The sequence below is a fragment of the Benincasa hispida genome, chromosome 12 (genome assembly GCF_009727055.1).
Source record: "Benincasa hispida cultivar B227 chromosome 12, ASM972705v1, whole genome shotgun sequence".
In the NCBI taxonomy this organism is placed as follows: domain Eukaryota; kingdom Viridiplantae; phylum Streptophyta; class Magnoliopsida; order Cucurbitales; family Cucurbitaceae; genus Benincasa; species Benincasa hispida.
The window spans coordinates 69,894,973-69,967,061 of NC_052360.1; the positions used below are offsets into that span (position 1 = coordinate 69,894,973).

General features: G+C 33.7%; 2 protein-coding genes across 2 annotated transcripts; both read left to right on the forward strand.

Annotated features, from left to right (window-relative positions):
* The first annotated feature begins 20,460 nt into the window (after positions 1–20,460).
* LOC120068338 lies at positions 20,461–28,332 on the forward strand. The gene is made up of 3 exons (XM_039020070.1): positions 20,461–20,644; positions 27,532–27,614; positions 28,055–28,332. The coding sequence occupies exons 1-3, from the start codon at positions 20,566–20,568 to the stop codon at positions 28,088–28,090; spliced, it is 198 nt and encodes a 65-aa protein (XP_038875998.1). The 5' UTR covers positions 20,461–20,565; the 3' UTR covers positions 28,091–28,332.
* A 36,568-nt stretch (positions 28,333–64,900) lies between these two features.
* On the forward strand, positions 64,901–66,329 carry LOC120067852 (uncharacterized protein At4g00950-like). The gene is made up of 2 exons (XM_039019454.1): positions 64,901–65,613; positions 66,038–66,329. The coding sequence occupies exons 1-2, from the start codon at positions 64,975–64,977 to the stop codon at positions 66,107–66,109; spliced, it is 711 nt and encodes a 236-aa protein (XP_038875382.1). The 5' UTR covers positions 64,901–64,974; the 3' UTR covers positions 66,110–66,329.
* The last annotated feature ends 5,760 nt before the right edge of the window (positions 66,330–72,089 follow it).

Consider the following 72,089-nt stretch of genomic DNA (forward strand, 5'->3'; position numbering starts at 1 on the left):
ATTGTATAGGACGCCTCCACTCCTTATGTCAATATATGAACAAATTAGGATCATTTTGTTTATAGCACCTTTACAACAACTTTGTAATAACTACAGAGTAGCCCGTATCGATAGTGTTACCAAAATAAGGTACCCAACCTTATTCATATACGATAGATTATTTTGACTATTTACTCGTGTTTGATTTTATGTCCTAAAACTCGTAGTTTTGTAATCATCATATTCTTGTTCAATAAAGTTGTTATTGAAAATCTTTAGTAAATTTAAATTCTATATTAATGAATCCAATAAACTAAGGATCCGAGGCTATTAAGTTTAAGTTTGAACTTTATGTAGTGACATAAATGTGGATCAAGTTTCAAATATATATTAGCCAAAATGGTCTATAGCATATGAATAAGGTTGGACGGCCTTATTCTGGGGACACTTATGGATGCGGCCTATTTTGTAATTAGTACAAACGATGTGATCCTTAAAACGTTCATGTGAAGACATGAAGTGTGGGCATCCTATGTAAAGGGTTTACATAAGACTGAACCATGAGAATAGTCACTTTTTACTTCTAAATGTCGTTTTATGTATTAAAACTGACTATATTCGTTAATTATGACCTAGGTAACTTATCTTATCTCTTCCCACCGTAGGTTAACATGTACATGCATTTGACATATGTTATAATTGTTATAATGTATATAGTATGCATGTAAAGTTTTTTTTAATATAAAGTGTTATATTAAAGCATGATCATCAAGTATGAATGTATGTTATAGATGTATGATTCTAGGGTTATAATGGTTATAATTTTATTCTATAATTGTTATAAAATAACCTAGACTTTAAAATCTATAAAAAAAGGTAAAAGTTGCATGCTCACCTAGGATTAAATTGGTACAATTTCAATCGGTTTTTCTAAAGAGTTAGAATAGTCGATTACTTGTTAAACAAAGAGTTATTTACTTACCCGGGGAGATCTTATCTAAGGTTGAGGGTTCTTAAGATGACGGTTTACGGAACACCTCCTACCTGGAGATCAAACTGGCGTCTAAGTCAAATAACCCTAGTTTTAATGTGCATGCATGAGAGATGTGAGGTAATAAAATTTGTTTATCATCTAGACATCATAGGTTAAAATCCAGTATAAGAGTTATACATGGATCTATCACCTAGACTTAGGATATGTTTAATTTAGTCGAAATATATCTCTAAGTATATTTTTTTTATATACCTTAAACCGTTATAGAACACTTCAGTTAGAGAGAAGTAGCGTACTTTTAGCTCTAACGTCCCTAAGAGTTCACATCGTGAGGTCCATGCAGGGCTTTGGGTCGTGCTTAGGAGCGGACTCCCTTCAGATAGTGTTTGCATGGATCATAATCATGGTGAATAGGGAAAGTAGTTCATAGTAAGTGGGTGAGGAGTATATAACAACATATCCCACGGTCTCTTCCATTAGGTCGCACTGTGAGATTCCTATAATGCGCCTACATGTCTTCCCTGGAGAACCTTTCCCTTTGGAGGGTTGTATTATAGGATTCGGAACACCGCGAACTCCAAATCTGGATAGGCTCTCTTAGATCAGTTTTCATATTGACTTTCCACTTTCGGGAGCATGTTGATTTTGGTTTCTGAAATCCAAAACTGGAAGGTTACACTTACAAGAATTACTAAGATGTTAGTATATTCTCGACCAAAATAGCGATAACTAAAGTGCTATAGGAATAAAGAATTATTCTGGGGTTAGCATCTAGTCAAGATTGTCTTGGTTCAAAAGAGGAATAATCGACTACCCTTCGGTGGAGGTTACTCTAAACTTTTTGAAATATCGTTGCAAAATATAATAATGAAGGGTACATTATTAGTTTTTGCTAAATTAAATTGGTTTCTTTGTGATTATAGTTTTTTCTAAAAGAATATGTTTATCTTTTTCAGCATGAATAGCTCAATAATCCAACTCATAGCTTCCGAGAAACTAAACGGCGATAATTATTCGGCATGGAAATCAAATCTAAACACAATACTGGTAGTTGACGGTCTAAGATTTGTCTTAACTGAGGAATGTCCTCAAGCCCCAGCCTCAAACGCTAACCGAACTGTTCAGAAAGCATACGATCGATGGGTTAAAACCAATGAAAAGGCCCGTGTTTACATTCTTGTCAGCATGTCTGATATTTTGGCAAAGAAACATGAATCCTTAGCTACAACTAAAGAGATAATAGATTCATTAAGAGAAATGTTTGGGCAACCATTATGGTCCCTTAGATATGAGGCAATTAAGCACATTTACACGAAGCGGATGAAAGAGGGGACCTCTGTTAGAGAACATGTCTTGGACATGATGATGTACTTCAATATCGCTGAAGTAAATGGCGGACCCATTGATGAGGCTAACCAGGTTAGCTTTATCTTACAATCTCTTTCGAAAAGTTTTGTACCTTTCGAGACAAATGCGTCTTTAAATAAGATAGAATTTAACCTCATACCCTTTTCAATGAGCTCTAGCGATTCCAAAACCTTACTTTAGGTAAGGGGAAGGAAGTGGAAACAAATGTTGCTACCACTAAGAAAAAGTTTTTAAGAGGATCGTCCTCTAAAGCCAAGTTAGACCCTCTAAAGCTCAAATGAAAAAGAAGGGAAAAGGGTAGACTCCCAAGATAAAGAAGGGAAAGTAGGATACAGATAAAGGAAAATGTTTCCACTGTAACCAAAACGGGCATTGGAAGAGAAATTGTTCAAAGTACCTTGCAGAGAAGAAAGTTGAGAAAATGGCACAAGGTAAATATGATTTACTGGTCGTTGAAACATGTTTAGTGGAATATGATACTTCAACCTGGATACTAGATTCAGGAGCTGTTTCTCATTTCAGGAAACTAGTTCTTGGAAAAAGCTTGAAGAAGGTGAGATAATCTTTAAAGTTGGAACATGAGAGGTTGTCTCAGCTGAAGCAGTGAGAGATCTGAAGTTGTTTTTTGAAATAGATATCTAGTACTTAAAAATGTTTTGTATGCACCTCTTATGAAGAGGAATTTGATATCTATCGCTTGTATTATAGAACAATTATATACAATATCTTTTAATATAAATGAAGCGTTCATTTTTTGTAAAGATATTCAAATTTGTTCTGCTACACTTGAAGACAACTTATATAAGTTAAGACCAACAAGAGCAAAATTTGTTTTAAATACTGAAATGTTTAGAACATTAGAAACTCAGAATAAAAAACAAAAGGTTTCTTCCAACGTCTATCTATGGCACCTTAGACTTGGTCACATAGATCTCAATAGGATTGGGAGATTGGTCAAGAGTGGACTTTTAAGTCAGTTAGATGATAACTCTTTACCTCCATGTGAATCATGTCTTGACAGAAAGATGACCAAGAGATCTTTTACTGGAAAAGGTCTCAGAGCCAAAGTACCCTTAGAGCTCGTACATTCGGACCTTTGTGGACCAATGAATGTCAAGGCTCGAGTTGGGTATGAATATTTCATCAATTTTATTGATGATTATTCAAGGTATGGTTATGTTTACCTACTTCATCACAAGTCTGATTCTCTGGAAAAGTTCAAAGAATGTATGGCTGAAGTTGAGAATGAATTAGGTAAAACAATAAAGACACTTCGATCAGATCGGGGTGGAGAGTATATGAACATACGATTCCAAGACTTTTTGATAGAAAATGGGATCCAGTCACAACTCTCTGCCCTAGTACGCCTTAGTAGAATGGTGTATCAGAAAGAAGAAACCGAACTTTATTAGATATGGTTCGTTCTATGATGAGCTATGCTCAATTGCTTGATTCCTTTTAGGGATATGCACTTGAATCTGCTGTCCATATTTTGAACAACGTTCCCTCTAAAAGTGTTTCAGAAACACCTTATGAGCTATGGAAAGGGCGTAAAAATAGTTTACGTCACTTTAGAATTTGGGGTTGCTCGGCACATGTGTTGGTACAAAATCCCAAGAAATTGGAACATCGTTCAAAATTATGCCTATTTGTAGGCTATCCAAAGGAAACAATCGGTGGTCTGTTTTATCATCCTCAAGAGAATAAGGTATTTATATCAAAAAATGCCACATTCTTAGAGGAAGACCACATTAGAAGTCATCAACCGCACAGTAAACTAGTATTGAATGAAATTTTCAAAGACGCTACAGATAGAGCTAGTTTATTTACTAAAGTAGTAGATAAAACTAGTACATTAGGTCAGTCACATCCTTCTCAAGAGTTGAGAATGCCTCGATGTAGTGGGAGGGTTGTTCAGAAGCCTGACTGTTACTTGGGTTTAACAGAAACAAAAGTCGTCATACCTGATGACGGCATAGAGGATCTATCGACCTATAAACAGGCGATGAAAGATGTGGACCGTGATTAGTGGGTCAAAGCCATGGACCTCGAAATGGAGTCTATGTACTTCAATTCTGTCTGGAAACTTGTAGATCAACCAAATGATGTAAAACCAATTGGTTGTAAGTGGATCTGCAAGAGAAAACGAGACCAAGCTGATAAAGTACAGACTTTTAAGGCTCGACTTGTGGTAAAGGGTTATACCTAGAGGAAGGGAGTGGACTATGAAGAAACTTTCTCTCTCGTTGCCATGCTTAAGTCGATTAGAATACTCTTATCCATTGCCACCTTTTATGACTATGAAATTGGGCAGATGGATGTCAAGACAGCCTTTCTAAATGGCGATCTTGAAGAGAGTATCTACGTGGCTCAACCAGAGGGGTTTATTACACAGGGTCAAGAACAAAAGGTTTGTAAGCTTAAAAAATCCATTTATGGGTTGAAACAAGCTTCTAGATCCTGGAATATAAGGTTTGATACTGTGATCAAATCTTATGGCTTTGAACAGAATATTGACGAGCCTTGTGTTTACAAAAAGATCGTCAATTCTACTATATCGTTCTTAGTTTTATATGTCGATGATATTCTACTCATTGGGAATGATGTAGGATATCTTACTGACGTCAAACAATGGCTAGATACACAATTCCAAATGAAAGATTTAGGAAATGCGCAGTATATTCTTGGGATCCAAATTATTTGGAATGCAAGAATAGGACACTAGCCATGTCTCAAGCATCTTATATAGACAAAATGTTGTCTAGATATAAAATGCAGAATTCCAAAAAGGGTATGTTGCCTTTCAGACATGGAATTCATCTGTTAAAAGAACAATGTCCTAAGACACCTCAAGAAGTTGAGGATATGAGAAATATTCCCTATCCCTCCGCAGTTGGAAGCCTGATGTATGCAATGTTATGTACTAGACCTGACATATGTTACTCAGTAGGGATCGTCAGTAGATACCAGTCTAATCCTGGACGTGATCATTGGACTGCCGTCAAGAACATCTTAAAGTATCTCAGGAGAACTAGGGACTACATGCTCATGTATAGTGCTAAGGATCTGATCCTTACTGGATACACTGACTCTAATTTCCAAACTGATAAAGATGCTAGAAAGTCTACATCTGGATCAGTGTTCACTCTTAACAGAGGAGTAGTAGTGTGGAGAAGCGTAAAATAGACCTGTATAGCTGACTCCACAACGGAAGCTGAATACATAGCTACTTACGAAGCAGTAAAAGAAGCAGTATGGCTGAGGAAATTCTTGACAGATTTGGAAGTTGTTTCAAATATGCATCTACCCATCACCTTGTATTATGGCAACAGCGATGCAATTTCAAATTCAAAAGAACCTCGAAGCCATAAATGGGGAAAGCACATTGAACGCAAGTACCACCTTATCTAGGAAATCGTACACCGTGGTGACGTTGTAGTGACCCAGATACCTTCTGAGCAAAACATTGCTGATCCTTTTACAAAAACCCTCACGGCTAAAGTTTTTTAGGGTCACCTACAGAGTTTAGGTCTACGGTGTTTCTAAACTAGGACAAGTGAGAGATTATGTTGGGCGTGAATGCCCTAGTTTATTGTATTCATATGTTTATTGTACTCATATGTAATATTAATTTCTCATAAATTCAACATCGTTTGATCTTACTAAGAGTTTTAGTCCAAGTGGGAGTTTGTTGGATTTTATGTCCTAAAACTCGTAGTTTGTAATATCATATTCTTGTTCAATAAAGTTGCTATTGAAAATCTTTAGTAAATAGAAATTCCATATTCATGAATCCAATAAACTAGGGATCCGAGGCTATTAAGTTTAAGTTTGAACTTTATGTAGTGACATAAATGTGGATCAAGTTCAAATATATATAGCCAAAATGGTCTATAGTATATGAATAAGCTTGGGCGCCTTATTCTGGGGACACTATGGATGCGGCCCATTTTGTAATTAGTACAAACAATGTGATCCTAAATCGTTCATGTGGAGACATGAAAGTGGAGGCATCCTATGTAAAGAGTTTACATAAGACTGAACCATGAAATGGTCTCTTTTTACGTTCTAAATGTCGTTTTATGTATAAAACTGACTATTTCGTTAATTGATGACCTAGGTAACTTAATCTTAATCCTGAGCTAACTATGAACCCCTGTTCACTTGGAATTATCCTTAGATCTGCATAGGTGAGGGCAGCTCATTATCGCTGGCCCAATAAGCGTCCCATTTCAGGGGTAAGATCAGGTGGATAGCTGGGAACATAGGGTGCAAGATGGAATTCACTCCTACCCATTATAGGGATAGTAGATAGGTAGTTCCTTTTAGTACTGAATCCAGGTCTTGAACAAGGGGCCCCACCCTTTCCTTGGCCCGAGAGGGTGGTTTATAGGTTGGACCTTAAACTAATTGTTCATTAGTTTTTAAAAATTGGGTTGAAAAAAAAACCAAACCCAACCCAATATTCACTCTACTATTTCCATCTCTTTTTCTCTCTCTCGGGTTCTTCATCCATCGGGTCCCACAACCCGGTTTTGAGTCCAGAGAATAGTAGCTCTAGTGGTTGTCTGATTCGTGTTTGAGCGGCGATAAAGGAGTTTTGGGAGCATCAAAGGTATTATTTCAAAATAACCCTAATTAGTTCATTTAGGGTTGCATGTTTAATTTGTGCAATTAGAGTAGAATCGATTCTCAATTCCGCTGCGCATGCCGACTTTTCCATTAACTCGAACCTGACCCATTTTTATGTCTCCACATAAGGTTCAAGTATTCATATAATAGCAATGGATCTTAGTTTATTGGATTTAGACTTTATAAGTGCAATTTATAGATTCAATAACAATTTTATTGAAGTAATATCGAATAACATCTTTATTGATAATAAAATATGTTTAACTTTACAAACTGTGAGTTTCAAGACATATAACCTAATAGTCTTGACATCCATTTGCCATATTTCATAATCGTAAAAGGCAGCAATGGATAAAAGTATTCTAATAGACTTGATCATGGCAATAGGAGAGAAGGTTTCTTCATATTCTACCCTCTCTATTTGGGCAAAACCTTTTTCCACGAGTCTAGCTTTGTAGGTTTGCACCTTACCAGCTTGGTCTCTTTTTCTCTTATAGATCTACATACAACCAATAGGTTTTACCCCATCTGGTTGATCTACAAGTTCCCAGACAAAATTGAAGTATATTGACTCCATTTCAAGGTCTATGGCTTAGATCCATTGGTCTTTATTTATATCTTCCATTTCTTGTTTAAAGGTTAATGAATCCCTAAGCCATCATCAGGTATGACGACTTGAGTTTCTATTAAACCCATATATCGATTAGTTTGTTGAACAATCCTCTTACTACGTTGAGGCATTCTCAATTCATGAGACGAATGTGATGGACCAGTTTCATCAACAACTTTTGTTGCCAGCTTGATCAACAACTTTTGTTGATTTATCTGTAGATTCTTTAGACATCTCATTTAATACCAGTTTACTGCAAAGTTGATGATTTCTTATGTGGTCTTCCTCTAAGAATATAGCATTTGTCAATACAAGTCTTTGTCTTCTTGAGGATTATAAAATAGGCCATATTTTGTTTCTTTGGGATATCTTATAAATAGGCATACTTTTGAGCGTCGTTCCAATTTCTTAGGGTTTTGCACCAACACATGTGTTGGGCATCCCCAAATTCTGAAGTGACGTAAACTATCTTTACGTCCTCTCCACAACTCATATGGTGTTTCTGAAATACTTTTTGAGGAAACCATGTTCAAAATATACATTGCAGTCTGTATTGCATATCCCCAAAAGGATTAAGGTAATTGGGCATAACTCATCATTGAACGAACCATGTCTAACAAGGTTTTATTTCTCCTTTCTACTACACCATTTTGGTGTACTAGGTGCAGTAAGTTAAGATTGAATTCCATGTTCTGTTAGATAGTTTTATAATTGTAAATCCATATACTCACCACCTCGATCTAATTGAAGTGTTTCAATCTTTTTACCTAATAAGTTCTCAACCTCTGCTTTATACTCTTTGAACTTTTCGGGAGTTTTGAACTTATGATGCATTAGGTAAACATAGTCATATCTTGAATAATCATCTATAAAACCGATGAAATACTCAGATCCTTCTCGAGCTTTAATATTCATTGGACCACAAAGATCTGAATGTATAAGTTCTAAAGGCTCTTTGGCTCTAAGATCTTTTTCTCAAAAGGATCCTTTAGTCATTTTTCACTCAAGACATGATTCACATGGAGGTAAAGAATTGTCTTCTAATTGGTTTAGATGTCCATTCTTTACAATCTCTCAATTCTACTAAGATTTATATGTCCAAGTCTCAAGTGTCAAGGATAGGCGTTAAAGAAACTTTTCGTTTCTTATGTTGAGTATTGGGTGTTTTAAACATCTCTATATTTAAAATAGCTTTTTCCTCAGTTGGTTTTAACATATACAAGTTATTTTCAATTTTAGCAAAACATATTTGAACACCTCTTGAACTAATGAACACTTCATTTATATCAAAAGTAACTTTGTACATATGTTCTAATAAATAGGTGACAGAGATTAAGTTCTTTTTCATCGTAGGTACATAATACACATTTTCTAACAAAATGTATGCTTCTCCAAAAAATAACTTGAGATCTCTCACTACTTTAGTCGAAATGACTTACCTGTTCCCACCTTGAAAGTCATATCGTTTTCTATCAGCTACCTCCAGGAACTAGTTTTCTGAAAGAAAGTGCAAATATGATTAGCGACACATGAATCTAGTATCCAGGTCAAATGAGAACTTTCCACTAAACATGTTTCTATTACAAGTAAATCATATTTACCTTGTTTGCCTTTTCGGCTTTCTTTTCTGCAAGATATTTTGGGCAATTTCGTTTCCAATGCCCATCCATGTTACAGTGGAAACATTTTTCTTTTGCAACTTTTGTCTTGCTTTTTTTAGTAGGAGCCTTCTTCTTCCCTTTTCCCTTTTTCTTCATTTGGATATGTTTATCCTTTAAAGGACCAGACTTCTTTTCAAAAGGTTTTGTACCAGATGTCGATCCCTTCTGAAACTTCTTTTGGGTAAAAACATTTGTTTCCCCTTCTTGACTTTTATTTTTCATTAATGATTGATAAGACTGGAGTTCATTTAGGAGAGTTGTCAAACTATGATCATCTTATTCATCACAACATTTGTCGAAAAGTTAGGAAACTCTTTGGAAGAGATTTCATGATCATACTGACTTGACTTTTCTTGTTTATAAAAACTTCCGCAATATTGAAGTAGACCATCATGTCCAGGAAGTGTTCCATAACAGAAGTCTCTTCCTTCATGCAGAAATTTATTTTATAGCATCATGTCAAATAGATGAGGACGGCTGCCCAAACATCCCTTGTAACGACTCCATGATCTCCCTAGTGGTGACCATGGATTCATGCCTTTTAGTAAGCACATCAAATATGCTTGCTAAAATATAGGCTTTGACCTTTTCATTAGCCCTAACCCACCTGTCATAGGTATACCAAACATTTCGGTTTGCATTTGAATTGGGAAGAGGAGAACATTCCTCTATTAAAATGAATCTCAGGTCATCGACAACTAGTATTGTATTGATGTTTGATTTCCAATTTGAATAACCCTCGCCATTGAACTTATCAGAACCTAAGAGTTGAATTATCAAGTCCGACATGCTGAAACATAAACAAATTCTATCAGAAAATTGCACCTCAATCCAATTTTTAGCAAGGATAATAAAGTACCCAAATTTCTTTATTTATTTGCAACGATATTTTAGTGAGTCAGAATAAATATTATCGAGGGGCAATCAAATACTCTTTCATTGAAGTAAGACATTCTTGACTAAACACTAATTCCAAAACAACTTTTTATTCTATTAGTTATTTAGTTACTATTTTCAGTCAAGAACTTACTAACACTTGGTAATTCTTGTAAGTCTGACCTTCATTTTTAGATTTCATAAAATGGTATCAACAAGCCCCCGAATTGGAAGATAATGTTGAAGATGGAACTAAGAAACCCTATTCATTTCTGAAGTTTGAGTTGTTCTAAATCTTATTTTACAACCCTCCGAGGGGACCATCGCGAAAAACAACTAGCTAATGCTGCCTAAAAAACGAGAGCAGACGCAACATAAGAATTTCATGGTTCAAACTAATGGAAGAGATCATAGGATATGCTGACACATTTCCTGCACCCACTTACTATGAATGACTTTCCCTATTCACCTTGTTTTTTAACCGTGAAAACACTTTCTAAATGGAGTAGTCGCAGTAAAAATGACACAAAGCCGAGCATGGATTTCATGGTGATCTTAAGGACGTAAGAGCTAAAAAATAATATATCATATATATTATTAATCTCCCACTAAAGTGTTATGATGTTTAAGTATATACTTTTACTTAGGTATATTTTGGTTAAAAAACATCCTAAGTTTATGTAGTTTATCCAAGTATAACATTTATATTTGAATTTTAACCTACAATATCTAAGTGATAAAACCATTTTATTAACTCACACCGCTCACGCATGCTCATAAAACCGGGTTATCAACACTCAATAATTCAGCTATAATCCCCAGGTAGCAAGTGTTCCGTAAACCGTCAACTTAAGTACCTCCAGCATTAGACAGGATTATAGACCGATTGAGTTTGTAACCAAAGTTTTACAAGATAACGACCTATTTTAACTATTAAAACAAGTTGTTATTTGTTAACCCTAAGGAGGCGATTAGCTCACCAACATGAGTTGAGTTGAGTTGGTATAATATATCAATTCATTGTTTGGCCTGCCAACTTTAAATGTTGGTATAGTTGATTTGTTATATTTTACCAACTCACCCCCAACTCTCCCTCCTTCCAATGTTTTCAATGGCTTCACCCATCGGCTACTGTCACATTCTGGAAGTTAACTCCAGGCTCCGACAATCACCTCCAATGACAACTCCGACAATGAAATTCGGGCTCCGACAACCACCTCTGATGACAGTTCCAACGACCAACTCTGGGCTTTGACAACCTTTGTGCGACCAACTCCGACAACCAATTCTAAGCTCTGGTAACTACCTTCATTAACTCAACTCCGACGGCCACCTTCGTGCTACTAACTTCGATAACCAATTTCAGGCTTCGACAACAAACTCCAATGACCAACTCTGACAACCACCTTCGTAGGCTCTGACAACCACCTCTGACTACAAACTTCGATGAAAAACACCTTTAATGACCACCTTTGAATGAGCAACTTCAACGACCCACTCGGTGCTTCGACAACCACCTATGATGACAAACTTCAACAACTAACTCCAATACATCTTCATGCGACCAACTTCAAGCTTCGACAACCACCTCCGATTACAAACTCCAGTGAATACATTTTCAATAATCAACTTTGACAACCACCACCGACTATTATAACACTGATGACTGTTAAAGTATGTTGTAGGGTTGTTGATTATATAAAAAAAAAATTATTTTGTCTACAATAAGTGCAATATTTATACTTAAAAAATTGTAAAAAAATATTCTTATTTAATTGAATTCACATATCAAATGAGTGTTGAGAATATTTAGACAAAAAGTAAATATGTAGTTGAAAAGTATGTAACATATAAAAAAACATAAAATGAAAAAGAAAAAATTCCTGGAATATTTTCTTGCAAGATTTAGTGAAAAATAGAGATTTGTTCTATGATGATCCTCCAAATTTAGAGGAATTAAAAATTAAATTGTTGAAGAAATGTGGTGACATTCCATTGGCTACTAAGATGATGAGAGAGATTTAATTAAAAAAAGTCATTACATAGTAAAAGTATAGAGCAACAAGAAGAAGAAGAAGAAAAAAAAAGAAGATGATAATGAAATTCATGGAGAAAAATTAGGAATCAGAAGTTCTTATTTCTCTTTGGTTTCTCATTTTATTTAACCATATTTCTACCATAAATGTAATGGTAATTATTGTTCATTGTCCTAAAAAGAATGAAAGAAAAAAACAAAAGTTTTAATAATTAAAAGAAAAAAAATTACAATATGTATTTTATTCAAACAAAGATGAGTAAAATTACTGAATAAAAAAGTTGCAAAACAAAAATAGTAAAAGCATATTATTTAGAGTTCAAAAAACTGCACTAGATATCCCAGACATATAAACTCAACTCTACACCCCAAACACAAACATATGAACTTCATAAACATATGAACTCCTATCTCAACTCAACGCTCCAAACAACCCCTAAATGAGCATGTTGCTTATCTTTGTTATAGATTTTAAATGTCTAACTTATTTTATAACACTTTATAAAACTATAGGCATGCTATAACATACATCAAGCTTTTGCATTTTAATATAACAATTATATTAAACACAGGAAACTCTAATCATGCATACTATATATTATAACATTTTATAACATATTTTCAATGCATGATTCATGCTTCCTATGGTGGGATTTTAAATCTACATGATATACTATATGCACATACAATATTTAATTTAATTAAACATACATTCATAATACATAAATAATGAAACATAAACTGAAATGGACTGGTTTTGGCATCCTAAACAAGCAAACAAACTAATTATTACATTAATAATTAAGCCTCTAGACCACTCGAGCCAAACCAAACCAGACCCGAACTACTTGAAATGGATCTCCATGGCTTCAAAAAGGGCTGAACCGATCAAAATCAAGCTGAACCAGACCACTAAGGCCTGAACCAGTCAAATTGGTTCCATTAAATCGTTGATCGTTTGGCGCACGCGCGAACTACGCTAGAATGAATAGCGTTGCAACGCTCCATCCCAGCGTTGCAATGCTACAAGTTTCGTTCTTCATTTTTGGGTTGGCTGAAGAATAATGTTGCAACGCTGGCTCATAGAAGCTTCAATTTTGAATTTTTCTACTGAGCTTGCTTCGGATATCCTTCAACTACAACCTAATTGCGAGTCTAATTACTTTATAAATTTAAAGACTCTTAATCACACATTAAGACCCATAAACAAGGAGGCAATTACAACAATTACTTGCAAATTGAACAGAAATTTAGATGCCAAAAACCATAAAAATCCATTTCAGCAATCATTTCATGCAACTCAAGAAAAATACCCACCATGATAAAATTAACGTAAATTGAGTGCTTAAAACATGCTCTGATAACAATTGATGGAGTTGACAATCAACATACGAAGCTATTAAGGATCTAAGTACTCTAACTACATCAATTTAGAAGGAAAAGCATGCATGTTCAATAAAAAATAATAATAAAAAAAAGGGTTTATGGAATACAACCTTTGTACAATCCACCAAATTCCTTGATTCCTCTCCTATTTCTTCTTCAATCTCAGCAGTAGACCACCACCAAATTTTTTCCTACTATCCTCAGGCCTTAAATTGAGTGGTGGGACTCAAATTGAGAGTAATTGTGTGTGAGTTTTTAGAGTTAAAGTAAGAAAAACAGTTTTTCTTTTTTTCTTTTTCCAGCTTTTCAGTTTTTCATCAATCTCCAACCTGAAGCCAAAATCTCCATATTTATAACTCATAATCATGCAAATTAGCTTCACGGAGATGAAGCCACTAAATTTTCCATTAAAAATTGAGTAGCATAAGGTGGATTTGTTGGTGGAAGAAGATGAGATTTTCTCAATTCCATTTGTTGGGATTGGTGTCCTAATTCTCCCGAAGTCTCGTAGTTTGTAAACATTGTATACATTTTTATTAATAAAATAAGAGTTATTTTATTTGCATTTACTCATATCCAATAAATAAAGATTTGTGGTTATTGTATGTAAACTTAAGCATGTATATGAGATATACAAGTGAATCATGCCTTAAGTAATAACCTAAAAGATCTGTAGTATAAGGATAAAGAAGGGATACCTTATCCTTGTTACACTATGGATACGATCCGCTTTGTAGAGGTTTACAAGTGTTGTGAACTACTACAGATGGTCTGATCTTGACTATTCATGTGGAGACATGCGAGCGGGGGTGTCCTGTACATAGAGTTTGTATAAGACTGGAGCACGAGATGATTCGTCTCTTTATATAACGTCGTTGATAATTGAGACTTACATCTCACCTAAAATGACCATAGATGACATGAGCTTAATTCTGAGTGTTTTGGGAACTTCTGCCTATGATGGCGATCTTTTGATTAGTATGGGTAAGAGTGGTCAAATTGCCAACTCAACAAGCCTACCTTTTTGGGGATTTGTTTGATTAGGGAGCTGGAAACTCAGTTACACAAGATGGAATTCACTCCTTCCCTGAAACAGGGGTAAGTAGATAGATTGCTCCTTTAAGGGCTTATTCTGGGACTTGATAGCGGTCACATCCTCTTTTTGGAAGAGAGAACCCAGTAATAGTAGGACTATGACTTATTGTTCATTAGAAGAATCAGTGGTACTTAAGAAGTTAGATGTAACTATAGGGGCAAAATGGTAAATTGGCCGAGCTGTACTTACGAGCGATCTGTGAAGGGTTATCACACTGTTGATTGGTTGAGATGGACACAAAAATATATCTGTAGTGAGAAGAGTGCAACTGTTGGTCTTTAGTAGAGTTCCTGGCAGTTAACGGATAATGGATCCCGTGACTAAAGAGTTTAGTCAGTTATTCACGTATCGTTGGAGTTCAAGCTACAGGTTCTAAGGTGAGAATCAATTCTTGGGGTTAGTTTGAAGTGTTCAAATTAACAAGAGGAAATTCAATTATATATGATATAATTGGTGTGATGTATGAGATACATCAAGTGGAGGAATTAATGTAAATATGATTTACAGTAAGTACTATAAAATAGAAAAAGAACTATGGTTTGTATGTTTCATGAGATGAAATATTAAAATTATAGGTTATAAATATAATATGGTAAGTTAGTTATCAAATTTATTTATAATATATTAATTATATGATAATTAACTTCTTCACTAATAACCGATTGAGTGGGAGGTTATTGGTGGTTTTATGGTAACCGTGAGATAAAAGGAAAATTAGTTTCCTAAATTTAGGAGTTACTTCATTCATAAAGAACACACGGTGATAAGCTATCAAGTGAAAGAATTTCACTAAGCGATAGCTGTACAAAGACTAAACGATTGTGAAGCTTTATCTATACGATAGTCATTCAGCTGATCGTAGCTAAACGATCGAGTGGCTAAGTCTATACGATAGGCTATCGTTTACTACACGATCGAGCACATTGTTTATACGATAGACAAGTTACTTATCTCCCACTTGCTCGATCGTCTACTCGATTATAGTCTTCCAGTCTCTTCATCAAGCCAAGATCATACAGAGCCCACAACTTCTAAATTCTCACACCGAAAATACCAAGGTAACCATTGTGGTGGTGTCTTCACTCAATTTGTGAATTGAGTAAGACTCGATTGGGTTCGTGGAGGTTGTGTTCGTTGTTCGTGCTGTTGGTAACAGTCTGTTCGTTGCGATCGTATTGCTATGGACGCATTGGAGATTGATCGAGGGATTCGTGAATAATGGTTCTTCAAAGGTATGCATCCTTTAACCCTGATATCATCTTAAAGCATGTTGTAATTTCATGTTGTGCATGACCTATTAGTTTTCTTTCTTGTACTGGAATTGTTTATGTTCAATTCGAATGGAATTTGGAACGATCCTTCCGCTACTCATGGAAATCTTCATGCTTGATTTTCTTCACATTAAACTCAATTTGAAATTAAAATTTGTTTTAATTTGTGAAATTAATTTCAAAATTTAATTTAAAAAATTTAATTATTTGAATTTCATAAATTCAAAATTCATAAAATCAATTTCATAATTTTGAATTTCATAAATTCAAAATGTAATTGATTTGGATAATTTAATTAAACCAATTAAATTAATTTAATATCAAATATTAAATTAACATAACACCTCATCAAATATTTAAAACATATTTAAATATTGTCATTCTCTAAAACCACAACGTTTAATTCGATAATTAAATATCAATCATATCAAATATAATTTTTCCATACCCTAAATCGAGTTTGAATATTTCAAATTCTCTCAAAAGAACTATTCTAAGGTTTAATCCTTTTATGAGCTAGTAAAGGGATCTCATCGACCTACTGATCATGAGCTCCGACGATTTGAGATTAATTGGTTAAACTCTTTAAACCGGATTAATTACGATTCGTTAACTACTGAGACATACCACTATAGCTCAATAGTTGCACTCTCCTCACTGTAAACATATTTTTGTCCACTTGATTTAACCATAATCAATAAGTCGATCATTCACAAGTCATTCGTTATTTTCATCTAGGTCAAAATTACTGCTTTACCCCTATAATACATCTTGCTTCTTAAGTCTCCACTAAACCTCTATTTGAAAAATATGTTTATGGTCCAACCAATAAATCGAATCACTCTCTTCCATAAGAGGGTGGGGCCCCTTTGTTTAAGACCAGAAGTCAACACTTAAGGAAAAATCTATCTCCTAATCCTAAGACGAGTAGGAGTGAATTCTGTCTTGCAAGACTATGTCCTCAGCTATCTATCTGGTCTTACCCCTAAAATGTGAGGTTTGTTGAGCAGTGATGTTGAACCACTCTCACCTATGCAAATTAAAGGGTAATTCCAAATAAATAGGAGTTCATAGTTAGCTTAGAACTAAGATCGAGTTACCTTAGGTCATTGAATTGAAATAGTTAATTTTAATCGTAGACGGTTGTTATAAAGAAAAATGACTATTTCGTGGTTCGGTCTTATGCAAATGTCTTTTGCATAGAATGCCCCTACTCATATGAACGATTTTGTAATCACATCATTTGTATCAATATACAAAGAGAGCCGCATCCATAGTGTTCCTAGGATAAGGTACCCAACTATATCCATATATTTCTAGACCTTTTAGGCAATATACTAAAACTTGATCATTTTTTATGTCTCTACATAAAGTTTAAGTATTCATATTATAGTCATGGAATAATTTATTGGAATTATAAAAGAATGCAATTCAATAACACCTTTATTTATAGAAAATTTCAATAATAACTTTATTGAGAATAGATTATGTTTAATGTTTACAAGCTACGAGTTTTAGGACATTCCTAACAATTCATAGACTATAGACCATTTAGGTTATTACTGATCCACTTGTATGTCAACCACATACATGTTAAGTTACATAAAATAACTTTAGATCTTAGTTTATTAGATTGGGTTAATGTAAACTGATGAATAAAATAACATCTTATTTTATTAAATAAATAATTTGTATATAAAATTTACAAACTATGAAACCCACGAGATTTAGGACATCAACCCAAACACAAACTTTCATATAAAAAAAGATTTCTTCAATCGAGGTACAATGTTGAGAATATATACTTTAAATGTAATTCAAATGAGTATTGATATATACTATTTAAACACTAATAGTATTATATACTTCAAATGAATTTTGAATGAGTTTTGATGAATTATTTAAAGGGATGAAAACCCTAAAGCACAGCGGAAGCCAGAACACATAACCATTTTGTTTTTCCAAATTGACATTTAAAAACAAAACAATTTTGCATTGGAGTAAAAAGTAATATCGATTAAGTATGCAATTCCCAAAAAGACTAATTATATAGGGGAAGAAACCCTACCTTACAAACCTTTTGACGATTCTGTAGAATTTCTCTGTTGAATGTGGGATTCTCTCTTTTGGGATTTGGGAATATCATAGAACCATTTTTCTTTCTTTTCTCAAGAAGAAGAAAATACACAGAGAGCTTTAGAATATTCTCCTCCCTCTGCAAAACAAAACCCTTTTGTTAGAGAGAGGGATGGTGAGAGAGAGAAAAATGTGGGATTGATCCCATTTTTTCTCATAACTTCCTAAAATGGGGAGTTAATTTGTTTAAATTAAATTAAGTGTATTAGTTAAATCATATTTAATTAAATGATTATTTAAATCATATTTAAATGATTTCCTCTCACATAACCTATAGTTTTAATGTGCATCTAATGTATATTAAATTTAACCTATAGTTTTGATTTAATCAATTTAATTAAATTCAAAACTAAATTAAATTAAATAATTAATTAATTCTTCAGTTAATTAATCATCCAATTAAATATTGCATATTTAATTTAATTTTCCATTTGAATCATATTAAAAAAAACATTTCTCTCATTTAACCTATAGTCTTAATGCGCATCCAATGCACATTATTTTTAACCTATAGTTTTCATTGTGAATCTTATTCATATTAAATTAATATCTAAACTCCTTTCAAACATTTCGTTCTCTCCTTTATTAATTTTGAATTAGATCCAAAATTAATAATAAAGTCTAAAGTTAAACTTTATATTAAAAAATATAAACATACATTAAAAAATTCCCAATTCTGAATTTGAACAATTCAAATTCAATTTAATGACAAATTACCTCAATACCCTTTATAAGCTAGAAAGGGGACCTAATGAACCTGCAGATCAAAAGCTCCAACGATATAAAATTAATTGGCCAAACTCATTAACCAAATTAATAAATATTCGTTAATTGTGGGTACACTTAACTAAAGACCCACAGTTGCACTCTTCTTACTACAAATATGTTTTTGTGTCCACGAATATAGACCAATAATAGTAAGTTAGTCCTTCACGAGTGTTCGTAACATCAGTTGGGTCAAATTACTATTTTACCCCTAGGTTACCTCTACATCCTTAAATATCAGTGCTCCTCTAATGAACAACCTGTTTATGGTCCAACCATTAAACAAAAACCCCTCTCGGGCCAGTGAGAGGGTAGGGTCCTTTGTTCAAGTCCCGAAGACACCACTTAAGGGAACACTTATCTACTTACCCTAAAGTCGGGAAGGAGTGAAATCCATCTTGTATGATAATGTTCCTAGTTATCCACTTGATCTTATCCCCAAAATAGTAGGCATATTGAGTCGGCGAAACTGGACATTCTCACCCATACAAATCAAAGGACAATCCCTCATGAATAGGAGTTCATAATATACTCAAGAGCAAGACTAAATTGCTTAGGTCATCCTATTGAAATAGTAACCTAACTAGTCAACGGAGTTACATCTAGTGATTACTATTTTGTGGTCTGGACTTATGTAAACTCATTGCATGGGATACCCCCACTTGCTTGTCTCCTACATGAAAACATTGGATCATTGTGTTTGCATCAAATATAAAGTGGGTCGTATTCATAATGTTACCAAGATAAGGTACCCAACCTTATCCCTATACAATAGACCCTTTAGGTTGTATCTTGAACATTGATCCCTATATGTCTCTACATAGAGTTCAAAACACATAAGACAACCTAGGATGTTAGTTTATTGTATTTTAGGATTAATAAGACATCAATAACACTTATTGATAAAAACATTAATAACTATTTCTTAATGACGGTCATTTAATTACATTCACTATGAACAAGTTTTAGGGCATAAAACCTAACATTATTGATATACCAAGTTCGAAATGAAATTTTGAATGACCATTGATATATCACTGTACAATAATGAAATATATTTGAGGTGCATTTTTAATAAGTAATGACATATTATTGATACATCAAACCGTTGTATTTGAAATGAATTTTGAATGAATATTATCAACATAAGCATAATTCAATTAGCATAAAGTTTGTACTACCAACCTAAAAAATTATGAACAATTACTAATATAATACTAGTATATTAATACACCAACGTTATTATTAAATTAAAATGATAAAAAAAAGAGAAATTATTTTAAATGGTAAAACTGCTGAAAATATTTATAAAATATAACAAAATTTCAGAACTATGAATGATAGACGCGGATAGACTTCTATCAGTGTCTAACAATGTCACTGATAGACATTGATAGTCTATCAGCGTCTATTATTGATAGTCCTAAAATTTTCCTATGTTTTGTAAATATTTTAATTCATTTTTCTATATTTAAAAACAACCCTAAAAAATGGAAATTAAATTTTTTTTTAAGTCGTGGCTAGATTTGCAAATATCTCATGTTTTTTTTTCCTATTCTACCCTTATCCGTGAGAGCGATGGGCATCCAAATCGGGTCGGTCCGGGTTATTTTTATGTCCATAAAACCTTGCACTAATTTTCTGGTCCGGTTCGTTGAAGAATTGCAAATCTTTTCACTCATTTAACTTTGGACTTTGAAGAATCAAGCCACGAACGTTCAGCTCAGGAAGCGAATCAGACGAAACTTTCGAGAAAATGCCGGTCATGGAGAAGCTGAAGATGTTCGTAGTTCAAGAGCCCGTGGTGGCTGCATCTTGTTTAATCGGAGGAATTGGTAGTTTCTCTTTCCTGTTTAGAAGCCCTAATTATTGTTCAATTTTTCAGTTCTTTTGATCGATGACATGAAATCATAGACTTTGTTTCATTCGTCGCTCAGATCTATCAATTTGGGAGAGCATATTAAAATATTTTGTTTTCTGGGTATTCTATATAATTTAGGATGCAAAGAAACAATGACGATTGAAACTCCGTATTTGACTAAATAGATTTTCGTATTTGAATATTTTTCGGTGGATTCAGCTTGCCAGTAAATATTTTGTTTCGGTGTTTCTAGTGACCATAATTTTGTTAAGATGTTGGGATTTATTGGTTTAAATACTTATTATGGTTCGAGATAGGAGTTTTGGAACTTTAAGCAAAACTCTAAGAGGGAAGTATTGTAAGAATGGAAAATTTAAAATCAAGCTGTGGCAGTGAACCTAATGTAATCTGTTCCAGTGTTACCTGGTGGGATTCTAATGGGGGTCTTTGTTTTCGTGGCTTCTCTATTTCAACCAAGCATGCTAACTAAGCAAGGTTGGAAGTTGATCGACATTCCTAATTCTAAGGACGTACTGTAAGAATGGAAAATTTTACCTTGAGTGAAGGTCATAGTAAGGTAACCCTTGAGGGGAATTAGATTGAAATGGGAACGGAATGCTAGTTGACATTGACTCCTGACCATTGGCTACGAAATCAATGATTTCCTTTGGACCTCCTAGCTAATGTTTCGGAAAGCATGAAGTGCAATAATTCTTTAGGGTTCAAGTCACAGCCACAAAAAAAGGTGAGAGCTTCAGCAATGTAAAAGTAAAATGTACAATATATGTAAAAGTTCCCGTAAGTATGAGATAGAGAAAAATATGAATTAACTATTAGAGATGAACGACTGTTCATCTACAAAGAGTCTACAAAATTTTACAAATAAAATCCAAAGTTACATTACGGATACCCTTAGGAGAGACATATATTCACTAAATAGGTTTTTTTTTCTTTCTTTTTTCTTTATTTTTTATTTTTTAAATTATGAGAAACGTTCAACGAGGATTTCATTGATAATGAAATTACAAAAGGGCAACAAGTGCCGAGAGGGATTACATCATACTAGTCCATGACAATATAAGAGATGTGAGGTTGTAATAAAAAAAAAAAAAGAAGTGAATTTACACCAAGAAAGAGATGTATGCAAAAGGTGATAAAAAAATGAAGTGAAGTCCGATTCCTTATCCTCAAAGTTGCGATGATTCCTCTCATTCCATATGAACCAGAGAAAACCTTTGATGATGAAAGTCCATAAGATCTCTTTGTCCTTAAAAGGATGACTGATAAGAAGCATATTTAGAAGGATAAAGGGATCATTTGGAAAAATCACATGATAATGGAAAGCGTTCAATATCTGGTTCGAGAAAGTCTGCATATTCACAAAAAATCAGGATGTGCATAAGGGATTTGTAGTTTCTATGTCAGAGGACATACCAACTCGGGCAAGATACAATCCACGGAGCAATTTTGATGAGAGTGTCGGCTGTATTAATGCTGCCATGCCTGACTCCCCATATAAAAAAATATACCTTTTTTGGTATAGGACCCCTCTAGATATTCTTGTAGAGAGCAGCAGGATGGATGTTTTCATTTGAGGCAAGATATTGGGATAAAGTTTTAGTAGTATACTGACCAGATTTGTCAAGATTCCATTTCCACGTCTTCAATCGTGGGTATGGAAGGGGGCTGCAAAAAGGTAGATAAGATAGACCATTCAATAATTCAGTTTCATTAAGGTTTCGTCTCATGCTCTTTTTTTTTTTTTTTTTTTTTTTTTTTTTTTTTTTTTTTTGATAATAAGAACAACTTTTATTGTGAAAAAAATGAAAGAATACACGGGTGAACAAAAAAAAACTCAACCCACAAAAGGGGGGAATCTCGCTACAGGAAGGGACTCTAGCTATATAAAATCATATCAATAGAATAATTACAAAAAGCCTTCGAAATTAAAGTCCAATGAGAAACATGGAAACGGATAAGAGACCCAACATCCTTAGTATCCCTCTCAATTCCCCAAAACACCCGTCTATTCTTCTCATCCCACAACACCCAAATAATAGCACAAATACTAGCGAGCCAGAGGAACCGGCCTCTCTCTCGAAACGGCAGATTGAGGAGAAAATAATCCTAGATAGAACTCGCATACTCGCAATGCCAAAAAACATGATCCAAGTCTTCCTCCACCTTCCGACATAGAATACAGCAAAAAGGCCCAAACATCAACGACAACCTCCTAACCAACCTATCCAACGTACTTATCCAACCATGAAGAACCTGCCAGGTAAAGAATCTCACCTTTTTCGGGATCTGAATCCTCCACATCGACACAAAGACTGACTCACCCGAAGAAGTAGGGTTAACCAGATAGTTGAAAAAAGACTTGCACGAGAACCTGTCCAAAGGATTAAGGCTCTAAACCCTCACACTTCTCCTTCCAAGACGGAAAGAATAACTCTCAGGAATAGAGTGAAGAGCAACCACCTCCGTCGTTTCCCTATCGGAAAGAGCATGGCGGAACCCGAAAGAAAACGAACAAGAGCTCCCTGTCCGCACCAAGAAATCGGCCACAAAGTGATTTTTAAAAGAAGACAGATGATACAGACCAGGGAATAACCTAGAAAGAGCTCTCTCCCCCACCTAGAGATCTTCCTAAAAGTACGTCTCTCTCCCATCCCACCCAGAAAGGTTTTGTCTCATGCTGAGATCCCATGAATCATATTCTCTATTCCAGCATTGAGCAATTGTTGCCAACTTCCTGTTAGTGAGAGCCTAAAGTCTAGGGAACCCTTCCTTAAGGGGGGATGATCGAACCCAACTATCATTTCAAAAAGAAGTTCACCATTGCCAATGATGTTGACAATGTTTTTATGAATAAGCTCCACCTGTTTAACAATGTGTTTCCATGGGCCCCTAAAATGCTTGAGGTAACTACGTCGAGGCTAAAGAGAGGAGCCATATTTAGCATCAATAAGGCATCTCTAAAGGGCCTCCTTTTCGAAATGATATCTCAAGATCCATTTTGCCAAGAGACTATGATTCTTGGTTTTAATATCAGTCAAGCCGAGACCTCCCTCAATGATGGGGAGCTGAACTTCTTGCCATCTAATGAAGTGGATGCCGCTTTTGTCCTTGTTTCCAGTCCAAAGAAAATTCCTGTATAATTTCTCAATGTGACCAGCAGCCCTGGAAGAAACTTTGAAGAGAGAGAGATAGCATGTGGGAAGATTATTAAGGGTGGCATGAATCAAGGTAAGTTGACCACCTTTGGATATGTTGATACTGCTCCAACTTTTAAGTCTCCTTTCTATCTTTTCAATGATGGGATCCCAAAAATCAGCAGTAAAATGTTTTCCATTTAAGGGAAAACTGAGATATGAGGATGGCCAAGAGCCAACTTTGCTACCAGGTGAACCAGCCAAGGAGGAGACCGTGATGTTGTCAAGATTTATGTCAATGAATTCTGTCTTTGAGTGATTGATGCCAAGCCTAGATACCTTTTCAAATGATCGAATGATATCAAATAACCTAGAAAGCTGTCCTCAGTTCCATTTCTGCCATAACTAGTCTTATTTAATCTCTCACATTTTGACAAGGCAGAGGGCACAGTTTGGGTGGGATGGATGAAAAAAGGAGAGCTACAGGCTTTTTCTTAAACTTCTTTCTCTACCTAATTTAACTATAATTTATAAAGAGTGTTGTACATCACTCAACGTGAGATGCTTCACCTAGCTTTAGCATTAAATGTGCAAGCACATGGCTTTTTTGAGCTTTTTAAAAATGAAAACACTGCTCCCAGTTATAGAGGAAAAACAGTTGCCACATGCCAGCATGTTAAATTATAGTGATAACTGGATTGACGGTTTGACTAAAAACCTTATCTGCGAGGAAGAAGCTGATATAATTGTTAATATTGACAGGTGGCAATACAAGGGATAAGTTTATATTGAATATAGACTATTGAGGTCTTTCTTCAGTTAAAAGTGCTTGTATATTTTGGGAATCAACTTCATAATAATTCTGAGGCTTCTTGCTCTGACTTATCAAATTTTGGAAAATTGTGGGGAAAAAAGATGCTCTCTAAGTTAAATAACATTATAGTGAAAAGTTTGCGATGTTATTATTCCTAGCAGTTTCAATTTGAAAATGAAGGGTTTATAAATTCATCCTTCACAGATAAACTATGTTCTATGCCATTGGAGATGTTTTGCAAGATAGATTTGGGAAATGTGTTCCCAGAATTGGATTTAAGTTCCACCGAGAATTTGGCATCACTGAGAACTAGGCATCGCAGATATCTTAGATTGGCTAATGGCTGGTTGGAATTTTTGTTTGATTAAATTGAAATAGCAAAAATGGACTCTATATTTAGGGGAATAATGCCAGATCGAACTTGAACATTGGTAGATTCAGAAATTGGACCTGAATCAAAATACACATGTGACATGCTTTTCGTTCAAGAAATGTTATGAGACAGTGCCTTCCACATACTGGGATGTTAAACATGAACACAGATGCTGCTTAGTATGTTCAAAAGAAAGATACCCACAGGTTGGGGTGACTTGGTTGAATGCCAACGATTTGATCATCTACGTAGAACAAAATTCCTAGAGGGTTGGAGAGTTTTAGGAGGAGATCTAGTCCCTTGTGAGGTTTCATGTCTATCTTTCAGCTTTGGTGTTTAAGGATTTTTGTAATTTTCCTTTAGGTCTTATTTTTGTTAGATTGGAGTCTGTTTTTGTGTTGTTTTGGCTCATTTTGTAGGGTTGTCTTTTTGTACAATTCTTGTATTCTTTCATTTCTTCACAATAGCACAGGGTTTTACACTTAAACAAAAAAGATCTTCAACATACTATTTACTTTGCCTTTCATCTTGGTGCTTCCTTTCCTCATGATCTCTGATGGACTCCTCGTCTCCTATGCTCTCGACTTCAATAAATTGCTTTTTCATAACCCCATAACTGCATGAGTATTAAAAATTAAGGGTGTGTTTGGGGCAAGGACTATTCTAAGACTATAATAACTACTTCTTACTATAGTAAATACTATTTTGTATTCTCCAATTGGTTATAGTCAACACTATTTTAAAGCCCTTATTTGCTACAGTATTTACTATTTGCTATAGTTTTTATTATTTTATATTCATCGTTTTTTTATTCTTTGCTACAATGTTTACTATTTTCTTATCAAACTAAAATAGTTTACACCTCAAACAAATATTATTATAACCCAAACTAAAATAATCTACACCCTAAACACAAATTATTATAATCCAACTATAATAACCTAACACTATAATAACTAACTCTTTGTCCCAAACACCCCCTAAATATCCCCTTATCCATATTTGTTAAGGAATTTGTCTCTGCTTTCTTCAGACTACTCAAACAAACTATCCTCTAACATGCCTGATGGAACACAACAAGCCTCTACATCAGAAGAAACCACTTATTTCACAGTTTTTACGATGTCATCTCACTTGAAATAAAATATACTTATAAGTTGAACTTATATAGAAAAGTCTGTCGTAGATTTTCTCTTACCTTTTGACCCAGCAATCTTATATTTTGCTCCATCTTTCAAATTTTCGCCACCAGATCCAACTTCAGCCAATAAAACCCCTGTGCTCCCCAACACTTAGCGACCTATCATGAGTTCGGAGCCACTACCTGCATAAGTTAGTCACAAGTTGTTAAATGAAATACAATAACAAATTTATCGGACCCCAGTGATAAAAAGAAGATTACAATAGAACGAATATCAAAGAATTTTTTTTTTAACAGGAATATCAAAGAAAATTTACAACAATGAAAACAATGACAAGTCTTTTGAGAGGACTATCTATTTTGCACGAGATAACTAATTCACAAAGTTTTGCTAAACTTAACTCTCACTATTATTGCTCTGGTAGCTCCTGGGAGCCCAAACCCTTCTTCGACATGCCCCTATCTAGTAAGGTTTGTGCTTTCTTGGTTTGCTAGTATAGTTAGTAATTTACCTTCTGCCTCAACTTCTTTGGTAATTACCAATATGCCCATGTTAACTGTTAATATCCGTAATAACATTCTACTGTTTCCCTACAGGTTCTCTAATATATGTGAATAAAAACCACCATCCCTGTCATTTAAAGTTGTCTCTGGGAACTTCACTAGTTATGTTGATATCGTTTAATTCACCATCACCTTAATCTCCCTCTCAGTTTTTCCACTGGAAGATCTCTTCTGATTTTTGCCTTGGTCCCATTTTATTTATTCTCGAAGCATTGCTGATTCATCTAGCATTTTCATTCCCAGAGTGTAAAACATAATCAAATTTTTGTACAAAGAGGAACTACACCTTTTGGAAGTTAAGCATGACATCACCACTTGAACCATAGAACTTCCTGTATTCGGAATTTAAGTTTAATACAGGAAAGATGAAGCTGCATAAGTTTTCTCTAACTTGTGCAAGCTTGGAAACAATTAATCAAATTGATAGTCATGGACATCATTGGATGAAACTCTGCATTCTTGACCCAAAGTTTTGAAGGTTTCTTTCTTCCACAAAATAGGTATTCTTTACTTTGTTCATCCTCCTTAAAAAGGTTCTGCATTGGAAATTTTTGGGTTTCTTAGCATTTCATATTTCAAGCTCGCTCTGAAAGAAACAAAAACTGAACTAAAAGAAAAGTGGCTTATTATCTTCCCTAGAACTAATAAACTCCCTTTTCACCATCTTAGCGAAGCGAGAAGAGAGAATGAGAAGGAGCATCCCCTTACCTTCATTTGTCATGATGAAGTGACAAGCCAGACTGAGTCCAATTTTAACACGGATTGATTGCTATATATCTACTTTTTGGTTTCTAACATGTTATAAACCTTGTAGGTCTTTTCTTGCCAGCCTTTGTAAGGCCAATTCTGGATTCGTATGAAGCATCTAAGCAAGTTCCGCAGCCTGTATTAAGTGATGTAAGTACGGAATCTTGACAAGTGTTTGGAATTCATGTTTTTCTGATTGTGTGGTTCTGTTTGGATCATTTGGACTAAATGCACACGTTTCTTTGCTTGTTTCTGTATGTGATGTTTATGTTTTTGTGGTATGTGTAGAATGCACTGCAATAACAATAATTCTATTTTTTCGTACTTATTATAATGTTCAACCTCCGGTAAGTAAGACTCCTTGCCTTGCCAAAAACATATGGCATTCGTTTTCTACTTGGGGAACAATCAATAAAACTTACCTTAAAAATGAAGTTATGATGCGAAACTAACCTGGTGCTACAATTTCTTTTTTCGTTTTTGTGAGGGGAGAAATTTCATTTTCATTTAGTGCATCTCATTTTTGGTGCCATTAATTATTCCTTTTCTTACAATGTTTATTGTTAATTTATGTATTGTCAACTTTGCAGGTGGTTGCAAGTATGACTGGAAAGAAACAAGGATGATCCATATCAATGACACAAGAAGATTGTTCTTAATGTATCACTGGTTTATTTTTTTTCTTAAATCAATTTTCATTTTCTTCTGCCATGAAATAAGCATGTACAATGTTTTTGGAACTCGAGCTTCTTAGCAGTAATTATTATACATTGCCTTGTTTTATGCCTGTGTATAAGACGATTTTCAAAGATATTTCGTCTTTAATCAGTCCTTTTGAAGTCTGAGTAAGACTTGTTTCACCGTAATAGGTCTATAAACTCGTTCAATTGGTTAGATTGTTTTAAGGTGGGATAGAACCATCAACCTTTGGGTTGATAAATTGATAATTGGATTTCTGTTCACGGAGTATAAAGCCATTTCATTTGTTTCCTTCAATTTTTGTCTCTCTAGATTTATGCTATTACCAGATTTTGAGACTTATTAATCGATATTGAGAAGTGGAAGATGATTGGCTTAGTAGTAAAAAAGGAGACCGTTTCAATAAATGGCTAAGAGGTCAAGGTTTTAATCAATTGTAATCAACTATCTAAAAATTAATTTTCTACGAATTTTCTTAATACCTAGATATTATAGGATCAGGTGGGTTGTCTTGTGAGATTAATCAAGGTGCGTGTAAATTGGTTCGTACATTCTCAAGTTTAAAAAAACTGAAAGAAAAGTAGAAGTGAAGGAAACTTGATAACAACTTTGTTTAAAGTAAAATTTATTTTTTTCTCTCTAGAAGTTACTAGGTTTACCCTTTTTCTTGGTGATGTTTAGATGTCATTCGACTACATTTTTCTATGTCTTGAGTTTTAAATAAAGTTCAATGACAGTTTCAATATTCAGTTGTTTGTTTGTTTTTTCCTTTTTGCACTTTACACATTTTTTTCAATTCGAAACAAATTTGAAGAACATATGATTTTTATAATTAGGGTAATCACAATAGATATTGTTTTTAGTGATAATAATTAATTGTAACAATATTTTAAAAAAAATTATAAATATGGCAAAGTCTATCAATTATATTGTCTATCGTTAATAGACTTCTATCGACGATATGGTCTATCACTAATAAACCCTTATTAGTGTTATGGTCTCTCACTGATAGACTATCTAAATTATGTTATATCTGTAATTATTTTTTATATTTTGATATATCTATTAATACTTTAGGTTTGATTGTTATATTTATAACTATTTCTTAAAATTATATTTTTAGATTTTTCAAATTTAGATTAGTTGAGATGTGTATAAGCTTGGATAAACACTCATATATAACAAATATATATATATATATATATATATTTCTCAAATTTAGTTATGAATCGATTTTTAATATGTTAAGAGAAGTATTGCCTCAAATATATATATATATTATATATATATTATATATATATATATGAGAAGTAGATGACAGAAGGCCAAGGGGGATCTCATATGATTAAAGCATGGTCATATATTCGAATATTTCTCTTTGTTAAAAGAAGACTAAATTATATATAAAAAAAATGTTCCTGTACTTAAAATATCCCTAAAATTATCAAAAGTTTTTAAAAACACACTCAAACTTTCAAAGAGTTAAAAAATGTTCTTGTCGTTAGTTTTGGATGAAAACCGTTAATGTTTTATTTCAAAATTATCCTTAAACTTTCAAAAGTTTAAAAAATACGCCTAACTTAAAAAAAAAAAAAAAAAGTAAAAAAAATGCCTTCAAGGTTAGAATATGAATAAAGAATTGTTAATACCTTGTTACAAAAATAATTTTAAAAATTAATAAAAGTTTAAAAATGTTCCTACCGTTATTATGATGATCAATTTGTTTAAAATTTTCTTATGTTTGGAAAGAATAAATCTTGAAATAAATTATACAGAAATCTTCATTTTTTTTTTCTTACTTTCATTTTTCTCTTAATTTTTCATTTCATTGACTTACACCAATTTATTCAACAACCAAAATTTTAAATTAAAACATAAAATCCAACAAAATCTTACGAAATTCATTGTATCTAAATATTTTTTTCATTATTTTATACATATTGTTACCAAATTAATTTGATTTTTCTTTTCATATTTTCAATGTTTTCAATTTTTCATATAGAAACACATAAAAATGGCTTGTTATACTTAAAAAGAAACATATATATATATATAGAGAGAGAGAGAGAGTTTTATTATTAACATCATCATTGTCATTATTAAAATAAAATAGCAGAAAACCCTAAATCTCATCTTCTTTACTTAGTCGTCCTTAAAATCTCTTTTTCTCCTTATCAATCTTATGTCTGCGATCGTTGATTCAACAACCCTTTCTTGAATTCCATCGTCATGGCTAGCTTTTGATGACTACCCTTGCCAGGTCGTCGACTTTTTTCGCTCTCACATATGTTTCCTGCTTTTGTTTCTACTTTGAACATCGTTTTCAACAATAATGTTTTAAGATTGGTAGTGTTTAAAGTTGACTTTCAAGATCCTATAAGCAAAATGGTCACATGGAATGAAGATGATGAAACTCCATACAATTAGTTTGGTGCCAAACGCAATCATATTTCCAATAATCACATCGTCCTGAAGTTGCAATTCCTTCAAAAACTCACTTGCCAAAAACAACTACAATCAACTTTGCTTTTTTTCACCCTAGAGAAAGCCCATCGTTGTGGACATCCATAAGTTTCTAATGGCTTCCACCGCCTAGTTATCATCCTCTCTCACATATACTCGTTCTATAGGCAGTCGGAAGTGTTAAGGATCATATTGGGTGATTTTTAATTTTTGCTTATGGAATGTTTAGATATTGTGTATTTGTGGTTCTAGAATACTTAGGTAGAGTGTATTTGTGGTATTTGAGTTGTTTTTGAAGTAGTGTATCTTTGCATTCTTGTTTATACTTAATTTTTTTTTTGTTTTAGGATAGTTTTGTCATTTATTAATTAGTATTTTCTATTATATAAATTCGTTTTGCTATCTTTTATAATTTTGAAATTTGTTTACTATTTTTCTAAATAAAACTTTAAAATTTGCTATTTTTCTTGTCAATCATTTTTTTTATTTTCTTTCTTCTTATTATAGTCCATATACCTTAATTGAAGCGTGCAGTTTTATTTATTTACTTATTTTAGATAAACAAATGTCAAACTATTAACAAAAATGGGAGTAAGAGAATATTGGATGGATGAAAAAAAGATGAAAAATAGAGAAGTAACACAATATTAATGATTTTTGTTCATATAACAATAAGGGTACTTTTTTTAAAGTTTAAGAGTATTTCTAAAACTTTTGAAAGTTTAGAGTTATTTTTAACACAAAATACTAATGGATTTCATCTAAAACTAACGATAAATATATTTTTAACTTATTTTGGAAGTTTAAGGATATTTTTAAAACTTTTAAAAGTTTAAGATATTTTTGACACAAATTACAAAATTTAAGGGTATTTTGTATAATTTAGCCTAAAAGGGATTGAAAAGAAAAAAAAAATAATTTATTCATTTTTTGTTTATTTATAATGATATTTTGGTCTCTACATTTTTAGATTTGGGTCCACAATATTTTTTTTCTCACCTCTATTTTTCTTCTTCTTCCCTGTCTCACTTTTGTCTTCTCCTACTCCTTTTTTCTCTCCTTTTTCATCTCACCATGGCTTGAGCACACACGAAGCAAAATTTGAAGAAAAATATTATGTAATTTAAATTCAGAATCAAAATTATTATTTTTTATTATAATTAAATAAGTCACCTTTCTGCATGGAGATCTCAAAAAGTTACACGAAATCATAAATGAAAAAAAAAAATCAATTTGGCCAAAGGGGTCATAGTTATGACATCTCAAAGTTTAGATTCTAGATCAATTTGACTTCCAAGAGTTTTAAAAATTAAGATATTTTAACATTTTACTCAAATTATAATCATGGTAAAAAAGATCATAAAAAAAAGTATGAAAATTAGTTGTCATTTAATTAAAACCTTATGTCAAATAAGATATGACCAAAATAAAATTGCACTTACACAATGATGTAAGTGCCTCACTTTTGTTTTGGTTCTACATTTGCATTACATAATATTTCTATTTAACATTTTGAGATGTTGGTGCTCAAATTATCGTAGGATTATGGTAGAAAATTATAAGATATTTAAGTGGACTTTTATTAGGAAATTGATGGAATTAAAAGTTCAATGACAAATTTGTAAATATGGACTGATGGTATTTTTGAAATTAATTGAATCTTCTCCACTTTTTTGTCAGGCATACAAGTGAGAAAAACTGGGGCAGCCGCAAGAAACAAAACACCATTTGAGAGGAAAAATAAAAGAGAAAAAAAAAGCTTGCTGCAGTCGCGTGAGAGAGAGAGATTGACGCTCGAGATTGAAGCCGTCGACGCTAGCGTTCGGAGCCGTGGAGTTGCTGTTCGGTCCGGTTTAGTGCAGGTGTGTGGGTTCCGGCGAGTGTCCGGCGAGTGTGTTTCCGATGTGGGTGATTTCGGGCGGGTTTTACCAGTTTCAGGGGTTGTTTTTCAGCGGGAGGGTCTTGGTTTCAGAGACGCTATTGTCCACGGATCTCTCGGTATCAGTGGGTGTTTTTTAGCCAGTGGTATAGTTGGGATTGATGGTGTTTTGCGCGGCGATTAGTCTCGGTAAAAAGGTGGATTAATCATGTTTCTTATTCTGAAATTACAGATTGGTGATCTTGTGTTTATTCTGTAATTTATAATTTCTCATTGCTCTTACTAAAATTGATTCAAGCTGATTCTTAAAGTGAATCTAGACCATATTATTCGAACTACTATATATATATATCTCTGTGTTCGTTTTGATTTATCGCTTTCGTTTTATTCTGCTAGCTGTTGATTGTGCATTCTACTTGGGCATTCTGAATTCGGTTTGGTTTAAATTTTATCAAGAGCAATCATGTGGGGGAATCTAGTGCAACAAATGTTACTAAAGAGTATGACTTCGAGCGGGAGGGTATTGGTTTACCAAATTGGTCGAACCACTACATATATCTATGTGTTCGTTCTGATTTATCGTTTTCGTTTTATTCTGTTAGTTGTTGATTGTGCGTTCTACTTGAGCATTTTGAATTCAATTCAGTTTAAATTTTATCAAGTGGTATCAAAGCTCCATTGGATCCAAAGAGGGTGTGTGGTAGTGTGCTGACATATTCTTTGTTTAGGACAATTTTTTGTTGGGGTTAATTTGACATATGGCTTCGTTATCAACACAGTTCGAAGTTGTTAAATTTGATGGGAAGGGTGATTTCGGGTTATGGAGGAAAAAGATTAGAGCTCTTTTGGTACAACAAAAGGTAGATAAAATCTTAGATGAAAATGACCTTCCGCCAACAATTACAGAAGCTGAGAAAAAGGATATGGATGAGATGACTGATTCGACGATAATTTTGTATCTTTTAGATGGAGTGCTTAGGCTAGTAGATGAGGCTACTACTATAGTGGAGTTATGGAAAAAATTAGAATGTCTTTATTTGACTAAGTCCTTGCTAAATAAATTATATCTAAAAGAATTTCCTTCTGGATATAAGATGGACTAAAGGCTGAGAAGAGAACTTGGATGAATTCCAAAAGATTATAATTGATCTCAATAACATTGGTGAGAAGATGTCAGATGAAGATCAAGTTGTTATTCTTTTGAATTCATTACCTGAATCATATCTAGAAGTTAAGACTGCTATTAAATATGAACGAGATTCATTGTCCATGGATATAGTGTTGTATGCCTTGGGAACTAGAAACCTTGAGATTAAAAAGGAACGCAAGGATGGGGAGTTACTCATGGCTAAAGGCATAAGTGAGAAAAAGAACAAAAAAGAAAAAGAGATGAGTTCCAGGTCAAAGTCAAAAGGGAAAGTCAGAAAGTGTTTTTTGTGTCATAAAGAAAGACACTTCAAGAAAAATTGTCCTTTGAATAAGAGCAAAGAAGCATCAGATAGCAAGGAGAATCTAGTGCAACAAATGTTACTGATGGGTATGATTCACCAGAGATCTTGATGGAGTCAAATAGGGATATTTAAGATGCTTGGATCATGAATTCAGGGTGCATCTTTCACATGACTCCTAATCGAGATTTCTTGATTGACTTTAAGAAATATGATGGGGATCAATTTTTCTTGGTGACAATGGTGCATGTGATGTAAAAGTAATAAGGCCAGTTTGAATTACATATAATGGAATGATCAGAATACTTACAAATATAAGTTATGTTCCAAAACTCAAACGAAATCTAATTTCCTTGGGTGAATTAGATAGCACAGATTATTCCTAAAAATCTGAGAAGGGAGTTCTTAAGGTTATCAAGAGTTCTTTAGTTAAACTGAAGGGGACCTTGAGGGATGGCCTTTATGCGTTGGAAGGTACTGCAGTTTCAAGTAGTGCTACTGTTGCATCTGAAAATGAGTCAGATATATCTATGTTATGGCATAAAAGACTAGCTCATGTGCATGAAAGAGGTCTTCAAGCTCTTTCACAACAAGACTTGCTTGGAGGAGTTAAAGACATTGAACTCCTATTTTGTAAACATTGCATAATGGAAAAATTTACCAGAGTGAAATTTAGGAAAGAAAAACATTCTACCAAAGGAATTTTGGATTATGTTCATTTAGATTTGTGGGATCCTACAAAGGTATCTTCTATGAGAGGTTTGAGATATTTCATGTCGATTATCGATGAGTTTTCAAGAAAGGTGTAGATGTATCCACTGAAACAGAAGGATGGGGCATTTGGAAAATTCCTTGAATAGAAAAAGCAGGTTGAGAACCAAACAGGCAGGAAGGTAAAATATCTAATGACAGATAACAATTTAGAATTTATGAATCACAAATTTGATAAGTTTTGCAGATCTAAGGGAATTGCGAGGCATTTTACCGTTACGTACACTCCACAGTAGAATGGTTTAGCTGAGAGGTTTAATAGAATAATTATTGAGCATGTCGAAAAAGGTTGGTTTTCCCTATGGACTTATTTGTAATTTTCTTACGGGCCTAGGGCTTCCTGTCTGTCTATTTATTTGAGCAAGTCTTCCTGTATTTCTGTATCACTTTAATAATAAAAAACAAGTCTCTATCGTGGTTTTTCCTCTCTAGTCTAGGGTTTTCCACGTAAACTATTTATGTTTCTCTTTTCCTTCCTCTTTTATTTTCATCATGGTATCAGAGTAGGCGACGAAACCCTAGCTGCCATTGATGAGTCCCCTTCGACGACCAACTCTGAGATGACTGCCACGATTAAGGAAGCTGTCCAACAGTACCTAGAGGCTACCTTACCGCGTTTTCTTCAACAAATGAGTGTCGCCGGACAGACAACCCAATCCGTTGACAGACAGATTGGGTTGTGCCTAGCCATGAAGGATCGCTGACAGATTGGTTCGCGTTTGGTCGCAGAGGATCGCACCTAGCCCAGACCTGTCGACGGCGCTCTAGTTGCATGCAGAAAGGACCCTATCGATGGCGGGGCCTAGACCTACTTCAGCAGCATCAGATCCGTTGAACTCTCGGGTGCAAACAACTATCAGCGCCCAGATCTTATCGAAGCCCAGCCAGCTGTGCAGCAGACCCATTTCGTGGCGAACTCTCAGGTGTAGACAGGGAGCCGCAACGATCTCCTCGAGTCGACCAGTCGTGGCTTTGTTTTTGAACAACAGCTGCTGGTGGATCAGCTAGCCCTATCTGACTGCAGTGGCATGGGTCCTGTCTCTTCTTCGGCAGCCGTGAATGGGGTTTTTCCTGGTGAGATTAAAAAAATATTTGCTTTTCTTTAGCAACAACTCGCGGATCTTGGGACGGTTCTTGGCACGAACTCACAAAGTGCTTAACCAGAGCTGTTCAATCTTCAGTTGTACTCCGAGAATCGGGTAAACTCTTTCCATTCTTTACATACTGCAAATTTATTGTCTGGATCAATGAGACATTTTGCAGGAATTATTATTGGAGAAAAGCTGAATGGCCATAATTATTTCTTCTTGTCGCAATCCATCAGAATGGCTCTGGGAGGAAGACAAAAATTTGGATATTTAACTGGGGAGATACCAAATCCTGAGCTTGGTAACCCCCAATAACATATGGAAAGCAGAAGATTCATTGCTACGGTCAATTCTGGTGAGTAGCATTGAACCTCAAATAGGCAGACCGTTGCTTTATATGGCAACTGCCAAAGACATTTGGGATGCAGTACAATAGCTGTATTCAAAGAAGTAGAATGCATCCCGCCTATGTACCTTATGCAAGCAAGGGACTATGGACGTAACGTCGTACTTCAACAAATTATCCCTGTTATGGCAAGAAATGGACTTATGCTGTGAAATTATCTGGAAGTGTACATATGACGGGACTCAGTATTGTAAAATTGAGGAAGCTAATCGTGTGTATGATTTTTTGGCTAGGCTAAATCCGAAGTTTGATGGTGTTCACAGTAGAATATTGGGCCAACGTCCTACACCGTCGCTTATGAAGGTGTGTTCTGAAGTATGCTTGGAAGAAGACAGATCTAGTGCAATGATTAATTCAGTAGTCACATCTACTGACGCTGCTGCTTTTGCCACAAAATCCTCCGGATCTGACAGTGATAAGAAACCTCCACTTGTTTGTGAGCATTGCAAAAAACCATGGCACACAAAAGATCAATGCTGGAAGTTGCATGGAAAACCTCCCAATTACAAACGACGTCAGTCACAGGATAAGTCTGATCCTAGACAGGCTCGTGTGAACGACTCGACGAATGACAAAGCCCAAGCTCAACCTTAAGCAGATGGTCAAAGTAACTTAAGTGCTATCGGGGTCAATGTTATTGCACATTCAGGTACGGCTCAGTCCTTCGATTTTATTAGCATTAATGGCAAAAAGCCCTAGATTGTGGATTTAGGAGCAACAGATCACCTGGCCGGATCTTCTGATCATTTTATATCATACCACCCGAGTGTCGACAATGAAAGTTTAGAATCACAGATGAGTCCTTTGCTTCTGTCGCAGGAAAATGACATCTTTCTCCTTTTGAGGGTCTAATATTGCGTGATATGTTGCATGTTCATAGAATTTCATACAACTTATTATCTGTCAGTAAAATTACAAAAGACCTGAACTGTCAGACTGTTTTCTCACCTGACATTGTTTTGTTTCAGGATCTGAGCTCAGGGACGACGATTGGCACTGTCCGGCACGATAGGGGGCTCTATTTTCTAATTGATGAGACTTTTTCTAGGGATGGTTATAGGACTAATTTTATTTCTTTGAATTTTTCTACTACTGAAACTGATTTTATGTTATGGCATTACCATCTGGGACATCCTAATTTTCAATATATGAAGTATCTTTTTCCACATTTATTTCATAATATTAATATATCGTCCTTACATTGCAATGTATATATCCAGGCTAAACAAAGTCGTGTCCCCTTTCATTCTCAGCCTTACAAACCATCCAAATCTTTCAGTCTTATCCATAGTGATGTCTGGGGTCCTTCACCAACCACCACTTCTACAGGCAAGTGTTGGTTTGTCACCTTTATTGACGACCACACCAGACTGACCTGGGTTTTCCTTTTGGCCAATAAGTTTGAGGTGTCCTCTGTATTCCAACAATTCTATGCTACAGTAGAAACCTAGTTCAACACAAAAATTGCCATTTTACGAAGTGACAATGGGCATGAGTTTGTTAATATCTCTTTCCGGGACTTCCTAGATTTTAAAGGGATTGTCCATCAAAGCTCGTGTGCCTATACTCCTTAGCAGAACGGAGTAGCCGAGAGAAAAAATAGGCATCTGGTAAAGGTCATTGTTCCCTTATGATATCTACCTCTCTTCCTTCCTATTTGTGGGAAGATGCTATCCTCACTACAGTCCAGCTCATCAACCGCATGCCTTCCCATGTTTTAGCATTTCACACTCCCCTTAATTGTTTCAAAGAGTCATATCCCAACACTTGGCTAATCCCCAACGTATCTCTCCAGGTGTTTGGTTATGATGTCTTTGTCCATACCCATGGTCTTAACCATACGAAATTTACCCCTCGTGCCCAGAAATGTGTCTTTGTTGGGTACCCTCTCCATCAACGTGGGTACAAATGTTATCATCCCTCATCTCGAAAATACTTTGTTTCTATGGATGCCCACCTTTCTTGAGGATCAACCTTTCTTTCCCATTAGTCCTCTTCAGGGGGAGATCNAATACTTTGTTTCTATGGATGCCCACCTTTCTTGAGGATCAACCTTTCTTTCCCATTAGTCCTCTTCAGGGGGAGATCCTAGTGAAGAGGCTAACTGGTCCACGTATTCCGTTCCCCTAGAGATGTCGGTTGAACCTGAACATGTTGGTCCTGTTCTTCCTACCAATCAAGTCCCTTAGATAACATACTACAGGAAGAATCTCAGGAAGGAAACAATGTTGCCTGTCGTTTCTCCAGCTCCAGTTCATGAGTCTAACTCGGTCTCAACTCCAGGTATGAACATCCCAATTTTTGATACTGATGATTGTGTTGAGACTAATACTTGCAGAGTGGACAAAGATGTAGAAATTGGTGACAGTGATGAGAAAATAGAAGGGATTGAGGAGGATGAAGAAACTGATGGAAAAAACAACACTGGGGAAATAACTCCAGAAAACGAAAACAATGGAAGGGAAGGTGATTGTGTGGAAAGTCCTTCTAAAGAAAGGTCCATGGATCAAACAGCTGGTTGTAATAAGAAGCTTGGAGAAGAGGAAAGTCGTGATACGTCTCTCGATCTTTCCATTGCCTTGAGAAAAGGGACTAGATCATGTACGAATTTTCCTATGCATAGTTACATGACATATAGTAACTTATCTCCCGAGTTCAAGGCTCTCACTACCAGCCTAGATATGGTAATGGTTCCAAGTAGTATTCATGTTGCCATGGAAGCTCCTGAGTGGAAGGCTGCAGTTATGGAAGAAATGAGAGCTCTAGAGAAAAATGAGACATGGGAACAGGTTGCTCTTCCTGAGGGGCACAAGACGGTTGGATGTAAATGGGTATTTACTATTAAGTAAAAATCCGATGACACGATCGACAAATACAAGGCGAGACTAGTCGCCAAAGACTTTACTTAAACCTTTGGTATTGATTATTCTGAGATATTCTCCCCTGTAGCCAAATTCAATACGATCCGAGTGCTATTATCTGTTGCTGTTAATAAAGATTCGCCTCTGTATCAATTCGACGTGAAGAATGCTTTTCTTAATAGAGAACTTGAAGAAGAATTCTATATGAGCCCTCCACCTGGCTTCGAGAACTAGTTTAAGCACCGGGTTTGTAGATTAAAGAAGTCATTGTATGGGTTGAACCAATTTCCAAGAGCCTGGTTTGACAGATTCACCACCTTTGTTAAAGCACAGGGGTATGATCATGGGCACTCAGACCACACGTTATTTACAAAGAAGTCTGGTTCAGGAAAGATCTCAATACTTATTGTTTATGTAGATGACATTGTGTTGATCGTTGATGACACTGTTGAAATTATGAGACTTAAACAAAAATGGCCGAAGAATTTGAAATTAAAGATCTTGGAAAATTACGGTACTTTCTTGGGATAGAGGTGGCTCGGTTGAAGAAGAGTATCTCAGTCTCACAACAAAAGTACACTTTGGAACTCCTCAAAGAAATAGGAATGGCTGGGTGTAAACCAGTAGACACCCCTATGGAGTATAATGCCAAACTGAGTAATGTTAACAATGGAACTCCTGTCAGTAAAGAGAGATATCAGCGATTAGTCGGGAAGTTGATATATTTATCTCACATGAGACCTGACATATCATATGCAGTGAGTGTTGTCAGTTAGGTCATGCAAGCTCCCTACGAGGAATATATGACAACTGTCGAACACATTCTACGATATCTGAAGGGCACTCCTGGTAAAGGCCTACTGTTCAGGAAGTCAAGTAAATGTTGTATAGAAGCATATATTGATTCGAACTGGGCTGGGTCTGCTGTTGATAGAAAGTTAATGTCTGGGTATTGTACTTTTGTTTGGGGCAATCTGGTCACTTAGAGAAGTAAAAAACAGGGAGTGGTTGCCAGAAGTAGTGTAGAAGCTTAGTACAGGGCCATGAGTTTGGGGATATGTGAAGAAATCTGGTTGGAGAAAGTATTGACTGATCTTTGTCAAGACAGTGAGCTTCCGATGAAATTATTCTATGACAATAAAGCAGCAATAAGTATTGTAAACAATCCAGTCCAGCATGATAATACCAAAAACGTCGAAATTGACAGACATTTCATCAAAGAAAGACTGAACAATAGAAACATATGCATTCCCTACATTCCCTATAATCAACAGATTGAAAATGTCCTTACAAAGAAGACAGAGTTTTGATTATTGTATCAGCAAGTTGGGTCTTACTGATATTTACGTCCCAACTTGAGGGGGAGTGTCGAAAATGGTTGGTTTGCCCTAGGGGCTTATTTGTAATTTTCTTACGAGCTTAGGGATTCCTGTGTAAAACCCGAACCCTAATTACTTTAAGTAAGAGTAAGTAATGTGATATTTTCTAATGATCTAAATGAAGCCATGTATAAACCCCGAACTCTAAGTTTCCTAGATAAGCATGTCTAGCCAAGGGAATGTTATATTAAATACTTAACAATTGGAAATCTATGTTTATTTATAGGAGTTGTGGAGAAGGGAAAAGAAAAACATATTAAATGAGGAAGCTCATTTATTGGTTTGGGCTGGAGGCACTAAATATGGGGTGACGTGGCGGTTAATCCTTGAACTCGGGAGGCGGCAAGAAGATTAAAAGGGAGAGGAAATTCAAAAGCTTGGTTTTGACAATCGACATGAGAAAATTTAGTGAAATCGATGCCATTTGAAAGCTGGGAGAATCTAGTTTTCGAGGTTGTCTTGCTGGAGAAATGTTGCAGAAGAAGAAGAACAAAAAGTGAGGAATTTTCAGAAGAGGTAGAATCTCGGATTAATCAGGGCTCGAGGTGAATATTGGAAGCTCCAGGCCAAACCATAAGGAATATTCGGCTGAAATTTTAAGGTATGAAAGTTACTCAATTATAAAAAAGTTTGTAGAAGGAAGTTTCTAGAAAAGAATTCAGGATTTTGAGTTATGAATTTTTGAAGTTGAAACAGAGAATCTTTGCAGAAGCAGACAACTGCTTGGGAAGAACAAGCAAACAGCTCACCGTAGAGAGCGAGAGCGAGATAAAGGGCATGAGTATCTGCTCAGGATGATAATCTCACTAATTTTGTGATGAGGATCTCCCTCAAGAAGGAAATCTTGCTGGAATTTGGGTTGAATCTCGCTGGTAAGTTGAGTATTGCTAGGATGAAAGTTTGCTAGGAAAAGCTTGATCTCGCTCATGAGAAGGATCTCGCTCGTGAGGCTCTCGCTCATGAGGATGAATTCACTTATAATGGTTGTCTCACTAGCAATATGGTTTTGTTGAAGAAAGTTCTATTAGTAAATGAACTATTTGAGGCATTCTACCAAGAATTCTAAGGAATTTAACCGAGAATTATGTCATTTTAGGCCAAGAAGAGCTAGGAGAGACGTATAATCCGTTAGGAGCCCCGACGAGCTGTGAGTGACTATGTAATGATTTAATGTTTTAATGATTTAAAAACTACTATTTTTTTGAAGTTATTTCTCATGCTAATTGTTTAAATGAAGTGCCAAGCAACGTATGTTTGAAGCTATTTCTCATGCTAAGTAAATCATGTTTTCCATGGAAATTGACATGATTTAAATATGTTATCTTGTCCAAATATTTTCAGCATGTTTTAGTAACTCCATTTTTATGAAGAACTAGTATGATGGATGAACTAGTATGATGATTTGAGCACTAAGCCTTAGTTTTCAGCTAAATGCTTATAACTAGTTATACAACGGATACCGAAGGACAATGAGAAGGTATCCTAAAGATACTGAAGGACAACGAGAAAGTATCCTAGATAAGTACCTAAGGATACTGAAGGACAATGAGAAAGTATCCTAGATAAGTACCTAAGGATACTGAAGGACAATGAGAAAGTATCCTAGTTAAGTACCTAAGGTACGACGGTACTCAATTATGAGCACATGCACGTAAGTAATACGACGTCAAGGGATTGAAAGCATGATCAATGCATGATATTACTATTGTATGAGTTTTCCAAGTATGTTTTCCATATCTAACACATGCTAATAATTTTTACAAGCTAGTTCAACACGATTTAAGCCAACTTATTTTACAAAGTATGAAGCATGTGTTAGGGTTAAAACTAAGGTTGAGTGAAGCTTGATGTACTATGTTTAAATACCTAAGATTGTCAAAGTACATGCGTTGGTATTCCTAAACACGATGAAAAGGAATACTGAAGGTAAGAAAGGTATCGAATAAATGTACCTAAGGTGTTGACGGTATATAGAAACCTCCACGTGCACGTAGGTAGTTTTGAAGGAGAGGCCGAAGTATGGGTCTCCTAGGCCATAAACCAGCAAAGAGAGGCCGAAGCATGAGTCTCGTGGCCGATAACAAACGTTGGGAGCTAGAGCGATGTATGCTTGTTCTCAACTAAGGAATAATGATGTTTAATGGTGTTTAAAAGTAGTTATCAATGTTAATGTTTAGAAGAAGTTGCTTGAGACGCCTATCGGTATATTTAAAGAAATCAACGTAGGGATCTCTCCTAGCCATAGTTCAGTATGAAGAGATCGAAGTAGAGGTTTCATTTGGCCATGGGTCTCATTTGGCCATGGCTTGGCACTGGGAATTAGAGCGATGAATGTTCATTCTCAGCTAAGATTCAAGTTTCATATACAATAATTTTAAAGGTTTTATGTACACATTTGCTTGGTATATTTTAGTTCCAATATTATGTTTTGGGGCTTTCAGTTTAGGCATGAGATTTATGTTTTATTAAGTCACTCACTAGGCTTCTAGCTCATGTTTTCAAATGTTTTCCTTTCAAGTAGCGGTCAGTCCCCAAAAGACTTTTCTGTTGCTGCTCTGCCACTCAAAGGAACAGGTTGAAGGAAGCGTATTTGAAGACCCGTATTAGTTAGTACACATGTGTATATCTAAAGACTAGTATTCTTGATGGGGCTCACTAAGTTGTAATATCCATGTATATACAATGCTGCGAAACCCTGTAATGTAAATGTGTTAAGTTCTAAGTTAATATGTATGTATTCAGGGTTTGAGAATATTTAACAAGTAAGATAGGCAGTAAGTGCCAGAAAAATGGTTGGTAACTGCTGCAGTCACCATTCCATCCAGGTTAGGAGGGTAATTTGGTGCAGGGTGAGACATCCTGTCTGTCTATTTATTTGAGCAAGTTTTCTTGTATTTCTGTATCACTTCAATAATAAAAAAAACAAGTCTCTATCATGGTTTTTCCTCCCTGGTCTAGGGTTTTCCACGTAAACTATTTGTGTTTCTCTTCTCCTTCCTCTTTTATTTTCATCAGAGCATACAAGATGTCTCTTGACAAATGCTTCATTACCCTTGAAGTTTTGGGGAGAAGTTGCCCAAACAACCTGTTATGTCATTAATAGGAGTCTGTCTTTTGCTTTAGGTTTAAAGACTCCTCAGGAGATATGGACAGGAAAAGCTCCAAGTTTGGATCATTTTAGCGTATTTGGATGTTCAACTTATGCTCAAGTTAAGAAAGGGAAGTTGAATAAGAGGGTACTGAAATGTATATTTATTGGCTATCCTTAGAGTGTTAAAGGATATAAACTTTGGTGCTTGGAAGAGGGCAAAAATAAATGTATTATTAGCAGAGATATAACCTTTAATGAAGTAGAGATGCCATTTTTTGTCAAACAACAATATAAACAATAGACATTTGATCAGGTTGAGGCAGAGGTTAGAATCGATTCTAAAGCATGACCATCAGTTAGTTCAAGTGAATCTAGTGATCAGTCACCACTGGTTTCACAAACAGAATCTTCACAACAATCCAGTTCTGATGGTGGATAGCATCAATTGCAGAGGACTTTAATTGATAAAAGAGCTTTCGGTGAAGAAAGTTCAAGTAGCAATGACATACAAAACTATCAACTTATACGTGACAGGCCTTAGAGGGTGAGACAAGCTCCTACGAGGTATGATTATGCTGATTTAGTTTCATATGCTCTTACTTGTGGAACTGACAATATTGAAGTAGAGCCTCTTACTTTTGAGGAGGCAATTGTATCTTATTCGAAGGAACAATGGAAGAATGCCATGGAAGCAGAGTTGTTCTCATTGCAGAAGAATCAGACATGGTCATTGGTTCCAAGGCCTCCTAATCAGAAACTCATTCGGTCAAAGTGGATTTACAAAATCAAGTCAGGTATAGGAGGTGAAAGTAAACCTAGGTATAAGGTTAGGCTGGTAGCCAATGGCTACACTCAGAATGAGGGAATTGACTTTCATGGGATTTTCTCTCTGGTGGTGAGACATTCATCTATTTGTTTAATTTTATCTATTGCTATTCACTTTGATATGTTGATTGAACAGATGGACGTTACCACGACATTCCTTCATGGTGAATTGGAGGAAGTGATCTACATGGCCTAACCTAAGGGCTATGAGGTGAAGGGAAATTAAGACATGGTTTTTCATCTTCACAAGTCCATTTATGGACTGAAGCAATCACCGAGACAGTGGTATATAAGGTTTGATACCTTTGTTCTGAAGCAGGGGTTTCATAGGAGCTCATATGTCGTGTACTGAAAACTATCTCAGAAAGGGTATATTTATCTACTACTGTATATAGATGATGTGATCCTGGTGTCTAAGGATTATTTTGAAATCTATGAACTCAAGAAACAGTTGAGTAGTGAATTTAAGATGAAAGATTTAGGTGAACTGAAAAGGATCATCGACATGGATGTGACAAGAGATAGGGAGAAAGATTTATTAACTATTTCGCAGGAGAGTTATGTGCATAAACTGCTTGAGAAATATAATATATCTGGTTGTAAAGCACTTTCAACACCCTTAGCATCTCATTTTAGACTTTCTTCGTCTCAGTGTTCTGTTACTGAACAAGAAAGGTTAAAGATGTCTAATATTCCCTATTTTAATGTTGTTGGAAGTATTATGTATCTGATGATTTGTACTAGGCCTGACTTGGGATATGCTATGAGTATGATAAGTAAGTTTATGTCAAATCTTGGGAAGGAGCATTGGAATGCAGTTAAATGAATGCTTCGATATTTAAAAGGTATTGCAAATGTATCACTGTGTTTTAGCAGAGATTGTGATAAATCAACATTGTTAGAAGGCTTCACAGATGTAGATTATGCTGAAGACCTTGACAAAAGAAGGTCGTTATTAGGTCACATTTTTCGCTTGTTTGGTAATGTGGTCAGTTGGAAGGTTGCTCTACAGTCAGTTGTTGTTTTGTCTACTATTGAGTTAGAGCATATTTCAGTGGGTGAAGCTGTTCAAGAGGTAGTGACGTGGTTGAACAGAATAGTTGGTGAGTTGTTGTCGCAGGAGTTTATTCCTATCATCTATTGTGATAGCCAAAGTGTTATTCATCTTGCGAAGAATCCATCTCATCACGAACGATTTAAGCATATCGATGTCATGTTGAGTTGGTCAAGGTCCATACAATTGATAATTTGTTAGATATGTTAACCAAGGTTCTTCTACTTCATAAGTTTAAATATCTGTTAGATGAGCTGAATATTAAATCTGGATGATAGGAAAATTGGAGAATCATCTTGATACTTAAATATTCTTGTTATAAGGGAGATTTGTAGAAAATAACAAGTTATTTAAGTGGGCTTTTATTAGGAAATTGGTGGAATTAAAGGTCCAATGGCAAACTTGTAAATATGGGCTGATTGCATTTTTAAATTAATTGAATCTTCTCCACTTTTTAGGGCTCCATCGTGTAAGCCATATAAGTGAAAGAAACTGTGGCAATCGCAATTAGAGATGTCCAATTTTCCCACGGGGACGGGGCTCCACAGGGCCCAAGCCCAAACAGGGTGGGGATTCCCTAATTAGGAGGGAATGAGGGAGAGAGTGGGGAAAAAAATTCTCCATGAGCTAAACGGGGATGGGGACGGGGAATGCATCCCCGACCCCGCCCCACCCCATTCCCCGTCCCTACCCCGATTAGCTTTTACATATTTATTTAGTATAGTTATCTAATGTCATGTTATTATTATTATTATATATAAAATTAATTACATTTAAATTTCAAATTTGATTATTTATTGGGAAAGATAATGAATATACTTAATTTGAATGTTTAAATTTAGATTATATATGTGAATAATTTGATTTATATTTATTTCTTTCTATTAAAAAAAATTATTTAGCTTTTTAGGCCAAAATTTGAGTAATTTATTTTTAAATTCAAATTGTCATATAAAACTAACCATAAAACAAATTATGATATAAAGTTAATTATTAATTAAAGTTTGTTCACATTAGTGATTTAAATTAATTAGCTTTTTACAAAAAAAAAAAGTAATGAGGAAAAATTCCCCGTGGGGAACCTGATCCCCGCCCCGACCTCGTGGAGAATTTCCATGGGGATGAATGAAATGGGGAGTGGGGACGGAGATGGGGAATAGAATCCCGGCCCCGCCCTGCCCTATGGATACCTCTAGCCGCAATACACAAAACACCATTTGAGAGGAAAAAAAAAAAAAAGCTTGCTGCAGCCGCGTGAGAGAGAGATTGACGCTTGAGATTGAAGCTGTCGCGCTAGCGTTCGGAGTCGTGGAGACGCTTTTCGATCTGGTTTAGTGCGGCACATGGGTTCCGATTCGGGTCCAGTGAGTGGGTTTCCGGTGTGCGTGATTTTGGGTGGGTCTTACCAGTTTCAGGGGTTGTTTTTTCAGTCGGGGGGGGGGGGGGGGGGGGAGGGGTCTTGGTTTTAGAGGGTAATATTGTCCGCGGATCTCTCGGTATCAGTGGGTGTTATTTGGCCGACGGTATAGTTGGGACTGCTGGTGTTTTGCTCGGCGATTAGTCTCGGTAAAGAGGTTTCTTATTATGAAATTATAGATTGTTGATCTTGTACTTATTCTGTAATTTGTAATTCTTCATTGCTCTTAATAAAATTGATTCAAGCTAGTTCTCAAAGTGGATGTAAACCAAATTGGTCGAACCACTATATACATATGTGTGTTCATTTTGATTTATGCTTTTCATTTTATTTTGCTAGTTATTGATTGTGCATTCTGATTGGACATTCTTAGTTCGATTCGGTTTAAATTTTATCAATTAGAGAGGAAAGAGAGGAGAAGAAAAAAATGAAAAAGAGAAGAAGAATAAGATTAGAGGTGAGAGAGACAAAGAAAAACGTTATGAGTCGAAGTTGAAGAGAAAAAAAAGTTGGAATGAGAGAAACGAGGGACAAGAAGACATAAAAAAGTTGGATATGTGATGTTATTGTAATATTGATAAAAAAGATATTAAATAAAATCACTTTTGAGAAACCAAATCACTTTTTTATAAAGGTTTTGGTTTCTAGGATAATTTTAGAATTTTTTTTATGAGCACGTATAAATAGTTTTTATCATATTTCAAATTTGTTGAAATTATATAACTTTTTCTCTAAAACTTTGAAAAAGTTTACATTAAAAGAACCTGGATCGGATCTCCGAAATAAAAGACTAAATTATAGAAAATATTACTGAATTTTGTTTTTTGTTTAAAAAATAATTTTAAACTTCTAAAAGCTTCGGAAGAAAATTGCTAATACCCTAAAACTTGGAAATTATCATTGAATTTTGTATGTTATTATCTTTGGAAATATCACCGAATTCAGTGATATTTTTGTTTAAAAAGTATTATTTTGTTAATACCCTAAAACTTTCAAAAAGAAGTTAAAAAATGGAAGTTTTTTTAAATAATGAATAGGGTTGGGTGGATAATATTGACAAAAATAGTAGAACTAGATAGTGTACCCAGTATACGAGTCCCTATAATCTGACACGCGTAGATTGTCAATGTGGCAGTTATGCAGCGTTGACCAAGGTAATCGTGGACCACGATTACCCTTAGTCGTGTACGGGTAAACGACTTAGTGGTCCCTTAAACGCCGCAACCCCTTCCTCTTCCCCCATCTGAGACGTTTTTCTTCTTTCTTCCTCCCCACTACCGTCAGTTGTCAAATCCACCGTCGTCCGTCGTCTTCACGATTACCTTTTTCTTCTCCCTTGTTGCTGCTGCCGTGAGCCGATCGACTACCCGCTATCTCCAATCTTTGTCGTCGTCCGCCTTAGGTAAAGTTTTTTCCTCCCAATATATGTATTTGTTTATAAAAATGAAGATTGCTTTATATATATATATATATATCATTTTGTTTGCATTTGGGCTGATTTAAATGTATAATATGTGGANATCATCTTATTTTCATTTGGGCTAATTTAAATGTATGATTCATGGATATACTATTTTATTTTTATTTGGGTTGATTTAAATATATAGTTTATGAATCTTAGATTTGAGTTGATTTAAATATATAATCTTTAGATCTTATATGTTGAACTTAGAAATTATATTTTGTTGGGCTATTTTTTTGGATGATTTTATTAGGCTATTTGTTGGGTTGATTTAAGAAAATATTTGGATTTCTTAGAAAGGAAGAAATAATTTTTTTTCGTATTAACATATATTTTTTTTCAACTATAACAGTTGAAAAAATCATAATAAATATGTCGATGCGTCGTGAAGATTTAGTCATTCTTGAATCAGGAAATGATGGAGATAGTGATATCGATGTTGAACTTGATGAATTATTTGGAAATACCATCAGATATGTTGACGCAAATAGATTGAAAAATTACTAATTCAACATGTGAACGAGGGTCAACTTTGGAGGAAAGGAGTATATGTGTAGATAATTCTAATTTAATACAGTAAGGAATGTTACTTAATACTAAAGAAGATTTACAACTTGTTGTAAAAAAATATTATATGACAAAACACTATGAGATTATTATAGTGGAATCAAATCAAGATATTTGGTATGTGAGCTGCAAACAGTGGAAGGATGGTTGTGATTGGAGATTACGGGCATGTCAGCGTAAAACTCATCGAAATTACCAAACTTGAAGGGGAATACTCATGTTTGTATTCAGAGTTGACACAGGATCATTCATAGCTTGAGTCAAATTTTAAGAGTATCGAAATCGAAAATGGTTAGAGCTGATCTTGGGGTACCTGTGGCCCTACTCCAAGAAGAAATTAAAAAACAATATGGCTATAATGTTAATTATAGATGGGTGTAGGAAGCCAAGAGAAAATCGTTGATTGCTGTGTTTGGTGATTGGGAGAAATCATACTCAGAGCTTCCGTATTGGTTGAGTGCTCTTGTTAATTGCAATCCAGGAACACAATGGGATTGGTATTTTCTTCCGTCTGATGTGCTAGGTACGACTATTTTTTGTCGAGTTTTCTGGTCCTTCGGTCTTGTAAGAGAAGGGTTCAAATATCGTATTTTTTTTTAATATAATTTTAGATGGAATGGTGTATTAGCTGCCTCTGAATGGTCAGCAAATATGTTGCTAGTATACCAAAAAATATTTGACAGATTGATGCACAATCAGGTAACAAATGTATGTATAAATGACTCTTTAAAACATTTTGGGTATATAATTATCTTTTTTTTTGTCAGATTAATTGGACGCCATACACACAAGATATTTGGTCATCACTTCCTGATTACTGTCGTGATGGTGAAGACATCTGGTTGACCGTTAGCCCTCTTATATGCTTCCATATAGTAGAGTGATATCATCTAGATCATGTGTTGAGACATTTTGGTCTGCGACAAACGATACCTTCATTGTGCTATACACTTCTAGCACTACACTAGATTGATTTAAGAGGTAAGCACGACCAAGACTGGCATTCAATTCACGCGGAATATATATCCTTCTGGCATGCATGACATGATCGTTGTGCACAGGGAGAAATAACAAATGGGCCAATTACTTTTCCTGGTACGATTCAATCACGAGACGATTTATCACACCTGACGACGCTTACTATTACTGCATGGTAAGAGATTTAAAATCAAACATTTTCCAAATATATGATATGAATATTATTTAATATTTATTTTTTTCATCATACAAAATAATTTTACGGAGATGTACAATAATATTCAATACAACACAATTTATCAGAGTTGAGTTCAATGTGTTACCAAACATTGGTCAACATAAAAAGTATTATTCAACAAACAAGACGACTCAATGTTGCCGACACTGATCGAAGACGTATTCGTCATAGACGACAATGACAACAAGGTGAAGCTAATTTAGAGGCACGCGAAGACAACCCCATGTGGGGTAAAGGCCAGAGGGGTCGTCTTTAAATTTCATGTAAACTTCTATTTTCAAATTAAAGAATTAATTGTAAATCTTCTTTAGTATCATGAGATATTTTTCTTTTTTAATATGAGTGTAGAATAATTATGTTTTCATTGTAGATTAAATATATAATTAAGTTTAATAATGAAGGAATTTGATAGTTAAAAATTAGAAAAAAACACTTAAATCGATTTTTTGTTTTAAAAAAAGAAAAATAAATCGTGGACTGGGTCCATGAGCCCTTCTTCGACCGGTCCACGAACGGGGCCGACGTGATGTTAACTGGATTAAATGCTAATCGTGTACCTCGTATACGATTTTCCTTCATACCAAAACTACCAGATTTTTATCACCTATTTTTAAAAATTCTTTCCCAAGCACCCCATTTTTGTCAATAATTTGAAAATCCATAATATTTTTGAACTTATCCCTAAAAAATGTTCCTATCATTATAGTTTTTGAAGATAACATTTAATACTTTGTTTAAAAAATACTTCTAAAGTTTCAAAAGTTTCATTAATACTATTAACTTTTAGGACGAGTTCAAAGATACCATTTCCGTTGGTTTATGGGCATATATTGTTAGTACCTCATTTAAAAAACATTTGTAAACATTCAAATGTAGCATATATACCCTCAGCCTTTAAATGAATAAATACTATATTATATATATATATATATATATAATATATATTATATAATTATATATATATATTATATATATATATATTTTTTGAAAGTTTAAGGGATTGTTTGGTTGAAGGGTTTTCATGGGAATTGATATAGACACGCAAAATTCATCTTTGTTTCATAGGTTTTAATAGTTTGTTTAGGATTAAGTTATTCCAAGCATTCTCATTTCCCACCTACAAGAGTTTTCTTTTTCCTTCTAAAATTATGGGTTTTCTTTTTTCACACCTCTATCTATTTTTTATTTTATATATAATTTCGTTTTGTGTATAATTAATTAATTGATTAATTAATATTTATTTTAAGAAATCAATAATGATCTATTAAAATACTTAACCTAAGAATGTATTAAATGAATGTAATTATTTTTTTACATAAATTATTAATTAATTAGCTAACAAAAACTTAAATATATTTAATTAGTAAACTTAGATTAGTGAAATTAGTTAGTGGAAAAGTTCATTTTTCAATAATAATAATTGATTACTTATTATTTTCTTTATAATCAAATAATTATTTATTGAGACTAATTTCAATTTGATCATTCATTATCAACATATAATCATTATTGATTATTTATAATTAGTTAACTATTTATCGTAATTAATTTTTATTACTTCCTTCACTATTAACATATCATATTTATATTGTTTTTTTAGTGTTCTTTATTAATATTCTTCATTAACATATCATATTTTTATCTCATTTTTTTTTCTCTTTTTGTATAATATATTGTCTAGTAAAACATATTTTCTTATAATATTTAATTAAAATTAAAATTACTCATATTGAGTTAATTAATTATAAAAATTATTAAATATTAGATTATAACTAATATAACATTCATTAAATATATTAATTGATTAATTTTGATTATAAATGACTCAATTTCAAATATTAATAATTAAAATTATGGAAAGTTATTTTAAATGATAAACTGCTGAAAATATTTCCAAATGACAACAAAATATCACAGTATATTTACGATAGATCGCAATAGACCACGATAGACTACTGTATGTGTCTATCTAAGTAGTCTATCGTAGATAACTATGATATTTTGGTATATTTATAAATATTTTGGTTCATTTTCCTATATTTGAAAACAACCCTAAATTAGTATTATCAATTCTTATTTAACTAATTTTTATCAATATATTGAATGATATTTATTGTTTAATGTCTATTACAATTATATAAGATTGTCAGACTTAATTTCATAAATTAAATACAAACATAATTTTTGTTTATAAAATTATGATAGCATTTCCCATGTATAGCCAAACACAATTAACATCTTATTTCCAGACATCTTATATTCCTAATCATCTATAAACTTTTAAACCAAATGGCTCTAAAGAGTGTTAATACTTTTGGAAAAAAAAAAAATAATAAAGGTATTAATAAAACTTTGCAAAGTTTATAAGTATTTGAAAAAAAAAAAAAAAAGGTAAAAAATTGGGAAGTATTTTCGATAATTTAGACAAGTAAAAATCTTCTCACATTAGCTCTATTTGGAATTTGATTATGGATGTGCTAAAATTAATTATAACTTGTGGTCTCGTTTGGATAATTTGTTTGTTTTGATGTGCATGAATATTAAATATATCTTATTTTCTTTTTGGTTGCTCTAAATTTTTCTAAAACCTTTTGGTTCTAATTTTATAATGACTTACAAGATTGATCTAAATACACTTTTAAGTCTCAAGGTGCCTTGTGGAGTATCCATTGAATTGAAGGAGAAATTTCCAAACTTTCTTGCAATTAACATCAATTAACAAATTTAGGTTTTTATGATATAAGTTTTTGGATTCTATTTAAATAAATTGTAATTCACTTATAAAGGTTTAGACTTTAGAGGAAGAGGCAACAAATATATGATGGTCTTATCTAATAATTTTCTCAATAACATTGAAAAAAAGTGCATCTTCCTAATCTTAGACATGATGTTAAAATCAATTTAAATATAATTCGATAGATCTAAACAGTTGATGCTTTGACTTGTTTGACATTTTTCTTAAACTAAAAGAATGGATGTTGAAAAAGAAAATTTCACATGTTATCCGAATGGTATTAAATTTTCATAGACATGACCACATTTTTATCGATATTTTCACGATTTGATATTGATATTGAAGGATGAATCAACATTTTTATTATTTCATAAAACATGTAAAATAAGCAATAAAATGTCACTAATTTAAATATAATATAAATAATAAGCATTTTAATTTGTTTGAAAATAGTAATTTTTGTATTTATTAACCTAAAATATTTTTTTAATATTTTTTATATAATTTTTTTGAAATATTTATTCACATATTATAGACATTTTTACCAATATTTTCATAAAACTGAAATATCGATATTTTCGTCGATGTTGACAATTTTTTTAGTACAACAATAGAATAAACAACAAAATAACTTAAAAATTTTTCAAGTCAACAAACAAAGCAAAATCCACTCGTGAAAGGTGGTCTCTTCAGGCCAGATAGCTGAAAAATAAAATCTTCGAACGTGATAAGCTAAATCATGAGCGACAAAGTTGCTCTTGTAGTTGACTAAAAAAACCTTTAATAGACCTAAAGTGATAAAGATCAAAGATGGAATTAGTAAAGGCCTAAACTTTATTTGCATATCGAATTTTGTCAACCAAGATATTCCAAACAGTAAAATAGTTAGTAGATAAACCTATTTAAAGAACTTTAGACACCCTCACATAGAGCAATTGCCTCAGCAAAGTCGACCATTTAAACATTGCTTGTCGGCTGAAACTTGAAAATGAAATTGAATAATATCTTTATGTTTTTTTTCCCTATGACATTGGGAGTGGGTGAAGTTTTAGGTTTTGTCATTCCGACTTTGTCTTATAGTCATCAAAATGAAAGCTATGGCACATAAATATGTTGACTTGTCCCATCGAATGGAGAGAAAAAGAAAATCCTCCAAATTTTTGTGTCCATATCCCATCTTTTCTTTGGAACTTTATGATAATTGAATAATACAAAATCGTCACTTTATTGTGAGTTTTATTTTTTTTTTAATCGTAAGAAAATATTTTAAAAAAATTCCTCTTACTTAATTTTTTTAATCCAATATAGAATATCTGAAGGACCGACAAGTAAGAACTAGAGTCAAACGAAATGTTATAGGACGATGTGAGAGTTTTTTAACCTAACTTAGATGGTCAAACAGAACGCAAACAATAAATCAAAAAGCAGTAAAGAACGAACACCGTGGTTTGACCAGTTTGGTCTACATCTACTTTGAGAACCTACTTTGAGAACCAGCTTGAATTATTTTATTATGAGCAATAAAGCATTTACAATTATATAGAATCAATAATAATCACCAATATGTAATTTTAATATCCACTGATACCGAGAGATCTGCACAAAACGTCGTCTTTGAAACTGAGAACAACCCGCTGCAAAATAAACAGCCCAAAACCGTGCACAACCGCCTTTGACCGGCGAACCACACGCAGATCCGCGCGTCTCTCTCGTTGACAACCTGCCGAACGAAAAACACCGAACCTGACCAGACCAGACCTGCCGAGACTAGACCACACATCTGCGTGGACACGCACACTCAAACGCCGGAACCGAGACCACCCGCACCTGACAATCTTGCTGGATGGAAACGAGGTGTCTGTCGCCTCTTGATCTACAAACAACAAACTCGACTTCGTCTTCCACGGAAAAAGTCGGTTGCGCGTCTCTCTGTTTTCTTCTGCTTTCAGACGACTACACCGACTTTTCCCTCAGACGGTTGCTCCTGTCTCCTTCAAGTCGGCTGCTTCCCTCTCTTGTCCAAGAGTCTCACGATTTCCAGCCTCAAGGTAAGAAGATGGATATAATTACAAAAATACCATTTGCCCATAATTACCAGAATGCCATTGGACTTTTAATTTCACAAAAAAAAATCCAATAAAACCTTGTTATTCTCTACAAAATCTCCTTCATAACAGAAAATGTAAGTGCCAAGCTGATTCCCCAATTTCCCTATCATCCAAATTTAATATTCAGTATTTAAACCTATGGACTGGAAGAACCTTGGTTAACATATCTAACAAATTCTCAACTGTGTGAACCTTGACCAGTTCAACATCTTTCTGGGCCATAACTTTTCTGATAAAATGAAATTTGACATCGATATACTTAGACCGTTCGTGATGAGATGGATTCTTCGTAAGATGAATAACACTCTGGCTATCACAACGGACGATAGAAATGAAAACTCACCAGCTATCTTTTCAACCAAACCGCCTCTTTCACAGCTTCACCCAATGAAATATACTTTGACTCAGTAGCAGACAAAGCAATAACTGACTGTAGAGCAACCTTCCAACTAACCACATTACCAAACAAACGAAAAATGTGACCTGATAGAGACCTTCTTTTGTCAAGGTTTGCAGCATAATCTGCATCTGTGAAGCCTTCTAGCAGTGCTGATTTATCACAATCCCTGCTAAAACACAATGATACACTGACACTACCTTTCAAATATCGAAGCACCCATTTAACTGCATTCCAATGCTCCTTCCCAGGATTTGACATAAACCTACTTATCATACTCATAACATATCCCAAGTCATGCCTAGTACAAATCATCAAATACATAATACTTCCAACAACATTACAATAGGAACTATTAGCCATCTCTAACTTTTCTTGTTTAGTAACAGGACACTGAGATGAAGAAAGCCTAAAATGAGATGCTAAGGGTGTCGAAACTGCCTTACAACCAGACATATTGTACTTCTCAAGTAGTTTATGCACATAACTCTCCTGCGAAATGGTTAACAAACCTTTCTTCCTACCTCTTTTCACATCCATGCCTAGGATCCTTTTCAGTTCACCTAAATCTTTCATCTCAAATTCACCACTCAATCGTTTCTTGAGATCATAGATTTTAGAATAATCCTTAGACACTAGGATCATATCATTTACATACAGAAGTAGATAAGTATATGTACCTTTCTGAGATAGTTTCCAGTACACGCAAGCATCGTATGAGCTCGTATGAGCTCCTGTGAAACCCCTGCTTCAGAATAAAGGTGTTAAATCTGATATACCACTGTCTCGGCGATTGCTTCAATTTATAGATGGACTTGTGAAGACGATAAACCATGTCTTCCTTTCCTTTCACCTCATAACCCTTAGGTTGAGCCATGTAGATCACTTCCTCCAATTCACCATGAAGGAAAGTTGTGGTGACGTCCATCTGTGCAACAAACATATCAAAGTGAACAACAATAGATAAAATTAATCGAATGGATGAATGCCTCACTACCGGAGAGAAAATCTCATGAAAGTCAACTCCCTCATTTTGAGTGTAACCCTTGGCTACCAGTCTAGCCTTATACCCAGGCTTGCTGTCACCTCCTGTACTTGACTTGATTTTATAAATCCACTTTGACTGAATGAGTTTCTGATTAGGAGACCTTGGAACCAATGACCATGGCTGATTCTTCTACAATGAGAACATCTCTACTTCCATAGCATTCTTCCATTATTCCTTCGAATCAGATACAATAGCCTCCTCAAAAGTAAGAGGCTCTGCTTCAATACTGTCAGCTGCACAAATAAGAGCATAAGCAACTAAATCAGAATAACCATACCTCATAGGAGCTTGTCTCACCCACTGAGGCCTGTCACGTGTAAGCTGATAGTTTTGTAGGTCACTGCTACTTGAGCTTTCTTCACTGAAAGCTCCCTCATCAATCAAAGTCCTCCGTCGTTGAGGCTGTCTACCATCAGAACTGAATGACTGATCACTAGATTTTCCTGAACTAACTGATGGTCGTGCTTTAGAATCAATTCTAACCTCTGTCTCAACCTGATCAACTGTTTGCTGTTTTTGTTACTCTTTGACACAAAAATGGCATCTCTGTTTCATTAAAGGTCACATCTCTGCTGATAATACATTTATTTCTACCCTCTTCCAAGCACTAAAGTTTATATCCTTTAACACCCTGAGGATAGCCAATAAACATACATTTCAGTGTCCTCTTATTCATCTTCCCTTCCTTAACATGAGCAACATCCAAACACTTTGAGATGATCCAAACTTAGAGCTTTTCCTGTCCATATCTCCTAAGGATTCTTTAGGCTTAAAGTGGAAGACGGACTCCTATTAATAAGATAACAGGTTGTTTGGGTAGCTCCCCTCAAAACTTCAAAGGTATGAAGCATTTGTCAAGAGATATCTTGTATGCTCCATAATTGTTCTGTTGAACCTCTCAGCTAAACCATTCTGCTGTGGAGTATACGTAACAATGAAATGCCTCGTAATTCCCTCAGATTTGCAAATTTATCAAATTTGTGATTCACAAATTCTAAACTGTTGTCTGTCCTCAGATACTTTACCTTCCTGCCTGTTTGGTTTTCAACCTGCTTTTTCTATTCAAGAAATTTCCCAAAAGCTTCATCCTTCTGTTTCAGTGGATACATCCATACATTCCTTGAAAAATAATCAATGATCAACATGGAGTATCTCGAACCTCCCATAGAAGATACCTTTGTAGGACCCCACAAATCTGAATGAACATAATCCAAAATTTCTTTGGTAAAATGCTTCCCTTTCCCAAACTTCACTCTGGTAGACTTTCCCATTATGCAATGTTCACAAAATGGGAGTTCAATGTCTTTAACTCCTCAAAGCAAACCTTGTTGTGAAAGAGCTTGAAGACCTCTTTCACTTACATGAGCTAGTCTGTTATGCCATAACATAGACTTATCTGTTTTTTTCTCAGATGCAACAGCAGCACTACCTGAAACTGCAGTACTCTTCAACACATAAAAGCCATTCCTCAAGGTTTCCTTCAGCTTAACCAAAGAACCCTTGATAACCTTTAGAACTCCATTATTAGATTTATAGGAATAACCTGCTCTATCTAATTCGCCTAGAGAAATTAGATTTCGTTTGAGTTCTGGAACATACCTTACATTTGTAAGAATTCTAATCATTCCATCATGTATTGCAATTCGAACTGACCTAATTCCTTTTACATCACAAGCACCATTATCAACAAGCAAAACTGATCCCCCATCATTTTCCTGAAAGTCAATCAAGAAATCCCGATTGGGAGTCTGTGAAACGTGCACCTTGAATCCATGATCCAAACATTCTAAATTTCCCTGCTGGACACCATTAAGACCTCTGCTGAATCATATCCATCAGTAACATTTGTGCACTAGAATCCCCTGCATGCTTGCTATTTGATGCTTCCTTGCTCTTATTCAAAGGGAAATTTTTCTTGAAGTGTCATTCTTTATGACATAGGAAACACTTTTTGATTTTCTCCTTTGATTTAACCTGGATCTCGACTCTTTTCCTTTTCCGTTCTTTTTCTCACTTCTTCCTCTGACCATGAGTAACTCTCCATCCTTGCGTTCCTTTTTAATCTCGAGGTTTCTTGTTCTCAAGGCATCCAACATTATATCCATGGACAATGAATCCCGTCCATATTTAATAGCTGCCTTAATTTCTCAATAGATTTAGGCAAAGAATTCAGAAGAATAACTGCTTGATTTTTATCCGACATCTTCTCATCGATGCTATTGAAATCAACTATAATCTTATGGAATTCATCTATGTTCTCTTTTAAGCCTTTACTAGAGTCCATCTTATATCCAAAGAATTTCTCTTTTAGATATAATTTATTTGGCAAGGACTTAGTCAAATAAAGACTTTCTAATTTCTTCCATAACTCCTCTATAGTAGTGACCTCATCTACTAGCCTAAGCACTCCATCTGACAAATACAGAATTATTGTCGAATAGGCCATCTCATCCATATCTTTTTTTTTTAGCTTCTGTAATTATTGGTGGAAAGTCATTTTCGTCTAAGATTTTGACTACCTTTTGTTGTACCAGAATAGCCCTAATCTTTTTCCTCCATAACCCCAAATCATCTTTCCCATCAAATTTAACAACTTCGAACCATGTAGACATCGAAGCCATCTGTCAAATTAAACCTAACAAAAAATGTCCTGAACAAAGAATATGCCAGCACACTACCACACACCCTCCTTGGATCGACTGGAGCTCTGATACCACTTGTGAGAGTTTTGAACCTAACTTAGATGGCCAAACAGAACGCAAACAATCAGTAGAATAAATAAAAAAGTAGTAAAGAACGAACACCAAGATATATAGTGGTTCAACCAGTTTGGTCTAATCCACTTTGAGAACCAGCTTGGATTATTTTATTATGAGTAATAAGGAATTTATAATTGCAGAAAATCAACAATAATCACCAATCTATAATTTTAATATCCATTGATACTGAAAGATCTGCACAAGACGTCGTCTCTGAAACCGAGAACAACCCACTGCAAAACAAACAGCCCAAAACTGTGCACTACTGCCTCTGACCGGCGAACCATGTGCAGACCCACGCGCCTCTCTCTCGCTGACAACTTACTGAACGAAAAACACTGGACCTAACCAGACCGGACGTACCCAGATCGGACATCACACCTGCGTGGACACCCACACTCGAACGCCAGAACCGAGACCACCCACACCTATCAATCTTGCCGGATGGAAACGAGGTGTCTGCCGCCTCCTGATCTGCAAACAACAGACCTGACTTCGTCTTCCACGGAAAAAGCCGACTGCACGTCTCTCTGTTTTCTTCTGCTTTTAGACGGCTGCATAAGTTTTTCCCTCAAACGGCTGCTCCTGTCTCCTTCAAGTCGGCCGCTTTCCTCTCTTGTCCAAGAGTCTCACGATTTCCAGCCCTAAGGTAAGAAGATGGATATAATTACAAAAATGTCATTTGTCCATAATTACCAGAATGTCATTGGGCTTTTAATTTCACCAAAAAATCCAATAAAACTCACTTAAATACCTTGTTATTTTCTACCAACTAGAAGTCTGAATGACCCTCAAACTAGAGGTATGTGCTCAGTATAGTTGGCCAATGTGATCCGAGCTAGCCTTTAGTTTATCAAGGTCAAGGTGAGAGATCTCCAACAACCACATAATAATTCTCTATTAGCTACTTTAACAATTGTGAACTTGAAAGGTTCATCAAATTATAAGTGGTGGAAGCTCAACCAATATTTTGTTTTTGACGGCATTTAATGTCTTGAAGCTAGAGAGAGAATAATTTAGAGGGCTAGCTTAAAACCCTTGGTGGGATTTGGAGGAAAGAGTCAATCTGTGCGACCTTAGGGAAAGAAACCTTTATAAGAGGGTTAATATGAGGATTTTCTTCCCTCTTAGATTAAGTTCGAGTATGGTGAATTGGGTCAACCAAGAAACATTTGGACCTTGCACGCCTCCATAAAGAAAAAGGCCACCTTGGCTTGAGCCAATTGGTTGAGGTCAAGGTGACCATTTGTTCCAAAAGACCCATTTTATGCTTCATCCTCAACTCTCAAGCTTAATTGTATCTTAAGTTATATATATAGATTTGGGCCTGTGTTTCAAACCTATCTATCTTTGAATCCATTTTGTCTTGGTTTTATATTTGGTTTCCTTATCTTTTTTTTCTGGAATTTTTACTTAGGTCCAAAATCACCCCAATTTGCATTTTAAAGCCTATGAAACAAACATCTAAGAGAACATAAGTGGGAGAGAACATGGAACCGGATAATACAAATTAGTATAGTCAAACTTTTGAGAAACATTTGCATTACAAGCATATTAGAAAGAAACAACTAATAATTAAGTGATTACTTTGAAAACACTATCAAGTGTTTTTAACATGTTTTAAAATATTTTGAATCTATTTATGTTATTTAACCAAATACTATACTAAATTTAAAAGTATTATAGTCTCAAGCACTAACCATAAAGTGAAAACATTTTAAAATCTTCTCTTTTTAAATGTGTTATTCAACCTAAACAAAAAAAATAAATTAAGGAGGTATTCAGAGTAATGATTATCATAAAACTATAATAACTATCTCTTACTACAATAAATACTATTTCAAAATCTCTAACAGTCAACATTATTTCAAAACCCTCATTTGCTACAATATTTACTATTTGTTACGGTTTTTACTATTTTACTTTCATCATTTTTTTAATTCTTTACTACATTATTTACTATTTCATTTTCAAACTAAAATAGTTTACATCTTAAAAACATATTATTGTAACTCAAGCTAAAATAATATATACTTCAAACACAAACTATTATAATCTAACTATGATAATTTCTTACCTCAAACGCTCTCCAAAACTTTCTACGTTTTCTATAATCTCTACCATCTCTTTCCATCCTTGAAAGAATGAAAGAATGTAAAGTCAAAAGAGGGACCAAAAAATAGCAGGACAGAAGACTTTTTTTTTTTCCTTGGGGTTCACAAAAAACACAAAAATGTTCTGTAAAATTTATCTGCCTCTTTTGACTTATGTACTGATGGTTTAACCCAGCTGGCTCAGATCCATTCCTTTCCCATTTTGTCATTTTACTTTGTCAGTTAATAAAAAAAACAAAATATATATTTGAACCATAACATGGTTTCTTTTGATTGGTATTGCTAGAATACCTACTCCACCAGATAACCAATATAATTACTCATCATTTTCCCCACTTAAGTAGTGGGTTTTGGATAATTTCACAATCATCTTTTTAATCATTCTTTCTTTTCCCCTCTTTCTTTCAACTGTTTCATAAAGATTATTTAAAAATTTGACATATACTTCCCCAGTATGAAAACGGTCTATTATAAATTGTATAATTAAAAGGCGTTTGAGGCCTTAAATTGAGTTATGAAGTATTAAGTTAATATATTGAAGTTAGGATGTTTGTATATTAGGGAAATGAAAAATAAAGAACTAAAAAGAAATGTAAAACAGTAGAGAATCGACACAGGAATTTACGTGGTTCAATAACGTTGTGTTAGCTACGTCTATGGGTAAAGAGAGACCAGTTTACTATTAGAGAAAATAATTCAGATTACAATTCATAGACACCTCTAGGGTTAGAGAGTTTATACAGTGTATTTCTCTAAACCTTGACGTCAAAATTGTAAATAATGCATATAACATATAAACGAATACAACTTAGATTTCTTGTGTAAGTTGCCACCGAACCCCATTAGGCCACATTACCACTGGACCCCGATCTCGCTAACCGTACTTGGTCGTTCAAAGCGTCAGATAGCAGAGAAATAGGAGAAAATGAAATTCCTTGATAAATGAACAAACTTCAATAATGAATACTATTAAAGTTGAATTATTTAAGACTAACTTATGAAATTGGTGGGCCAAACACCTCTAAGCTTTTTTTCTTACCTTTATTATTTCCTTGTTTTAGAAGGGAGGTAAAATTTCTTAAATGCCCTTATCAAGTGTTTATTTGAAGGCTTGGACTTGAGATGAGTTAGACATTCTAATCTCAACTCTTGTCTAGGGCAAGAAACCTTTTCCTATGGAATTGAATAGTTACCTGAGTTACTTTTAAAAAAAATTATGACAAATACTCTTAAACTTTTTAATTTATTTCAAAAATACCTTATACTTTCAAAAGATACAATATTATTTCTAAACTTTCGTTCAACGTTTTAAAACTACTTTTGAAATGATTTTTTTTTTTTTAAATTTCAAATAAAAACCGAGACTTAAAATTATGTAGCTAATGATGTAGTATTCTATATAAACTATGTAGCTATCAACTAAAACAAATGCAACTTTTTTCTTTATGGGAGAATAGATGCAACTTAAGGATGCATTTACATGTACATGCCAAAACTCAACTCGATAGATATGGCAAATCGATAAATACTCTAAAGCACAAAAGTCCTGCCCAATAAGCATATAAAGCTAAATTATTAATTCATGATGGCTAAAAAAATGGGCAAATATCAATTTATATTTCTGAATTTTGGATGTTGTACCACCTTAAATCTTAAACTAATAATTATATCTATTTAAACCTCGAACTTTCGTGATTATATCGATTTAAACCTCAAACTAATAATTATATCAATTTAAACTCTGAACTTATATAAATGTATCAATTTAAACCCAGAATTTTCATAATTGTATCAACTTAAACCCTCCATTATGTTTTGTCTGGATACACTTATGAATGTTTAAGGTCTAAATTGATATATCTATGAAAGTTCAGGGTTTAAATTGATACACTTATGAAAGTTCAGAGTTTACATTAATATAATTATTAGTTTGAAATTTAAATTGATGTCATCTTCAAAGTTTAGGATTTAAATTGGTATCATTCTTAGTTTAGGTTTAAATGGATATAATTTTCAAAGTTTAAGGGTATGAATTGACATTTACCCATAATAATAATAATAATAATAATAATAATAATAATAATTTATGGGATCGTGGTTACATAACACATTAATTTAAATTTTATCTCAAGCTTCATTATCTTTTGGTAAATCTCAAGCTTATACATTGTTTAGAGAAAGCAAAAATTATCTGCTCACAATTTCTGTTTATTAATTTAAAATTTTCTCAGGTTCTAACAAAATTGAAACAAAGATAGGTCAGGACTAAAATTTAAACAAAACAGAAAATATAGAATGGCATCATATATAATTTTAGCTTTGTTCTTAATATTTAAAATTTTCTAATCATAGGATAAATTATTTTTATTTTTTAGTTAAGTATTTCAAATGGAGAGACTAGGCATATGTTTATTAGGCTATTTTTGTCATTGCATTATCTATGTCAAAAAACTAAAAAATCTTAACTGTTATTTGCAGTTGGTAAAATAGATTTAAATTAAATACATTAAAATCATGTTAATTTCATGTCTACACTAAAACTTTAGATTCTCCTAAAATTAGGTAGAACTTTTAATTAATATTTAATTTTCAATTTTATAATTTAAAAAGAAGATTTATTTTATATAATTATTTATTTCTCACATAATCAAATCTATTTTCTATTTTTCAAAATTTTTTAAAAAAAGTTGATTTAAGTCTATTTTAGTTATTATATCTAAAATAGGATGTTTTTGTATTTATTTACCTAACATTTAACCTACTTTGTCAGCTGATATTTACCAAACAATATTTTACTTCCCTTCACATCTGATTGTTCTAAAAGCATAACTACTGACAATTATTTTAAAAGCTACAACAATCCCAAATGAAACCTTAGTTGATTAGATTTTTTTTTTAGTTTTAGGCCATAACGCTTAAAAAGTCAATTTAGTATATGTAACGCCCCAAGTTTAGGAGAGGGACATGAATGAATCGAGATCACATTTGAATGGGAGGGATCATGAGGATATGAAAATATGGTTAAGAAAGGCTTAAAAGAATTGTAAATCAATACCTATAGCAACAAGGTGCACATTCCTTATCGATCGCTCAATCATAGAAACTCGAAAATTAAGCATGCTGCATGCTTAGCTTGGAGCAATCCTATGTTGAGTGACCTTTTGGAAATTTTTTTCTAGAAAGCATGTAGTGAGGATAAAGTATGCTTAACTCAATTTAATTCATTACTACCATAGTATTAAATTTTCATCATGTAAACATTTCCAACGATCAAATTCCCCCAGTTTCTTAACATTAGTAGAAGATAGATAACACACACACAAAAAAATAATAATAAATAAATAAACAAAGTTGGAAGGAATGTTCGTAAGCTCAATTTTCAAAACTACAAATAAAAAACTAAGATTCTGTTTGGTAATTATTTGGTTTTTTGTTATTGTTTTTGAAAATTAACTTATAGACACTACTTCTACCATCAAAAATTTTTTTTATCTATATTTTACTAATGGTTTAAAAAAATTTGTAACGTAAATGATTATCAAACCCTACCTTAAATAATCATGGAAAAAGGCCTAAAAAATAACATTGCAAAATTGACATTAAGAAATTTGTATAATATGCGACAATTTCTTTAAGGAAATGTACTGCGCGCAATAATAGCGATGGATGAACCTAGAGATTCTCTTTGGATGACGCTTTTTCATTGTCAACCTTTCCCCTAAAAATGCCAAGAAAACTCAACCCTTTTCATCTATCTCTTTTGCTTTCTCCCTTTTACACAAATACTAAAATTTCTCAAGACAAAGAGAAGTTAATTATGGAGTGTAAAACACACCAAACAGAGCAAAATCCTTCAGTTTCAATTCTACCACTTCTCTCAATCCCACACTTACCAATAATGGACTCACCAGAACGCTCAGGGACGCTAACTCCACCCATCTACGCCGCCGTCTCGATCCCCTTTCGGTGGGAAGAAGAGCCAGGCAAGCCTAGGTTCAGTTCTGCCACCGTCGCCTCCGCCTCCGCCGCCGCCTCTCCGAGCCTGGAGTTGCCTCCAAGGCTTTTGTTAATAGACAAAGTGCCAAGATCTGAGTGTTGTTCTTCCTTTAGAATGATGGGATCTTCTTCTTTTAGTCCTGACGAGAAGAGTTCTTTGTTTATGAAGAAAGGAGGATGGTTTGGTTCATGGAGAAAAAGGGGTTTGAATTTGAGGGGGAAGAGAGAACAAATTGGCATTGGAGGGCTTGTGTTTCCATCCATGGAATTGGAAGAGAGTTTAAGTTCAAAAGTGGAGGCTTCAAGGCTTAGAAGGAATGGGAGTTTTTCAAGCTTAATGAGTACTCATATTAGGCCTCATTTTTGGGTTAAGTATTTCCTTAATTATCTCTTGTGGCTTGTGTTTGTGTTTTTTTTTCCCCTTTTTTCAATACTACTCTAGTCCTTAAACTTCTAACTTTGGTTCATTTTGATTCATATACGACTTTTAAAATGTTCATTTTGGTCCATATATTTTCAACTTTGGTTCAATTTCATTCCTATACTTCTACAAAGTGACCAATCTATCTCTTTATCTTTAAAGATCGAGAATAGTCACTTTTTAAAAGTAGTGCAAAGACAAAAATGAATTAAAATTGATTGTACAAGAATCATTATGAACATTTTGAAAGTACAAGAATCAAAATAAACCAATCTTGAAAGTACAAGGACCAAAATGAATCAAAATCGAAAGTATCGATGTTCATAGTTTAATTTTTATTTTTTTTTTTATGTAAATTTGGTTGATTCAGGAAAGTGTATGCGAAGGTTTAAAGCATATGGTTCCATCATGGAGAAGCAAAAGGCTGAAGAGAGAGACTTAGTTTGATTTTGTGCAATAATGGAAGTTGCAAAGCCTGTTGATATGTGTTGTTTATTTCTCTGTGTTTTCAAGCATTTTCATCAGAGATTGGTTGGGAAAATTTGCCTCTCTCTTTGACTATGTTGATGACAATTTCCATAACATATAATGGTGCAACTACCTAGCCTTATCCAACTGTTTTTTACCTTATCATTATGGGCTGTCCTTACATTATTTCTATAGATCTTTTTTCTTTTTTCCTCTCTCTCTCTTTTTTGCTCTGTGATTTTGGTTCATCTTTGACCATATTATTGTTTTATTTTGTTTTTTAATTTAAGTAGTTCTATGATTTTATTTTTAAGAACTTTATTGCTTGAATTTCATATTATTTATTAGTTGGTTCATGAACCATATTCTAATTTTGCTTATTTAAGTTTGAGGTTCAAGTATACATGTAAGTTAAAAGTTAACTTATTACTTCCTTCAAGTTCTATCATATAATTAAGGTCTCGTTGAATAACGATTTTGTTTTTAGTTTTATGTTTATGAGATTTATTCTTATTTTCATATTTTTGCGAAGAAATATTTGAATTTTTGGATAAAGTTAAAAAAAGAAAACTACTATTTTTTAGTTTTAAAAAATTCACTCGATTTTTTTAAAACATTGGTTGAAAATGGATAACACAATTAACTAATAAACTTATAGGTGAAAGTAGTATTTGTAAGTTTAATTTTCAAAAATCAAAAAAAAAAAAAAAAAAAATCAAATGATTACCGTACCAACATGGACTAAATGTTTGTTAATTATATATTGTGAATATTACACGTATTAAGATAAAATAATATATTATTTTCATTTGTTTTATCTTTTCAGTAATTGTATTGTCTTCTATGATAATCTTAGTTATAATTAAGCTTTTCTATCAACATCAATATTTTTTTTTTCTTTTGTGACTTATTCTTTTATAATTTAAAACTTTGCTTGTACTTGTATTGTATTTTCAAGGCATAGCATCAAAAATTGAAAGCAAGATTGAAGAACTAATCCTCTTGGTGGTGTCAAGACTTGTAGTACTTCAAAGATTTAACAATTTAGGTTCTATTTGATATCTATTTAGGCTTCATTTGGTAATCAATTTAGTTTTTATTTAATTTTTAAAAATTAAGTATATTTCCTTCTCATTTCTTATAATAATTTGCATCTTTCTTACAATGGTTGAATTCCGAGCCAAATTCTAAGAACATAAGTAATTTTTTAAAAACTGTTTTTTTTAGTTATCAAATTTTGGCTTGGTTTTTTGAACAATTAGTAAAAATTAGATAATAAAGAAAGAAATTGAGAGGTGAAAGTAGTGTCTAGACTTAATTTTCAAAAAAAAAAAAAAAAACCAAAAGCGAAATGGTTACCAAACAAGATTTTTAGTTTTTAGTTTTTAGTAGGGGTGTTCATGGGTTGGGTTGAAAGACTTTTTAGACCCAACTCAATTTTTTCAGGTTGTAAATTTTTTCAACCCAAATAACTCTTCTTAAAAAAATGAACCCAACCCAACCCATCCATGAGATATTTGGGTTGGATTAATCGGGTTATTTATTTAAATTTTTGTTCTAAAAAGAAGCAAAACATTAATATGTAAAAATCTAATTTAATTATTTTCATATATTGAATTAAGATTAACAACTCAACTTCAATTTATATAGTGAAAATTTTCTTCAAGTGCAAAGAAACTAGTTTTAAAAGTTGTTGAAGAATAAATTATTAAAAAGATATTAGAATTAAATAAAATTAAAATCAATATGTGTATAAATAATTGTGTTATAAGTAATAAAAAAAATATATATTTTAAAGTTAATAATAAATTCAGGTTGGTTCGGGCATGAACCAACTCTACCCATAAAATTTTCATTTATTTGAACCCAATCCAACTCAAACCGCACGGGTTGGGTTGGGTTGATCAGTTTTTTCGGGTCATCGGATTTTTTGAACACCCCTAGTTTTTAGTTTTTGAAAATTAAGCTTTTACATCTTTTTTACTTCTAAATTTCTTGCTTTGTCGTCTACTTTTTTACTGATATTTTCAATAACCAAGCCAAATTTTGAAAACTGAATGTTAACTATAGGGCTTCAATCAAACCAAATATATTTTTATGATAACAAACTATAGATTTTATTGTCTCACTTTCCCACAATGAAAGCTTCTAATACTATAAGTTATAATTATATTATAACAAATTAAAGTTCTGATCTTTTTGCATTGACTAAACTTATGTAGAGCATGTACTTGGCATCAACAAATGGAACATTAACTGCTACAACATCGATATCATCTCTGGAGGTTGCACAATTCGCAATACCAATCTTCCAATTTGACCAATTATTTCTGTACATTCAATCATCACCAAAACTCCTATTTGTCCCTAGAACTTTACTGAAAAAGGAACCAACAAAAGAAGCTTTCTTCATTCTTTTCAAGAGAACATCGATATTCTATCACAAGATTCTAAAAAAAAAAGAGTATTTAACTTGCTTTCTTCATCAATAGTGAGGTGCATGAAAATGCATAAATTGTGTCCCACTGTGTTTTCAAAATTCAAGCAGAGATTGATCAATACCTTGTTTTTCTTCATCTGTCGCTCACTTCTGTAAAGCACCCATCCACTATAAAAAATCTGACTTTTAACGACGAAAATAACGTCGCTAAACCTTTTTCTCATCACTAAAGCCAAGTCACTGAAAAGTTCTTGCGACTTTTTATTAAAAAATCGCAATATGTGATGAATCCTTAGAATGTCGCATTCTTGTTGCGACGGAACATAAAAATTCGCAATATGCGACGTTTATCAAGATGTCACATGTTGCGATGTTTTATTGTACGTTCTTTGCATTGTGCAACGTTTCTTTTTTCAGTGCAACAATTCGAGTGTTCATCGCACGCCACTTACGACGATTAGATTTATTCGCAGCAAGTTTGTGACTTATCAATTTTTCATTATATGGATAGAGACGAAAGATGTATTTTGTTGCTATAGTTATGACGTGAATTTCATTACCCCATCCAAGAAAAGAAAAGAAAAGAACCCACCTTGAAGATGGTAAAGATGATTAATTTAGGGCCAAACTTAAGAACAGAAGGCACCTAAAGAATCCATTTTTACCAATACAGAAGTGCATCATGACCCTCAAACCTAAATTGTTTAACTCCAATGACTGCATCACACACCTGCAAAGTATGAAAGAGTTGTTAGTAGTAAGAAACATCCAACTTGTATATGGACATTATCTAAAAGTTACTGGCAAACAAACCTTAATAACTTTATCTTCCCCACAGGTGACCAAGCATAGCTGCTTCTTGGGATATGAAAAGGCATGATCATTGACACTGCCAACATCAACCTCAATCTGTATTTAGAAATTAAAGAAGAAAAGAAAGTTAATCACCAAAAAAATATCTAAGTAAAATCAGGATTAAGAAGTCTTAATTGGATACTATGATTTTATGGAAGTACTAAGTAAAAATTTATCGCAATTTCCCCCAACATGGATCGTTTGGTTCGTGGGAAGAAGAGGTGAGAATGGAAAATGATATTTTATCACCATGTTTGATATAAGTTTTTAACCTTGAAAATGTGAATATCTTATTCCAAGACATTTCTTATTCCCATCAATGAAGGTTTTTCATAATCACCCAAATAGATGGGTTTTGCCAATTTTCAATTGTTATTCTCTCTCTTACCTTTTGTCTTTTTATATTATTTGTTTTTCTTCTTTATGATCTTGGTTAATTTATTTAATTTTTATAAATATGTTTAAATTAAATTTATAATTGATATATATAATTAATTTTATTAATAACAATGCTAATATAATAATTTATTTTATTATTATGAATTAATATGAAAAACCATAATCTTTTAAGAGAATATGAATAACCATAATTTTATTTCTTAAATTCATTTTTATTGGTATAAATTATTTATTAAAATTATTAATTAGTCTTTAAAAAATATTAATAAATTAACTAAATAATAAAATAAGTTAATTATTTTTCAATTAAATAATCTTGTACACTTGTACTTCTATTTTTTAATCTATAATCATAGTTTTTTTTTTTTTTTTTTTAATATCAACTTCTTTTGTGTGTGTATATATATAAGACTTATAATTGACGTTAAAGAATTAGTTAGATATTTAAAGTAATTACCAATATATTTTTTTAAAAAAATTGACAATATAAATGTGCAATATAAAAAATTTAATTGATAATAAATATATTAAATTGGAGGGTGAATGAGTAAATTTAATTAAATTTTAATTGCTTAAATTGATTTAATTGTAGGAATGTATCAACAACAGCGAAAACGACAAGGATCATTTAAGCACTCTAATTCATTAATTTTGGAAAAACATAGAACATGCTCTTGCAGAAAATAATTGAGTTTCATGACATACCTTTGTAAAACCTCTTCAAAGCACGATCTCCCGATGCAATCTTCCCCGAATCTTGTTGCAGACCACCTCAAGATCTTTCTTACTATTCTCTTAGTGCTCTAGATTGAGTTGTGGAACTCAAAACAAGCTTGAATCAAGGGATTATGGAGAATTGCTCACAACAGCAATCTTGTTGAAGAACACTTTCTTCAGCACAAATTTTCTCTAAAATTCTCTCTTGATTGCATGCCTCAAATTCTCTCCAATCTCTTCAATATATTGCAGATCATCATACATGGAAGAGAGTTGTATGAGTTGCAACTCATGCTTGGAGTTAATGAAGAAGAGAAAATGGAAAATGTGTGAGCATGAAGAAGATGGATAATGGAAAAACTTGTTTTTCCATTTTGTGTATTGTTTTTCCAATTTTCCAATTTTATCTCAAAATCAAAATTTGATTTTTTCTAAAATCCGTTTTTAATTTTAAAACTGAAAATTTTAATTTTATAAAATTAATTTCATGAATTAATTTTTAAATAAAACTTAATTAGTTTAATATCAAATATTATATTAATTTTTACACACATCCATCTTTATATATTTAAATCATATTTAAATATAAATTCTCCTATTCCGTTTAATTCTCAAATTAAACACATAATGATATCTCATATAATTACTAATTCCCTTAATTCTAATTTGAATGTTTCAAATTAACTTATCACGGTATTCTAAAGCTAGTCCAATTACGAGCTTGTAAGGGGACCTCGCGAACCTACAGATCATGGGCTCTAACGATCCGAAATTAATTGGCTAAACTCATTAGACCAGATTAATCTCCATTTATTAATTAATGGGTCACTCCACTAAAGCCCATAGTTGCACTTCCCTCACTATAGATATATTATGTCCACATGGTTTAACCATAATCAAGAAGTCGACCATTCACAGGTTGTTCGTAATAATAACTGGATCAAATATCTGTTTTATTCCCGAGATTACGTTTTATTTCTCAAGTTCCTACTGATCCACTGGTTTGTGATCCAGTCACTAAACCAAACTCTCTTAGCCTAGTGAAAGGGTGTGGCTCCTTGTTTAAGACCTGGATTCAGTACTAGAGAGAACAACCTTTCTCCTATCCATAAATTGGATAGGCGTGAACTCCGTCTTGTATCCTATGTCTCTAGCTATCTATTAATTCTTACCCTTGAAATGGAAGTCTTATTGAGCTAGCGTTGTTAAGTCAACCCTCACTTATGCAAATCTAAGGATAATCCTGAATAAATAGAAGTTCATAGTTAGCTGGAGTGTCTTATTTCTTAGTCAGATCTTATACAAACTCATTGCATATGATGCCCCCACTCCTCATATCATAACATGTACGAATTAGAATCACATCGTATGTAGCACTTTACAATTCTTTGTAACAACTACAGAGTAGGTCGCATCCAATAGTGTTACCAGAATAAGGTACCCAACCTTATTCATGTACTATAGATCATTTTGACTATTTACTCCAACCTGATCCACTCTTATGTCTCCACATAAAGTTCAAGTACTCATGTAATAGTCATAG

Bases quoted from the DNA above. Each gene is read 5' to 3' on its own strand.
- LOC120068338 (XM_039020070.1), top strand. From the start codon at position 20,566: ATGCCGGTCATGGAGAAGCTGAAGATGTTCGTAGTTCAAGAGCCCGTG. The intron at 20,645-27,531 runs GTAGTTTCTCTT...TAAACCTTGTAG, and splicing joins TTGTTTAATCGGAGGAATTG to GTCTTTTCTTGCCAGCCTTT. The intron at 27,615-28,054 runs GTAAGTACGGAA...TCAACTTTGCAG, and splicing joins CGCAGCCTGTATTAAGTGAT to GTGGTTGCAAGTATGACTGG.
- LOC120067852 (XM_039019454.1), top strand. From the start codon at position 64,975: ATGCCAAGAAAACTCAACCCTTTTCATCTATCTCTTTTGCTTTCTCCC. The intron at 65,614-66,037 runs GTTAAGTATTTC...TGGTTGATTCAG, and splicing joins ATATTAGGCCTCATTTTTGG to GAAAGTGTATGCGAAGGTTT.